Consider the following 69,750-nt stretch of genomic DNA (forward strand, 5'->3'; position numbering starts at 1 on the left):
AAAAAGAGGAAGGGGAGAGGAGAACCAGCACAATGCGCCCCAGCCAGAGCTAGGTGAGGAACAGGAGGCCTTGGCTGACGGTTCTCCCCTGGAAACATCTCAGGAGCAACCTGGCCCCTCTCGAGCAGTTCCTGAATTTCCCCAAATGCTGGAAGCAGAGCCTGAGATAATCCACCCCTCTGAAGGGGCGTAGAGTCAGATGTGGACAGCAAAAGAACAAAAAGAGCTCACAGCATGGAGCCTCCCTTAAAAGCAACAGGCTGACTTAATTAGCCAGCTGTGCTGATTAACAACCAGCTTTAATCAGCCCCGCCAATGCCAGCTCTCTGCTGAGAACAACAGCATCTTAACCTTGGCTTTGCAGTCCAAGACACCAGATCTGACAGGCTCCTAGGTCCTCGGCCACCCCCTGACTGGCCTTGAAGTTTGATAAAGAGTGGCCAGGTAGCTGGCCAGATGGGCGGCTAATAAAATAAATACATACATACATACATATATACATACGTACATAAATCAGTCAATCAATCTGCCACTTGTGGGCTGCTTTGGACTGCTTTGACCTCGCCTCTGCCTGTGCTTGCAAAACCTCCTTGGAACTCCTGTGTGCAACCTTGGACTGAACTGGTTGCTTGTCAGGAGGCACCCTAGCGGCCTCTTTCAGTAGACTCCAATAGCCAACTCAAGACATAGACGGAAGGATTTTTTTCAAGGCTTTAATCCTTTTACCACCAGACAGACCGCTTAACAAGATCAGCCTTGGATGGCCTTCTCTCTGTCCCATCAGCCAGGACAGCTAGACTGGTGGGGACGAGGGAGAGGGCCTTTTCTGTGGTGGCCCCCACTCTGTGGAACTCCCTCCCTAGGGAACTCCGTCATGCCCCCTCTTTAATGAGCTTCCGTCGTGCATTAAAAACGTTGTTGTTCAGGCAGGCATTTGGGGTAGGTTAGGGTATTTTAGAAAATGTTTTTATTGTAGAATTTTATTGTTTTAAACTGTTTTTATTGTATGTTGTACATCGCCCAGAGTGGCTGGGTGACCAGCCAGATGGGCGATTAATAAATTTAATAATAAATTAATAAATTTACAACTTAAGGACTCTTTCAGATGCTAATTACCAGTGACTAAGCAAGGAACAGCAGAGTGGCCTAAGCTTCGAATAGGCAGTTGATCCCCATTTGAAAGAGAGTCACTTGAAGACCCAGAACTTATGGGCTAGGGAGAGATCCTCCCTCTCTCCCTTGGGTCCATGGGAGGTGGCCGTTGCTTGCACGCCAAACGGGCGCTACGCCTCCTTTCTGCGCCCTCCATTGCTCGTCGCTCTCTGCGTCGAGCATCTAGCAAGCCTCGTTCCCACACTTTCTCACTGCCCGGGTCACTATCTCAGGAATGGCGGCAGGAGGAATCTCTGCCAGCTGCTGTGACTGTGAGGGATGAGCGGGCTCCTCTCCCACGGATTGCTGCTCTCCTCAGAATCAGAACTGCTCTGGGGTTCTGTCGGCTCAGTTTCCACCCTGACATTGCTCTCTCACTGCTGCTCCTGGGACTATCTGTGCCTTGCCCACGGCCCTTGCCTGTGCTGAAACAGGATATTGGCTGTCTAACAAACTACCTGTTTCAACAGATAGTTGAACAGAACCCACCTAGGTATTAAGAGCTGCAGGAGAGGCCGTTTTGAGGGCACCATTACCCTCAAAGGCCTGTTTGTCGGGGACCTGTGGAAGGGCTCTTGCGTTTGTCCCAAACTGAGGAATGTGCTCCCTCAAGAACGACGTTTGGCCCCCACTCTCTTGGCCTTTAGAAAGGGTGGGAAGAAGACGTGTCTTTTTAACCTAGTCCTTTAAATTGTTGTTGTCATTCTAGAGAGCTGTCAGGGTTGGATCGGAGCCCATAGAGCCCCAAAGCAGTTCTGATTCTGAGGAAGAGATAGAAACCGCGGGAGAGGAACAGGTGTGCTGTTCAGAGGCGCCGCCGGAGGGGGAGGGCCCTCCCTGCTCACGTTCCTGAGAGTGGTAGTGACCCTGGCAGGTAGGGACAACTGGAGCTTTGGGACGCTAAGTGCTGGGGCGGGGACAAGCGGGAGATGGAGAGCGCCGAGAGGAGGCGCTCAGCCCGCTTGGTGCGACGTCAACAGCTGCGCCCCGATGCCCCACGGGAAAGGGATGGACTTTTGCCTCCTAGCCCTTAAGTTCAGAGGCTTCCTGCCTTTCCCCTCCAAACAGAGACCAACTGATTCACTAAGGCTAGAATCACCTGCTAGGCAGCTCTCTTAAGTATCCTCATTAGGCTTATGCAATTAGCATCTGTAAGTGTCATTAGGTTGAATGGAAATAAAGCCTTGGCAAAGAGCCCTATCGTCTCTGTGTTGATTCTGGCTACTTGAGGATTTCAGAAGGCAGCAAGGGCGCTCCTGACATTGCCTGAGCCTAATGAGGGAAACTTAAGAGAGCTGCCTACCAGGGGTTTCTAGCCTTAGTGAATTAGTTGGTCTCCGTTTGGAGGGCAAAGGCGGGAAGCCTCTGAACTTAAGGGCTAGGAGGCGAAGGTCCACCCCTTTCCCGTGGGGCATCGGGGCGCAGCTGTTGGCATCATGCCAAGCGGGCTGAGTGCCTCCTCTCCATGACCTCCATCTCCCGCTTGTCCCCACCCTGGCGCCTAGCATCCCAAAGCTCCAGTTGTCCCTCCCCCTACCTGCCAGGGTTGCTACCACTCTCAGGAATGTGAGCAGGGAGGGGCCGGGCCCTCCCTCCGGCTGCGCCTCTGAACAGTGCACGGGTTCCTCTCTCGCGGTTTATATCTCTTCCTCAGAATCAGAACTGCTTTGGAGCTCTATGGGCTCCGATCCAACCCTGACAGGCAATTAGCATCTGTAAGTGTCATTAGGGTGAATGGAAATAAAGCCTTGGAAAAGAGCCCTATGGTCTGCGTGTTGATTCTGGCTACCTGAGCATTTCAGAAGGCGGCAAGGGCGCTCCAACAAGAGCACTCCCATGGCCCCTAGATAGCAACTGGGGAGTTATAGGACAGTTCAGATTCCTGGATCCGAGTCAGACAGCGCTCTGACCTCAGATTCAGGAGTCAGAGCTCTCTGTTTCTCTGCCTGCTCCTCATGGCCGGCAAAAGCAACCTTGGAGAGGAGAGGAAGGGGGCGGTTCTGTGGGCCGAGGGGACTGGGGAGGCCGGCTGACGAAGAATCTTCCAGCCTCCCCAGCCTCCTTCCCTCCTGGTCTGCAGAGTCCCAGCTAGACCAGTGGAAGAAACCCGTCTAGCCAAAATGTAGAGCAGGAAGAGCATGGTGGCGAAGATCAGAGGCTGACGGGCATCCGATGGGATTGCGCCCTTAATGTTTTACAGTTCATACAGCACAATCCTAGGCATATTTGCTAAGAAGTAAGTCCCACTGTGTTCAATGGTGCTTTCTCGCAGGTGAGCGTGCATAGGATAACAGCCTTAAAATTCTTTAAAAACATTATTTTAAGGTTTTATAGTTTTAAAGGGCTTTCTCCTGCGTTGCCCCCAAGCTATGGAACGTGCTTCCTCAAGAACTATGGTTGGTCCCAACTCTCTTGGCCTTTAGGAAGGGTATCAAGATGTATCTTTTCAATGTAGCCTTTCAAAAGTTTTACACAGAAGTGTAGTTTTTAATATTTTTTATGGTTTTTACTGTTTTTAATGTTCTTGATTTTATTGTTGCAAGGTTTTATTGTTTTAAATTATTGTGCAATGCTTTGATGGCTTTTTAACAAATAAAGTGGCATATAAATGTTAATAATAAATACATACATAAATACGTAAATAAATATTGTTCACCTTGATGGCTTTTGAGACACTATATAAATGCTAAGAACAGATAAATCAAATAAACATCCTAACATTAACTACACATTCTTGAAGAAGTGCCCGAGGGCAGTATGAATCAGCTGTGGTTGTGGGTATACCCAGTTGCTGACAACTTTAGCTGTTTTATCCATGTGCTGTTAAGAATTCATCCCTGGTGTAAGGAAGACAAACTGGTTGAGCAGGTGGCTTTTGCATTGCAAGTGGGACGGGACTTGGTTTCTCCATGAGGGTGTTTCTTATAGATATAGCCAGATGACAGAGGGCAGCGGAAGGTGATACTAGCAGAGGGACTCTTCAGAAAGGTCTGCATGGGGAAGCCAGGAAGCAGAGATGGTTTTGAGTGGGTCTACACAGATCAACCACACACAGACAGAAGGAAGGAGATCTTGGGTGAGTTTGCAACAGGTCAGTTCTTCCAGGAGGGTCTTTGGCTGAAGGAACTGGGTTGGTATGAGAGGACTAGGAAAACTCAGGAGGAAGAGGACAAATTGGGATGAGATGGGAAGGAAGGTGGAATTGGACTGAAAGTGTGGGGACAAAACAGGTCAGAACCAGAGATGGGAGGAGGTACAATAAGCCCAGAGAGGAATCTGGATGCCCTAAATACAAGGGACATAGATTGAAGGAAGCACTGGAAGTGAGCAGGCACAGCACGGGTCAAAAAAAATATATTAAACTTGCCCAGAATCAGATGAGAACAGCAAAGAGGGGAAATGATGACTAGGGATAGGAGCAGGTGAAACAGAATCGGGAAAAGGTCCAGTTGACAGAAAGGGGAGAGAACCTGATGACCAGGAATGTGCTTTATTATAGGAATTTGTTTTCCAAATTTGCTAGCTTTTAACAGCTGTGCAAATTGTCCTAGAATTCTTCCAGGCTTGTGAAGTAGGTTCCTACTGCAATTATTCCCATTTTGCAGAGGAGAAGAACTGAGGCTACGGAACAGTGACTTGCACAAAGGCACACCACACAGAAAGGCTTGGGAGGAATGGGACAGGAATGCTTGGGGCTTGCCTAAGATCATAAGGTCGTTTGCTGTGCTGCAGAAGGTGGGAGGGACAATCTGCTTCAGTGGCACTCTGAAAACCATTCCTGAGCGAAGCAAAAGCTTGGGTTGTATGTGCAACTGGGGGCAGCCCGTTCTCCTCCCAGATGAGACCACTGCTGTCTGCCATCTGGTGCATTACCCTTCTGGCAGAGGAGACCCAGTTTTAAATCCTTCTCCCAATCTGCGTGGCTCTGAACAAAGTCCAAGAGTCCTGAATGCCTTACAATCTAAGATTCGAGACAGAGGAGAACTTGAAGGGGGGGGGAGAAGGGTGTGGGGGAAATGGGTGCAAGGGTAGGCCAAGGAGGAATATGTCATCATTAGGTCCACGGACTTAGGCGCAGGGTGACACCGGGTGGGAAGCTCCTAGCATTACCACGCAGAAGGTGCCCTTCCCTCCTTAATGGATTTTCTTTGGTAAAGTAGAAGGTGGAAGAGGTGGTGGGGAAACTCAGGAGGTTACACGTGGAAGGTTACGATGTCTGACCCCTGAATGAGGCACAGTGATGCTGTGGTAGCAGCCTCATCTGGAAGCACCCTTAGTTACAATGGGGTGTGGGGACAAAGGTGTGTCAAATGCTTCATCTAAAAGGTGTGTTTTGTGCAGAGATGCAAAGGAAGCAATACTACACAGGCGTTGACTCTTGCTTAGTTACTGGCAGTAAGTAAGAGCCTTAAGTTAAAATATGTATTGCGGGGGGGGGGGGACCACTTTTGCCTTTGGCAATGCAGCCCCCCCCACCAGCTTCTCTGATATGGAATTCAACCCTCAGGCTGAAAGATGTTCTGAACCCCTGGTCTAAGCCAACCAGGAAGCCTCCATCTACAGCTGGTTCAGCATTATGTCCAAACTGGGATCCCTGCCTAGCTCCTTCCTAAGCGAACCAGAATCCTAAGCCAAGAACAAGCCCTGGTTCCATTTCTGTTTCTACCGTGAGATGGCTGTCTCACGAAAAGCTTAAGCCAGAATAAGCTTAAGACGAAAGCTTATTTGAGACGAAAGTTTAAGCCAGAATAAATGTGTGAGTCTTTAAGGTGACTCAAAGCTTTTTCTTGTTCTTGTCAGAAAAGTTGCCAATGGGTGAAAATTGGACACTTAGAATCCTAGAATCATAGAATAGTAGGGTTGGAAGGGGCCTATAAGACCATTGAGTCCAACCCCCTACTCAGTGCAGGATTCCAAGTCAAAGCATCCCTGAGAAGTGGCTGTCCAGCCTCGTCTTGAATGCCTCCAGTGTGGAAGAGCCCACCACCTCCCCAAGTCATGGGTCCCATTGTCATATTGCTCTAACAGTCAGGACATTTTTCCTGATGTTCAGCCGGAATCTGGCTTCCTGTCATTTGAGCTCATGATTCCGTGTCCTGCACTCTGGGATGATGGAGGAGAGATCCTAGCCTACCTCTCTGTGACAACCTTTCAAGTATTTGAACAGCCACCTTCTTCTGCAGGAATGTAGGTGTGGTTGTCATATCTTATGAGTGTGTTTTGATATTTCCTCCTCCTCCTGGACCTGCAATCATCTACAAGGAATTCCACCTGGGGTAAAAACAGCACTTATAAAGATGTAGAACAACCTTGGTGACTGGAGGGCCGCGGTGGCGATATCACAAGCCAGATGTCACCTTCCATTTGCCAGTACTAGATTTCTTTTTTATTGCTAGGTAGTCTCCTTAATCTCTGTTCCATTTCCTCCTCCTTGCATTCCACCAAAAACAACAAAGACTACTCCTACCCTCCAAATATCTTTAAACTACTTGAAATTCCATGTACTTTATGTGCATAGTAGAATCTGGGTTATGATAGTACAGAGCAATAGTTTCAATCCTTTCTTGGTCATGGCATGTTGTGGCATCCTCTCTCTCTCTCTCTCTCTCTCTCACACACACACACACACACACACACACACACTTATTGGAGCTGATTGGCTGGTGAGTAGAGTGTGTTGTGTTCTGTCTCTTAAGAGGTAATGCAGAAGGTCCAGCAAAGCTCACTGGGTGATTTGGGGCCAGTCACTGACTCTCGGCCTAACCTACCTCACATGGTTATTGTGAGGATAAAATAGAGAAGAGGAGGATAATGTAAGCTGCCTTGGGTTCCTTGCAAGAGGAAGAAAGGCAAGATATAAATGTAACCGATATATATAATATACAAAATCTATCAAGTAATATCTGTGAAGTTTTGAATTTGAGACATATATTTTGAAATCCATCCATCATCTATCTCACATTCAAAACTTCACAAATATTAGTTGATAGATTTTGTTCTTAGTTAAGCCTGTCTGATCATCCCTAATATATCTACTAATAATGTTATTGAATTTGTTCGTAAAAATTTTCAAATCTTAAAACTCCTCCTTCAGCAAGGCTGTGGGGCCAGTATGCTTCTGGTTAGGTATGTTCTTTACCTTGCTTGGGAATAACAATTATTTTAGCTTCAAAGGCAAGTAAGGGGAGACATGACGGAGGTGTACAAAATGATGCATGGTGTGGAGAATGTGGTCAGGGAGACATTTTTCTCCCTCTCATAATACTAGAACCCAGTGGGGTCGTCCCATGAAGCTGATTGGTGGCAGATTCAGGACAGATAAAAGGAAGTCCTTCTTCACACACACAGTGTGTAGTTAAACCATGGTGTCTGCTACCACAAGATCGTGTGTAGTGTGCAATTACCCTGCTTCAACCACAGAATTTTACAGGGGTCCAGATGATGCCTTCCATTTGTAACCCTCCTGTGTTTTCCCACTTTCTCTTCCATCTTGTTCCCCAGCAACTGGTGTACATAGGCATACTGCCTCTGATTCTTATATTGCCCTCAGGCTAGTATCCATTGATAGCCTTATTCTCCCTGTATTTGTTTAATCCCCTTTTAAATCCATCCAAATTGGTGGCAACTGCTGTACATAGGTATACTGCCTCTGACACTGGCCATCTTTCAGCCACTGCTGGACTAAAAAGACCTTGGTCTGATCCAGCACGGCTCTTCTTACATTCTTATTGCATCCTGCCCAGCAGAATGAAGCACACTCCCATCCAAGCCGCGGATGTCCTCTGTAATGAAACTGGGTGCGGCTCTCAGGTCCTGTAAATCACATGCCCTCAAAAGAAAAGGAAAATCCTTGGTGCGGAGTAGTGCCTGACTTGTTTATATTAAAGAATGACAGGTGCTGAGTGAGGGCGGCTGCAGGTCAAAACAGCCAGGCTTCTCCACCTATTCTAAACCAGGTTGCTATGGACAGGAAAGGCAGGTGGCATGATGTGTGCATTGCTTCTGCGTGCCCACGTCATTGGCTTGGCGCCCGTCACACGCACACTGGCCCGTCGGCTTGGTGATGAAGAGCAAAGAGAATGAATCGTTTGTTCTGTGTCTTATGGGTTGTGCCAAAGCAGGCTTGGTCATGAAACGGGTTGATGGTCTCGCCTCAAGAGGGCAAAACTTGGGCATAAACTAGTTTAGTGGAGGCTGGTGGCTCCGGTGTCAGTGGGGCAGTGAATCCGCTCCAAGTTTCAGTCAGAACTCTACAGGAGCTCTCCAAGGCTGGGGAGCTCCTTTAGAATTCTGACTGGTTCTGACCGAAACCTGGAGTGGATTGACTGCCCCACTGACACCGGAGTCGCCAGCCTCCACTGACCTAGAGGCATCAAATTATGGCCCCATTTTGATCCAATAAACGAAATGACACCCATGGCTGGCTCCAGGTTTTTGGGGGGTGGGGGCGGACACCTCACCGTGGTGTGCCCTTCGCCTTGGTGGCATTGCTCCTCTCCAGTCCTTGCTGCTGCCCAGCAGGAAAGGACAAGGATGGACCACAGCGCAGTGTGATAGAGCACGTGCTTTGCATGCGGAAGGTCCCAGGTTCAACCCCCAGCAGCTTCTCCAGGCAGGGTGAGGAAAGACTCCTGCCTGCAACCCTAGAGAGCCGTTGCTGCCAGTCAGTGTCAACAATACTGGGCTGGATGGGCCAAGGGCCCAGCTCAGTACAAGGCAGCTTCCTCTGTTCTTGTGACAAGTGGACAAGCCGCAGTAGCTCCTGCTCCTTCTCACGGCTGTGGCTGTGGGCCCTCCTGAGTAGTTGAGGGACCGCATGGCGAGGGAAGCAAGGTGCAGCGGCAGTGGCACGTCGGAGGTTGACGCAGGGCCAGTGTCGAGGGCAGGCACGGTTGGGCACCTGCTGAGGGCCCGCACTCCAGCGGGGCCCCGCTGACAAGATCCCCCTGGAGTTGTTGTTGTTCCTTCTCACCGCTGCAGCCCGCTTGTTGACCTGCCTCTCGCTCTGGCCCAGACAACGGCGGTGCCAGTGAGGAGGACAAGCGGCAGATGCCCCCCGGCGTCTGACTCGCTGGCTCTGTGCCCGTCAAGCAAGCAAGCAAGTGGGAGCGAAAATGAGGGAGGATGAGGAACAAGAGCAGCTGGTGAGAATGGTGGAGAGAAGGTGGACTCACTGAGGGAGGGGGCCCACTGAGGGTGTCTGGCCAGAAGGCCCTCCAAAGCCTGGGACTGGGCTGGTGGCCATCTCTTCCACAGCTCTGAGGCCTTCGCAGCTGCCAGGGGAACGCTGCCAACCTAACCTTGTTGGTGCTGTCACGAGGAATGAAATTATGTGGGAGAGACATTTTTTTGGCTGGTAGGGTGCACTGAGCGAGAAGCCTTGGGCAGGAAGCCTCAATGAACAGGTCATTCTTCCTCCAGCAGACTTCTAACAATAGCGGTGGAACATAACCAAAGATCTTTCCTCCAACCTGATGTCTGCAAGACATCTTAACCAGGGGCCGGGGGGTAGGAACACGGGCAGAGTCTGGATGTAAACGTCTGCTCCCGCCTCCAGTTGTCAACGCCAGAGTTAAACTAGGGATGGATGAGCTGCTCCTGCCGCAAGGTGACAGCGGCATCAGGCTCTCTCGGAGAATTGCCACCAGGGCCGGCCCTACCACGAGGCAGAGCGAGACAGCTGTCTCAGGCAGCAGAAGCTGAGGGGCAGGAGGGGCTGCGACAAGGTGTTGAAGGACAGGCCTGTGTGTGCCATGCAGCCTGCCCGGAGCTCCCCACACTAGCCCTCAGGTATAGTGGAGGATGCCATCCCGCTGTCAATGTTGAAGGAGAATTCAGTTGCCAGTCTGGTCAGCTTTTATACTCGGAGTGGGGAGAGGCCCCATTTTGTCCGCTTCAGGCAGCAAAATGTCTCGAACCAGCCCTATTTGTCATGGCAATCCTGAAACAGGAAAGGGAAGGGCCTGGTGAGTGGCAACTCTGGGCAAACTGGGTCAAATCTCACCTCTGGCTGCCTCATGCTCCCTGAAATGTCAGCCTCCCCCACTTAGTTCCATTCCTCATGATAATACCATTGGCAGTAGGGCTGGGCCCCAGCATGTCAGGAAGCTGCTAAGGCCCCTGAGCTATGGGCCTCGGGACAGTCACTTGTTTCTCAGCCACACTTACCCATCTGTAAAATGGCACCATATTCCCCTCATAGGGTGGCTGGTTCAGAGAGCGAGCCCTAAAAGGACCAGTTAGCACTTTGCAGAAATAGAGGTGTTACTTAAATGGGAAATAATACCAAAATATCTCAGTTTAAAAGTATCCTTTTTAAGGGTGCTTCTAAACAAGGCTTTTATCATGCAAATCCCCTGCCTGATGAACTTGGAATCTTGCAAGAGGTCAAGATGTATTCATTAAGGTGGAAAAGAGAGAATAGTTAACACAACACTTGAGTGATTATTTGTGCTGTGGGATGCAGTCCCATTTTCCTTGGAGCTGCCATCTCCCTTTCCTGTAAGCAATAAGGTCAAGTTACTCCTTCTCATTAGGACTGTCAGGGTGGAAACTGAGCCGATGGAACCCCAGAGCAGTTCTGATTCTGAGGAGCAGCAGCAATCTGTGGGAGAGGTGCCAGCTCATCCCTCACAGGCACAGCAGCTGGCAGAGATTCCTCCTGCCGGCATTCCTGAGATAGATAGTGACCCTGGCAGTGAGAAAGTGCGGGAACGGGGCTTGCTGGACGCTCGACGCAGACGCAGGGAGCGACGAGTGATGGAGGGCGCGGAAAGGAGGCGTAGTGCCTGTTTGGTGCGCGAGCAACGGCCGCCTTCCTTGGACCCAAGGGAAAGAGGGAGGATCTCTCCCTGGCCCATAAGTTCAGGGTCTTCAAGTGACTCTCCTTTCAAACGGGGATCAACTGACTACTTGGCTCATAGGCCACTCTGCTGTTCCTTGCTTATTCGCTGGTGATTAGCATCTGAAAGAGTCCTTAAGTTGTAAAAGGATTAAAGCCTTGAAAAGAAACCTTCCGTCTGTGTCTTGATTTGGTTATTGGAGTCTACTGAAAGAGGCCGCCAGGGCACTCCTGACAAGGACGTGTGATAACGATAATTACAGGTTGCGTGTACTATGCTGGGTCTTGCTGTCCCTTAATGGCTAACTGAGCGCATTCATCTTCTGCTCGACTTGTTTGGCTGCATATGCTGCTGTGCAAAGCACTTTCTGTAGGGGACGCGCAGCTCCGCGTGTGGTCTGGATTGTGCAGGTTGGACAGAGCGGCTGGGGAGGTACCTGTTCTCTCACCCAGGCTAGTGGGTTCTCTCTCAAACTGGTGGGTTCTCTCTTTAAGCTGGTCAGAATCATTCACCTCTTGTGATGCCCCCAGTGGGGGTAGTGATAAATTTGGACGTGCAGCTGCTCATCAGGACAGTCCCAATAGCCACACCGCCAAGGGGAGTCCAAACATGCAGAGAGCTGTGTTAATCCCTCCTCCTGTGTATACGTCAGCCTTTCCCAAGATGGTGCCCTCTGGATGTTTTGGACTACAGCTCCCAGCATTCCTGACTATTGGCCATGCTGTCTGCGGTTCATGGGAGTTGAAGTTCAAAACATATCTAGGCCACCAGGTCAGGGATGGCTGATATATGTCTTCTATAGGTCTTTATAAATCTATTGGGTCTTAATAGCCCATTCAAGACCAGCCCACAACAAAATACTTGGCATTACAACAGGGACAGCTCGCAATATATTGTTGTTCATAGAATCATAGAATAATAGGGTTGGAAGGGGCCCATAAGACCATCAAGTCCAACCCCCTGCTCAGTGCAGGAATCCAAGTCAGAGCATCCCTGACAGGTGGCTGTCCAGCCTCATCTTGAATGCCTGCAGTGTGGGAGAGCCCACCACCTCCCTAGGTCATCGGTTCCACAGTTGACACAGTGGAGGCTGGTGGCTCCGATGTCAGTGGGATGGTGAATCCAATCTGGGTTTCAGTCAGAACCAGTCAGAACTCTAAAGAAGGGATCCGAAGTGCTTTGCATCGAAGCTACCAGCCTCCACTGAGAAGACGTCAGCATCCCTGTTAATAAAAGGTCCTGGCGTTTCGACCCTGTGAGCCCTACAGCACACCACTGGAAGCCCCCTCAGAAACCCCAGCACTGCCTTCTTGTTCACTCTCAGTTTAAGCACAAACTCCTTGTTCTAACCTCGAAAGTTTTCTGTGGTCTTGCATCAAACTCACTCTCTCTCATTGGGCTTCTCTACATGAGAGATTTACTGCATGCTCGTGAGTCGTCACTCATGGAGGTTTGCGGGTTCATTACATGATGTCGTCAACCTCCGGAACGTCTCCTTCACTTCTCCCCGTTTATCCCACTTCCAAAAAGATCGGAGGTAAGCTGTAATAAAAGCTTATATTTTTTATAAAATATAAATATTGGCAGTGTGTCATGCCGGTGTAGCGTCGCAACGTGCTATGAACTTGCTGAGGAAGGACTTTCCTCGATCCAACCCACGTGTCCCCCGTGTAAATGCCTGAGCACATTTCTCGATTGCAGGCGTGGCGAGTGCATGGTGGTCTGACGTCTCCCCCCACCTCCCGGAACAAGCCCGATCCACACTGAGTCAGTCTGTCCAGAACTAGCGAGAGTGAGCAAGTGCTGTCGACCTCCTGCCTGGTCGGCTGTTTTTGCCCTCCTCCCCGATCTGAGAGAGTTATGCCATGGCTAGGACAGAGCTTCCAGCTTGCTCACCTATATTTGGGGTGTGGGTGGGGTGGGGGGAATGGGGATCACAGATTTCCTGGGGGCTGCAAGGAAAAGGTCCGGCACAAGTTGAGTGACAAGAGACTCCCCTTCCCTGTCTCCCCCCGCACTCCTTTTCACACATGCTGGGGAGGGAGGGAGGTGCTCCCGCCATCCCTCAATTCAAACCACGTGTCTGCCATGTAAAGGAGCCCATCGTAATCCCGCAAAGAAACCGAAAGCAGAAAGCCCTGGTAAGGAGGCAGGTTTTTTGCTTAATTTATCTCTGTCTTTATATCTCAGCTTGCACTCCTCCAGCTCCACGTTGCTCAGCCACCCAAACGTCTCCAACGGTTTCAGTACTTTCACTACTGCTGCAAATATAATCTGTATACTGTTTTTTGCTCATGCTCCTCTGTACTGTGCCGTGCCATGGACCTTGATGGTAATATAACCAAGAAATTAAATGAACCAACAAGAACACACAGGGGCAGGAGGCGAAGGGCTGATTTTCATGACTTTGCAGTTCCACAGTCTGCACTGTAATTCTTAGTGGCTCAGTAGCCGGCTTTCTTCTGATCACGGACGAAGCACACTGCTGCCTGACCTGGGAGTTGTCCATGCTGATAACGGCCTCAAGGCAGGGATGCGGTCAAGCAACTTTACGTTTCTACCTGGGGCTACCTGGGCTAACAGAAAAGACTGTGCAGAATACATCCCTGACTGCTTCTTGCTTGCTTCACCTTTATTCATCAGAGCAGGTGTTGGGTCAGCACCAAAGCAGCACCTTTTGGGTCAGTGGGCGCATTTGGAATTTTGAGAAAGTGTTTTGGGCACCATCACAAGATGGCTGCCATGGGAGGTAGTGTCCATTTACAACATGGCTGCTATGATGGGCATCGCCAGCCGCAGAATACCCATTTCCCAGAGGGCAAACTGGTGAGGCTGAAAGCACCGCCTCGCCCTGTATGAACCTACCCAGTCCCTAAGGTCACCTTCAAGGCTATTCTCTGTGTGCCCCCCCCCCCGAAGTTTGGGGGGTGTCAGTTCAGGAACAGGCCTTTTCTATGATAGCCCTGTGTTTATGGAACGCTCTCCCCAAGGGAGCTCATCTGGCACCCAACACTGTCATCTTTTCGGTACCAAGCAAAGACGTTCTTATTTCCCCAGGCGTTTGGACATTACTTATAGCCCAATTGTCGTGGACTGCTTTTGTGATGTTCATTCTAGGCTGTGAGCAGGGAAAGATTTTGTGTATATGTGGATGAACACTTTTCATTTTGTATTGTTTTTAGATTGTGTTTGTGGGTTTAAAAATTATTATTGTGCTGATTACGGTTTATACTGATTTGGGTTTTTTTCTGTTATATTCATCATGGATTTCTGTATTGTGTGTGTAAGTCCTTTCAAGACTGCTTTTTGCAGTGGGAAATGACACATGAACTTCATTATTTATTATTGTTATTAATATGATACATTTTCATTCCAACCTTCCTCTAAGGAGCTGAGAGTAGCGTGCATGGTTCCCCACTTTATACTCCCAACAACCCTGTGAGGTTGCTTAGGCTGAGAGAGGGAGAGAGAGGATGCTCCATGGTGTCCCGCAAGGTTTGACCCTGGGTCTCCTCCACTCCCAAATCTGACACTCTAACCACTGCACCAGTAGACTAAGAGAAAAATGGATCATTAGAACCAACACTCCCAGAGCAATCCTAGGCTCATTTACTTAGAAGTAAGTTCCACTCTATTTAGTAGGGTTACTCCTAAGTAACTCTGTGTGGGATTGCAGCCTCAGTCCTTCTTGTCATCCCATTGAGGTGACTTTCATTGCCACTCCAGTTAACCTCTCTTTCCTGTTTTCCTCCAACACAGCCAAATATCCTGAGATAAAGAAACTGATGGGCCCGGATCCCAACATGAAGTGGGTGGTGACCCTCATGGTTCTAACTCAGGTGGTAGCCTGCTACCTGGTGAAGGGCTTGTCTTGGAAGTGGGTCTTCTTCTGGGCCTATACCTTTGGGGGCTGCCTCAATCATTCGATGACCTTGGCCATCCACGACATCTCTCACAACGTGGTGTTTGGCAACAAAATGGCCAAGTGGAACCGGTACTTTGGCATGTTTGCCAACCTCCCCATCGGAGTCCCATATGCCACCTCCTTCAAAAAGTACCATGTGGACCACCACCGCTACCTGGCTGGGGACAAGCTGGATGTCGACGTCCCCACCGAGTTTGAGGGCCACTTCTTCAACTCCCCCCTGCGAAAGGTCATCTGGCTTATTTTGCAACCCGCTTTCTATGTCTTGCGGCCACTGTATGTCAACCCCAAGCCCTTCTCCCAAATGGAGCTCATCAACATTGCTGTCCAGCTGGCCTACGATCTTCTCATTTACAGCCTCTGGGGAGCCAAGCCAGTGTTCTATATGATTGCCGGATCCACCTTAGCCATGGGCTTTCACCCCATCTCAGGACACTTTATCGCTGAACACTACATGTACGTCAAAGGTCACGACACTGTCTCCTACTACGGGCCCTTGAACTGGATCACCTTCAATGTGGGCTATCACATGGAACATCATGATTTCCCCAGCATTCCAGGGAGCAAGTTACCACTGGTAAGACCCAACTGCTCCCTTGGTTGTTACACAGAAGTTAAGTGGAGGCTGGTAGCTCCTCTATGGCACTGTTCCTAGAGGGACAGCCATGTCAGTCTGTTCCAGCAAACTCAAAGAGTCTTGTGGCACCTTGCTGTCAAGTCCCTTGGTTCTCTCCCTTCACAATTAACACACTCTGAGTTACCAGGCTTCAGGTTTATTAGTTAACAACCAGGCTCTTTACAAATGCAAATCCTCAGAGACTCTCAGGCTACAAAGGAAAACAGCTACTCTATACAATTACGAATATCAATAGAGGAGCCAAGTGGGAATCAGATACACTGCCAGCAGTTTGAAACAAGAACTTGCTGGCCAGAATAACTTGGGGGTGGGATGCCCCTCCCTTACAGTTGTGCCCTCCTACGTAGGCTATCACGCATAGCCAGCCAGGTGGAACATCTGAGCTCCACCTCTAACTTTTCTTGCTTTGCTCTGGGCTGGACTCTAGCATCCTTCAGGTCACACCCCGCACTCTCCTCCTCCTCTGAGACCTGAGTTCTCATGGGGGAGGAAAGGGGGGGCCTTCAGGTCAAGCCATCTGTGTGCCAAGTTTCTGAGAAGAATGTCTATCCATATCTGAGCTCACTAGGGAGGAAACCTCCCCCGGTTCTGGCTGTTCCCATTCTGCGTCTGAGCTGCTAACTATCTCCACATGCTCAGAATCATTCCAGACACTTACAGAGTATATCAACAGTGGTGATTACCTTAACAGCTTTCAGGGAGCAATCCCATGGCCACTAGGCAGTGTCTAGATGGCCATAGGATTTTTTGGTTTCTGGGAACCGAGCTTGGAGCCAGGGCTCTGAGCTCAGTTCCCAGAAACCACACTCCCTCCCCCTCCCCCGCTGCCTCGTAGGCAGCGCAGTTCGTCCCTGTCTCCATGCTTGTAAGCACAGTGCGAAGTGGGCGAAAAGGGAGCATTCCCAGGGGCGGGAGGAGACAATGGAAGTGTCGTTATGATGCTTCCTATGTGCTGTCAGGTCTCCCCCACTCCCACTCCGACATGCCCTGGCTAGACAGCCGCAAATGCAGGGTAGCCAGAATGCGGAGGAGAGGACCCCCTCCGTTCTCCGCCTGCCCTGCATTGGATAGTCGGCGGCCTCCAAGTTTGGGCTATCACATGGAACATCATGATTTCCCCAGCATTCCAGGGAGCAAAAGGGAACAAAAGGGAGCATTCCAGGGAGCCTCCAAGTTTGGAGGCCGCCGACTATCCCCATAGGATTGTGCCCACATGTGGGGGGCGGTGGCAAGGGGGAGGTTAGATGTAAACTCTGTTGTCAGAGGGCATCGAAATGCAAAAAGTACAGACAATGATAACAGTTGCCATTTGCAAAATGTTGTTGGGTGGTAACACAGGCATTGCTGCAGTGGTGAGCTGATTAACACACGTAGTGTGATTTTAAAAAACCCTTTGTCCTTATTCATGCCACAGGAAATAGAGTCAAATCTCCTGATTAATTGTATTTCAGCAATTTCTTATTGATCTCTGTCTTTGAAATTCCTTTGTTCAAGAATGGCCATCCTAAGGTCATTGACAGAGTGTTCTGATTGGTTGAAATATCGCCCCACTGGTGTCTGAATGCTGCCATTCCTGATGTCAGATTTGTGCCCTTTTACTGTATTGCATAGCAACTGGCCTGTTTGTCCTATGTGGAATGCAGTCGGGCATTACTGGCAAGTGGGGGCATCTATCACATTGGAAAGGTGAGCAGGTGTATGAACACCTGGTGTTGTGGATGCCATTATTAGGTCTGTAATAGTGTTGCCAGAGTAGATATGGGGACAGAGTTGGCATCTGGGTCTCCACAGGGTCAGGTTCCTGTGTCTGTATCTCTGTTGTGAGGTCTGCTTTTGCTGGTGAGTATCCTTTCTACGTTGGACAGCTGTCTGTAAGCCAGGGCATGTGGGAGGGAGGTGTCATTGTCCAGGATAGGTTGTACATGGCAACAAGTAGTGTTCTGTAGCTTTCTCTTCTGGGTGTGTCCTGTAGTAGATTATTTTGAGTACTAACCTGGCCCTGTTGATCTGTATTTTTTCACTGGTGGGTGGTACTGTATTCTGAGAAATGCCCAGTTTAGATCCTTAAGCTGTGAGTCTCTGTCTGACAAGTCTGAGCAGATGCAGCTGTATCATGGGGCTTAGCTGTAGATGATGGATTCTGTGGTGTGTTCTGGGTGGGAGCTGGAAGCATGTAAGTACATGTCGCAGTCTGGAAGCTTCTGATATAGGGTGGTATTTATATTTCCATTATGTTGTTGCCCTGTTGTATCCAGAAAGTGAACCTGTTTGTGTACTGTTCTAGGCTCTGGTTGATGGTGGGGTGGAAGTTATTGAAGTTTTGGTGGAACTTCATCAGGGCCTCCTGTCCATGAGTCCAGATAATGGAGATGCCATCAATTAATCTCAGGTAGAGAAGAGGCTTTTGGGGACAGGAGCCAAGAAAGCATTGTTCATGTCAACCAGGAAGATGTTGGCATACCATGTGGGGCCATGCGAGTTCCCATGGCAGTGCCGTGCATCTGAAGATGTATGTTCTCTCCAAAGCTGAAGTCATTGTGGGTGAGTCCAAAGTGGTGTTTGATGGCTAGATGTGCTGTGGCCCCATCTGGAATGATGTCCCTAATGGCTTGTAGTCCATCTTTATGGAGGATGTTGATGTAAAGGGCATCAACGTCCCTGGTAGCTACGATGGTGTTTTAGGAACATCAGAAGCTGACTTATACTTAGAGACCCTTGGTCCATCTAGCCCAGTATTGTCAACACTGACTGGCAGCAACGGCTCTCCAGGGTTTCGGGCAGGTAACCCTACCTGGACATGCCGGGGATTGAACCTGGAACCTTCTGCATGTAAAGCAGGAGTTTTACCACTGAGCTACAGTCCCTTTCTCGGAGAGGGTCAATGGACTGTAGTTTCCTCAGGAAGTCAGTGGTATCCCGTATGTAGCTTTGTGTATTGGTGGCATTTAGTCTGAGAAAGGAGCCCATATAGCCAGACACCCCAACTGTAATGGTACCAATGCTCAAGACAGTGGGGTATCCAGGGTTGCCTGCTTTGTGTATTTTGGGCACTAGATAGAAGACACCTGGTTGAGGCATGCTGGGAGTTGTAGTCCAACACATCTGGAGGGCACCAGGTTGGGAATGGCTGCTACATAGGATAGGAATAACGGGGAAAAAATAATGAAAGGAACCCATCATCCCACCTCTGTGGGGTCACATGCAGGACTCTTGGAATTTTAAATCATTTTATGTATTTATGTATGTATTTATTGAACAATAATGTGCGCAGTTTGGGAATGACTGGGTTACTATTTCAGAGTACCTCAGTCCCCTGCTGTCCCCATACGTATTGGAAGGGTAATTCCAGTTGCACTGGTCTGTATCTGCTCCACCAGAGGCTTACTGGAGTTGCTCTCCATTACGAGCGAGCAACTTCTTTCTCTTATTCCTGTTTTGCCTGACTTTTCTGTGGCATGTCTCCCCTTCTAGGTGAAGAAGATCGCCTCTGAATATTATGACAGTCTTCCCTACCACAATTCCTGGATCCTCGTCCTTCGGGACTTCATTTTCAAAGAGGAGATGGGTCCCTTCGCCCGTGTGAAGAGGACATACAAGGTGGACAAGGTCTTATGAAGCTGGACGGCACTGATGCCCCCCCCGCCGGTCCCTCAAACAGTCCAGTTTTCCCTCCTCTCTGAGGAGGAAGAGGAGCAGAGAGAAGAGCTACTCATGCAGTTCACAAAACCGAATCTAATTAAGTTTAAATAATAATAATAATAAAGAATGAGTCTGAGAGACACCCAGACACAAAATGTTGAGTCAACAACCTAAAAGGGTTAGAAACATATATTTTTAGGTTCTTTCAGATGGCCATGGGCTTTCTTCACACCGAGCTTTTATCCTGCTATTGAGATGGCTCTCTAACAGAAGTTTGCGGGCTCTTTACATGATGCCGTGAACCTCCAGGGCGTCTCCTGCACTAAATGCCCTTTGTTCTGTTTTTAAATAGATTGCAGATCTATCAAATTTGCAGCAAGCTATCAAATTTGCAGCAAGAAGAAGAGCGAGATCAATGAAAGATAATGGAAGACTCAGATACTGGGAGAAGGAGGAGGGAAAGGGGAGGGGGAGAAGGAAGCATGTGAAAAAGAGAGTCATTGTGAACCTGCATTTAAAACAGAAGCAGAAAGCCCTATTTTAAATGCAGGATTTGGGGCTGGTGTAGAGATGCTCATAGAGTCAAGGCCCATCTTGCAGAATTGTGACTTTTGTGGCTCTGCCTCAGGTACCCAACCCAGAGACAAAATGATGGATAAAATCATCCACCAAAATGGGAACTTGAGCCTAAGAATTTCCCATGCATTGACACTTTGACAATTTGGGAAGAGGAGGCACAGCTGTGTTTAATCTCTAGTTACTCAAAGTGTAGGTCACAGCCCCCTCCCCATGGGGGTGCAAGGCACCTGTCAAGGTGTGTGTATAGGCAGTTCTTTCACCTGGCATCAGTGTCAATCAAAAGAAGCGTCATCTCCATCACTTCCAAGCTGGGCATGGTGGTATTTAATAAATGGGACAGAAGTGGGGCACAGGAAATGGGGGAAAAAGAAAGGAGGAAGGTGTCCTGACAATCCACCCACTCTAAATCCTTTACCCACACAAAACAGATGGTTGTTGGGTGCGCAGGTGATGCAGAAGGTAGAGAAAATTTAGCCATAGGGCTGTCATCTGCTTAAAGAACTCTTAGGGCACAGTCCTATGCATGTTTAGACAGAAAAAAGTCCTACAGCTTCCAGCATTCCGCAGCCAGCGTGGCTGGCTGAGTATAGCCAGAAACTGTAGGACTTTTTTCTATCTAATCATGCATAGGATTGTGCCTTTAAGCTGCTTCCAGACTGAGGGTTTCTAGCATCATCAACTGAAAGGCATGGAGTAGCTATTCCCTCTTTCCCTCCTTAGCTTTTTTTTTTTTTTTTGTGGAAGGAAAAAAGACAAAAGAAGGGGTGGGAAAACACGGGATGGCTGCAAAGTGAAATGGAGGATGTCATCGTCTGGACCAGCTGTAAAATTCCACATTTGAGATGGGGTGATTGTCAGAGGAAAGCCTTGTCTGGAACCAGCCTGAGTCAATTAATAGGATGAGATTTAGCAGATTAATTCATTAAATCTGTTTATGTGCAACAGCTTGTACAGGAGGCATTACACCTCTCTCTCACACAAGACGGTATGACTCTTCTAAGATGGGACTTATAAAAAGCATTAAAAATAATGTTGAAAATGTAAAACTCTGTTGTCTTGATTACTTGGGGGCGTCAACATGTTTTATCAGTCTGTCCAGTGAATCTGACTGGCGTGCCAGTGGTACTCTTGTGCACTCTAGTGGTAGTTTTTTTCTTAGCCGCAGAAGTTCTGCGGAATCTGTTTGTCAAAAGGCGGTGAATCCCAAATCCGACCGGCCCTCCTGAGATCATTATTTAGTTATCGAGGCATCTGGACTAGAAAAGAACAGAGATCACTTTGGGAGTATTCCTTGGGAACTGCATACCCGGCACCCTCTGACTTGATTAGCCCCAGGGCATTTTGGCACTTGGGAAGGAAAACTAAACCAAAAGGCAACCCCCCCACCTCCACCCCCTGCAGTAAAAACGGCAATGAAGCTAAATGCATTAATGGGGGCCATTAAAGAGTCTGAAACGTCTGCCTCCATCTGCTGCATGGTAGACCCAACCCTGATTGGCTTTCATCTGTTCTAGCTCAGATCAGCTGCCAAAGATATCTATGCAGCCAGCTGAGATGGCTCGTTCAATGGGGGAAATGTTCCTTTGATGCCATTCTGGGGTGCCCTGTGGATTCCCTGTGTCATTGCTGCTGGAATGTCCACCCTCTGCTTCCTATCATTTGGAATTGCAGAATCATAAAGGTTTTCTACATGAGACACTGATTGCGTGCTTGTCATTCCCTACTTGCGGGTTTATTTATTTATTTCATTTCATTTCTATACTGCCCAATAGCCAAAGCTCTCTTCAGTTGTTTACCTCAGAGCTGAGAATGATGAAACAAAATAGGAGAAGGCTTGAATACAGATGGAGAAGAACTCCTAGTGGATGCAATTAAACACTGGTGTGGGCCTATGGTAAGGGATATTCAGGGGGCAGGGAGGGCGGTCAAAAAACAACATCTTGCTGCCTCTATTGAATCCTCTATCTGCCGCCCAGCAGAGCTTTTCAGAGTCATCTGGGGCTATTACATACCGGCCCTTAGGACACTTGTCAGCCTATCTGAGGCCTGCTGCAATATATTTGCTAGGCACTTCCAAGATAAAATGTCTTGCATCCACCTGTTACAGCAGGTGAATCAAGTGAGGCATCGAGAGTACAGCCTTGTTCAGTTTTCCTGGATGAGTTTCAGTTGGTACAACCCAAGGACATTGACAAGGTGCTTGGACAAGGTTGTGCAACCACTTCCATATTGGATCCTTGCCCCTCTTGGCTGATTAACAGCATCAGGAACAGCTGGCTGGGCCAGGGAGGTGATTAATGCCTCCTTGTGAGAGTGAGTCATTCCTGGGCCAACTAAAGAAGACAGTGCTGAGACTACTTCTGAAGAAATCCTCCCTAGACCCAGACAATCTTAATAATTATAGGCCAGTGGCAAATGTTCCATTCCTGGGCATGGTCCTTGAGCAGGTGGTTGCAAGCCAGCTCCAGTCACTCTTGGATGAGGCTGATTATCTGGACCCATTTCAGTCAGAGTCAGGGTCCGGGACAGGTTTTGTCATGGAAACAGCCTTGGTTGCCCTTTATGATGACCTATGCCAGGAGAAAGATGGGGAGTGTGACCTTGTAGATTCTCCTTGATCTCCCTGTGGCTTTGATAACATCAGCCATGGTATTCTTAGAATCATAGAATAGTAGGGTTGGAAGGGGCCTACAAGGCCATCGAGTCCAACCCCCTGCTCAATGCAGGAATCCAAGTCAGAGCATCCCTGACAAATGGCTGTCCAGCCTCGTCTTAAAGGCCTCCAGTGTGGGAGAGCCCACCACCTCCCCAGGTAATTGGTTCCATTGCCGTATTGCTCTGACACTCAGGAAGTTTTTCCTGATGTTCAGCCGGAATCTGGCTTCCTGTAACTTGAGCCCATTATTCCGTGTCCTGCACTCTGGGATGATCAAGAAGAGATCCTGGCCTTCTTCTCTGTGACAACCTTTCAAGTACTTGAAGAGTGCTATCATATCTCCCCTCAGTCTTCTCTTCTCAAGGCTAAACATGCCCAGTTCTTTCAGTCTCTCTTCATAGGGCTTTGTTTCCAGTCCCCTGATCATCTTTGTTGCCCTCCTTTGAACCCTCTCCAGCTTGTCTGCATCCTTCTTAAAGTGTGGTGCCCAGAACTGGACACAGTACTCCAGATGAGGCCTAACCAGTGCTGAGTAGAGGGGAACTAGTACTTCCCGGGATTTGGAAGCGATGCTTCTATTAATGCAGCCCAAAATAGCATTTGCCTTTTTTGCAGCCACATCACATTGTTGGCTCATATTCAGCTTGTGATCGACGACAATTCCAAGATCCTTCTCGCTCGTAGTGTGGTTGAGCCACGTATCCCCCATCTTGTAACTGTGCATTTGGTTTCTTTTTCCTAGGTGCAGAACTTGGCATTTGTCCCTATTAAATGCCATTCTGTTGTTTTCTGCCCAGCACTCCAGTCTATCCAGATCACTTTGAATTTTGTTTCTGTCTTCCAAAGTATTAGCTATCCCTCCCAATTTTGTGTCATCTGCAAATTTGATCAGCATTCCCTGCACCTCCTCCTCCAAGTCATTAATAAAAATGTTGAAGAGCACTGGGCCCAGGACTGAGCCCTGCGGTACCCCGCTCGTTACCTCTCCCCAGCTTGAGAAGGTCCCATTGATAAGCACTCTTTGAGTCCGATTCTGTAGCCAACTGTGGATCCACATGATCGTTGTTTCATCTAGCCCACTTCGAGCAAGTTTGCTCATCAGGATATCATGGGGCACTTTGTCGAAAGCTTTGCTGAAGTCGAGGTATATGATGTCTACAGCATTCCCACGGTCTACAAGGGAGGTGACTTGATCAAAAAATGAGATCAGATTTGTCTGGCAGGACTTGTTTTTGACAAATCCATGTTGGCTTCGAGTAATCACGGCATTGTTGTCAAGGTGCTTCCAGATGGATTGCTTTATGATCTGCTCCAGAATTTTCCCAGGGATTGATGTCAGACTGACTGGTCTGTAGTTCCCAGGTTCCTCCTTTTTACCCTTTTTGAAGATAGGGACAACGTTAGCCCTCCTCCAGTCATCTGGCACTTCCCCGGTCCTCCATGATTTCTCAAAGAGAATAGACAGCGGTTCTGAGAGTTCTTCTGCCAGTTCCTTTATTACTCTAGGATGCAGTTCATCTGGCCCTGGAGATTTGAACTCATTCAAAGTAATGAGGTGTTCCTTGACCATATGCCTGTCGATCTCAAGCTGCAATCCTGCCCCTTCAGCCTGTACTTCGCCTTTGCCAGGGGGGTCATAGACCCTCTTTTGGGAGAAGACTGAGCCAAAGTAGGAATTGAGCACCTCTGCCTTTTCTTTGTCATCTGTTATCATTTTGCCATCCTTATTTAATAGCTGAACAACCATTTCTTTCCTCTGCCTTTTACTATGCACGTAGCTGAAGAAAGCCTTTTTGTTGTTTTTAGCATCCCTCGCTAACCTCACCTCGTTCTCTGCTTTAGCCTTCCTGACGCCATCCCTGCAATTCTGTGCTACCTGCCTGTACTCTTCCTTTGTTACTTGGCCTTCTTTCCACTTCTTATATGTGTCCTTTTTTGTTTTCAGGTCATCCCTAAGCTTTTTGTGAAGCCACATTGGCTTCTTCTGTTGTCTTCCACCTTTTCTTCTTGTTGGAATTGTTTGTGATTGTGCCTTGAGAATTTCCTTTTTTAAAAGTTCCCACCCATCTTGGACTCCTTTTCTCGCTAGCATTGTTTGCCATGGGACCTTACTGATCATTGTTCTGAGTTTATTAAAATCAGCTTTCCTAAAATCCAGGGTACGCGTTTGAGTACACTCGGCTTTTGCTTCCCTTAGAACCAAGAACTCAAGTACAACATGGTCGCTTTCCCCCAGAGTTCCTGTAACTGCTACTTTATCCACTAAGTCATCTCTGTTGGTTAGGATCAAGTCAAGGATAGCCGATCCTCTAGTTCCTTCCTCTACTTTCTGTAGGAGGAAGTTATCCGCCACACAAGTCAGGAATTTCCTGGAGGGGCCATGTTTTGCAGAATTTGTCTCCCAACAAATATCGGGGAAATTGAAGTCCCCCATTACTACTACATCATGCTTCCTTAAAACATTGGCTATTTGCTTTTCAAAAGTTTCATCCTTGGCTTCTCCTTGATTGGGTGGCCGGTAGTAGACTCCGACCACCAGGTTCCTTTTATTCTTTGCTCCATTTATTTCAACCCAGATGCTCTCGATGGGGCTACCAAGCTCCTCCTCCTGTATTTCTGTGCAGAGATATGTATTTTTCACATACAGTGCAACCCCGCCTCCCTTTCTGTTCCTCCTGTTCTTTTTGAACAAGTTATATCCTTCAACTGCTGTATTCCAGTCATGAGAGTCATCCCACCAAGTCTCAGTTATACCTATCAAGTCATAATTTCCCTCCTGTATTAAGAGTTCAAGTTCATTCTGTTTGTTTCCCATACTCTGGGCATTAGTATATAGACATCGAAGACCATGTGCTTCATAGTCTGGCTTTCTTCCTACATGTGTCTGAAGACTATTATTGGGCGCTATCAGCGCTGTTCTCTCCATTGCAGTGCATGCGCCTACGTCCATTGTTACCCCCAACATTACATCTCCCTTCCCCGTAGGATTCAGTTTAAAGCCCTCCTGATGAAGTTCTTCATGCTGTGTCCAAACACATTCTTCCCAGCCTTTGTGAGGTGCAACCCATCCCTAGCCAACAGCCCATCTTCCAGGAAGTATAGCCCGTGCTCCCAGAATCCAAATCTCTCTCGTCGGCATCTCTTCTGGGATGACTGTCTGAGTTGGGAGTGGGAGGCACTGTTCTGCAGTGGTTTTAGTCCTACTTGGAGGTCTGGCTCCAGAAGGTGGTACTTGGGGAATATTGCTCAGCCCCATGGATTCTCCAGCATGGAGTTCTGCAGGGGTCTATTTTGTCCCCCATGCTGTTCAACATCTGCATGAAACTGTTGAGTGCGGTCATCAGCTGTGCAGCACTATTCCTCCTTTTCATCTTCATCAGGTGAGGCTGTGGATGTGCTAGATCAGTGCCTGGCTGTGACAGTGGACTGGATGAGGGCTCATAAACTGAAGCTCAATCCAGACAAGACTGAGATGCTGGGAGTGGGTGGTTCTGCTGACTGGATGGAGGGTGCTCAACCTGTCTGGATGGGGTTGCACTCCCATTGAAGGAACAGTTTCGTAGCTTGGCAGTTCTCCTGGAGCCATCTTTGTCACTTGAGGCTCAGGTGGCCTCAGTGGCAGTGAGTGCCTTCTACCAAATCCGATTTGTGGCCCAGCTATGCCCCTATCTGGACAGGGATAACCTGGCTTCAGTAGTCTATGTTCTGGTAACCTCCAGGTTAGAGTAATGCAATGAGCTTTATCTGGGGCTGCCTTTGAAGATGGTTCAGAAGCTGCAGCTTGTGCAAAATGTGATAGCCAGATTGATTACAGGGACTAGAAGGTCCAAACATATAAGACTAACTCCAGCCTGCCTACACTGGCTGCTTGTATGTTTCTGAGCCTGATTCAGGATGCTAGTTTTGACTTATAAAGCCTTACATGACTTGGGACCCCATTACCTGACGCCTCTCCTGACATAAACCTACCCATACAGTATGCGCAGCATCTAAGGTCCTCCTCTGGGTGCCTCCTCCAAGGGAGGTTCGGAAGGTGGCAACAAGGGAGAGGGCCTTCCTGGTGGTGACCCCCCAATTCTGGAATGATCTCCCCAACAAGGCCTGCCTGGCGCCAACACTGTTATCTTTTCGCACTTTTCTCTTTTCTCAGGCATTTGGCAGCATTTGTTGTTCAGTCGTTAAGTCGTGTCCGACTCTTCGTGACCCCATGGACCATAGCACGCCAGGCCTTCCTGTCCTGCGCTCTCTCCCGGAGCGTGCTCAAGTTCATATTCATTGCATCGGTGATGCTATCTAGCCATCTCATCCTCTGCCGTCCCCTTCTCCTGTTGCCTTCGATCTTTCCCAGCATCAGGGTCTTTGCCAGGGAGTTTTCTCTTCGCATTAGGTGGCCAAAATATTTGTGCTTCAGCTTCAGTATCTGTCCTTCCAATGAGCAGTCAGGGTTGATTTCCTTTAGGATGGACTGATATGACCTCCTTGCAGTCCAGGGGACTCGTAAGAGTCTTCTCCAGCACCAATTTGGCAGCATACGATGAGTTTAATCAGGTCCTGGATTTGTCTTATGGTCATGGTTGATTGCTCAAAGTTGTTTTATTTATATGTTGTCTCTGTGTATATTGTCTGTTCATGTATTTTTATGCAAATGGTTTTTAATCATAGAATCATAGAATAGTAGGGTTGGAAGGGGATCACATCATGGATCACTGCCTTGTTGTGGTGAAGGGACTTGCGTAACTCAGTGAAGCCATAAGCTATGCCGTGCAGGGCCACCCAAGATGGACAGGTCATGGCACAGAGTTCTGACAAAATGTGGTCCACTGGAGAAGGAAATGGCAACTCACTCCAGTATTCTTGCCAAGAAAACCCCATGCAACGTATCACAAGGCTAAAAGAGATGACGCCGGAAGATGAGCCCCTCAGGTTGGAAGGTGTCCAATATACTACTGGGGAAGAGCAGAGGGTATTTCCAAGTAGCGCCAGAAAGAGTGAAGCGGCTGGGCCAAAGCCGAAAGCACACTCAGCTGTGGATGTGTCTGGTGGTAAAAAGAAAATCCGATGCTGTAAAGAACAATATTGTTTAGGAACCTGGAATGTCAGATCAATGAATCCAGGTAAGCTGGAGGTGGTCAAACATGAGATGGCAAGATTGAACATCGACATCTTGGGAATCAGCAAACTAAAATGGACAAGCATGGGCAAATTTAATTCAGGTGACCATCATATCTACTACTGTGGGCAAGAATCCCTTAGAAGAAATGGAGTAGCACTCATAGTCAACAAAGGGGTGGGAATAGCAGTACTGGGGTACAATCTTAAAAACGATAGAATGATCTCAGTACGAATCCAAGGCAAACCATTCAACATCACAGTATTTCAAGTCTATGCCCCAACCACTGATGCTGAAGAAGCTGAGGTTGATGGGTTCTATGAAGACCTACAACACCTTCTAGAACTAACACCAAAAAAAGATGTCCTCTTCATCATAGGGGATTGGAATGCTAAAGTAGGAAGTCAAGAAATCACCGGGATAACAGGCAAACATGGCCTTGGTGTACAAAATGAAGCAGGGCAAAGGCTAATAGAGTTTTGCCAAGAGAACACGCGGATCATAGCAAACACTCTTTTCCAACAGCACAAGAGGCGACTCTACACATGGACATCACCAGATGGTCAATATCGAAACCAGATTGATTATGTCCTTTGCAGCCAAAGATGGAGAAGCTCTATACAGTCAGTAAAAACAAGACCTGGAGCTGACTGTGGCTCAGATCATGAGCTTCATGTTGCAAAATTTCGGCTTAAATTGAAGAATGTAGGGAAAACCACTAAACCATTCAGGTATGACCTAAATCATATCCCTTATGAATATATAGTGGAGGTGAGGAATAGATTTAAGGGATTAGACCTGATAGAGTGCCTGAGGAACTATGGACGGAGGTCCGTAACATTGTTCAGGAGGCAGCAACTCAATCCATCCCAAAGAAAAAGAAATGCAAGAAAGCAGACATCAGGCTGTCTGATGAGGCTTTACAAGTAGCTGAGGAAAGAAGGGAAGTGAAAAGCAAGGGAGAAAGGGGAAGATATATCCAACTGAATGCAGAGTTTTCTCTGAATGCAGAGACGCTTGCTCCTTGGGAGGAAAGCTATGGCAAACCTAGACAGCATAGTAAGAAGCAGAGACATCACCTTGCCGACAAAGGTCCGTCTAATCAAAGCTATGGTTTTCCCAGTAGCAACATATGGCTGTGAGAGCTGGACTATAAGGAAGGCTGAGCGCCGAAGAATTGATGCTTTTGAACAGTGGCGCTGGAGAAGACTCTTACGAGTCCCCTGGACTGCAAGGAGGTCAAATCAGTCAATCCTAAAGGAAATCAACCCTGAGTGCTCATTGGAGGGACAGATACTGAAGCTGAAGCTCAAATATTTTGGCCACCTAATGTGAAGAGAAAACTCTCTGGAAAAGACCCTGATGCTGTGAAAGACTGAAGGCAAAAGGAGAAGGGGACGGCAGAGGATGAGATGGCTAGATAGCATCACTGATGCAATGAATATGGACTTGAGCACACTCCGGGAGAGAGCGCAGGACAGGAAGGCCTGGCGTGCTATGGCCATGGGGTCACGAAGAGTCGGACACGACTGAACGACTGAACAACAACAAGGGTTGGAAGGGGCCTACAAGGCCATCGAGTCCAACCCCCTGCTCAATGCAGGAATCCAAGTCAGAGCATCCTTGACAGATGGCTGTCCAGCCTCATCTTGCATGCCTCCAGTGTGGGAGAGCCCACCGCCTCCCTAGGTCATTGGTTCCATTGTTCCATGGTCTCTACTACCCATTCCACCCAAGCACCACACACACACACACACACACACACTATATCAGGGGGGCAGAATCTCTTTCAGCCTAAGGGCTGCATTCCATTTCAGAGAAGCTCTCAGGGGCCACATTCCAGGGGTGAGCAGGGACAAAGGTGAAAGGGCAGAGCCACAGGCAAAAACATCAGGGCCAAAGATACCCACAGATTGTCGCTTAAAGCTCCTATTGCCACGAACTCAGCCTTAGGGGAGGCATTTCAGTCTTTCAGAATGGGGAAAAAAACTGCACAAAAGCCAGGAAACCACATAATAATCGTTGGTTAGGAGGAAAGGGGGGGCAGATTTGGCTTGGAGGCCAAGGTTCTGCACCCCTGCACAATGGACACAATGCATTCCATGCCTTTCTAGCATAAACATCTAGGAAATAAATGGGAGTTGAGCAGAAACAGTCCTTAGTGGAGCGGGTAATCCCATATTCATAGGCACATGCCAGACTGATCCTAATGATATAGAATCATAGAATAGTAGGGTTGGAAGGGGCCTACAAAGCCAATGAGTCCAACCCCCTGCTCAGTGCAGGAATCCAAGTCAGAGCATCCCTGACAGATGGCTGTCCAGCCTCGCCTTGAACGCCTCCAGTGTGGGACAGCCCACCACCTCCCTAGGTCATGGGTCCCATTGTCGTATTGCTCTAACAGTCAGGACGTTTTTCCTGATGTTCAGCCGGAATCTGGCTTCCTGTCACTTCAGCCCATTATTCCGTGTCCTGTACTCTGGGATGATCGAGAAGAGATCCTGCCCTTCTTCTCTGTGACAACCTTTCAAGGACTTGAAGAGCGCTATCATATCTTCCCTCAGTCTTCTCTTCTCAAGGCTAAACATGCCCAGTTCTTTCAGTCTCTCCTCAGAGGGCTTTGTTTCCAGTCCCCTGATCATCTTTGTTGCCCTCCTCTGAACCCTCTCCAGCTTGTCTGCATCCTTCTTAAAGTGTGGTGCCCAGAACTGGACACAGTACTCCAGATGAGGCCTGACCAGTGCTGAGTAGAGGGGAACTAGTACTTCCTGGGATTTGGAAGCTATGCTTCTATTAATGCAGCCCAAAAGAGCATTTGCCTTTTTTGCAGCCACATCACATGGTTGGCTCATATTCAGTTTGTGATCGACAACAATTCCAAGATCCTTCTCGCTTGTAGTGTTGTTGAGCCACGTATCCCCCATCTTGTAACTGTGCCTTTGGTTTCTTTTTCCTAGGTGCAGAACTTGGCATTTATCCCTATTAAATGTCATTCTGTTATTTTCTGCCCAGCACTCCAGTCTATCCAGATCACTTTGAATTTTCTTTCTGTCTTCCGAAGTATTAGCTATCCCTCCCAATTTTGGGTCATCTGCAAATTTGATCAGCATTCCCTGCACCTCCTCCTCCAAGTCATTAATAAAAATGGTGAAGAGCACTAGGCCCAGGATTGAGCCCTGCGGTACCCTGCTTGTTACCTCTCCCCAGTTTGAGAAGATCCCATTGAGAAGCACTCTTGGAGTCCGAATCTGTAGCCAACTGTGGATCCATCGGATCGTTGTTTCATCTAGCTTACTTTGAGCTAGTTTGCTCATCAGGATATCATGGGGCACTTCGTCGAAAGCTTTGCTGAAGTCGAGGTATATTATGTCTACAGCATTCCCACAGTCCACAAGGGAGGTTACTTGATCAAAAAATGAGATCAGATTCATCTGGCAGGATTTGTTCATGACAAATCCATGTTGGCTTCAAGTAATCACTGCATAGTTTTCAAGGTGCTTCCAGATGGATTCCTTTATCATCTGCTCCAGAATTTTCCCAGGGATTGATGTCAGACTGACTGGTCTGTAGTTCCCAGGTTCTCCTTTTTACCCTTTTTGAAGATAGGGACATTAGCCCTCCTCCAGTCATCTGGCACTTCCCCCGTCCTCCATGATTTCTCAAAGAGAATAGACAGTGGCTCTGAGAGTTCTTCTGCCAGTTCCTTTATTACTCTAGGATGCAGTTCATCTGGCTCTGGAGATTTGAACTCATTCAAAGTAATTAGGTGTTCCTTGACCATATACCTATTGATCTCAAGCTGCAACCTGCCCCTTCAGTCTGTACTTCACCTTTGCCAGGGTGGTCATAGACCCTCTTTTGGGAGAAGACTGAGCCAAAGTAGGAATTGAGCACCTCTGCCTTTTCTTGGTCATCTGTTATCATTTTGCCATCCTTATTTAATAGCTGAACAACCATTTCTTTCCTCTATCTTTTACTATGCACGTAGCTGAAGAAAGCCTTTCTGTTGCTTTTAGCATCCCTCGCTAACCTCAGCTCATTCTCAGCTTTAGCCTTCCTGACGCCATCCCTGCAATTCTGTGCTACCTGCCTATACTCTTCCTTTGTTGCTTGGCCTTCTCTCCGCTTCCTATATGTGTCCATTTTTGTTTTCAGGTCATCCCTAAGCTTTTTGTGAAGCCACATTGGCTTCTTCTGTTGTCTTCCACCTTTTCTTCTTGTTGGAATTGTTTGTAATTGTGCCTTGAGAATTTCCTTTTTTAAAAGCTCCCACCCATCTTGGACTCCTTTTCTCGTTAGCGTCGCTTGCCATGGGACCTTACTGATCATTCTTCTGAGTTTATTAAATTCAGCTTTCCTAAAATCCAGGGTACACATTTGACTACACTCGGCTTTTGCTACCCTTAGAACCAAGAACTCAAGTACAACATGGTCGCTTTCCCCCAGAGTTCCTGTAACTGCTACTTTATCCACTAAGTCATCTCTGTTGGTTTGGATCAAGTCAAGGATAGCCGATCCTCTAGTTCCTTCCTCTACTTTCTGTAGATCTTCGTAAACTGCCCAGAAAGCTTCAGCTATGGGGAAGTATAGAAATGTAAATAATAATAATAATAATAATAATAATAATAATACAAGAACTGAGTGACTTGGGATATCACACTTGGAATATCACTTGGAACATCTCTCTGGGATGTTAAGCGCTCAGTTCTTTTATATGGGGATGAGATAACAGTGATTTCCAGTACAATAACTAGAATATGAAGGCTTCTGAGAAAGCGGAGTTCTGCACAAGACAGGATTTGTCTATTACCTATGCTAAGACTAAGGGCATCTCTATACCAGCCCAAATCCTGCATTTAGAACAGGGCTTTCTGCTTCCGTTTTAAATGCAGGATCACAGTGACCCCTTTTTTTCACCCGGGTCCTTTTCCCCCTCCCCTTCCCTCCTCCTTCTCCGGGTATCTGAGTCTTCCATTATCTTTCATTGATCTTGCTCTCCTTCTTGCTGCAAATTTGATAGCTCATTATCTGCGATCTATTTAAAAACAAAACAAAACAAAGGGCATTTAGTGCAGGAGACACCTTGGAGGGTCACGGTTTCATGTAAAGAGCTCACAAACTTTCGTGAAGGAGCAATCTCAATCGCAGGATAAAAGCTCCATGTGAAGAAAGTCTAAAATTGTAGTCTTTGGGAAGAAGAGGAAAACCCATACACGGAAGCTGGATGATAAATGTCTTGAACAATTGTGTAGCTTCAGATATTTCTGAGCCTTTGAATCAATGCCCAACTTTCACGGAGACAACATCTAGATACAACTAAGTTGAAACTATCTCAGTCTATCCAATCTCTGTTTCAATGTTGTAGATCACAAGGGGGATGCCTGGTCACCCCTGCAGTTGAGGTACTACTGAATAAGGTAGTTCCACAACTGGCATATGGGGTGGATGTACAGGGATATACGAATGCCTCTGTGAGGTGGCCCGGAATTCTTTTATGAGATCCCTCTTAACTGTCCCCCATGGTACACTGGCATCACTTTTAAGGGCAGAAGTGGGGCTGACTTGTGTTAAACTGTCTACTCATGTTGCACTTGCTTTATATTGGCTTAAGCTGGTTTATATGAGTGACTCCCACCTTCCAAAAAAATGTTTTCAAAAGCAACTTCAGACCTCATCCCAAAAAATGCTGGGTAAATTTGACCAGACCTATGTTGCATGCTTATGGGATTGTTACTGAATCTTTACCTTCCTTTCCTTTTGATGGAGTAAACAAGATGCTTAAAGAAAAAGAACTATCTTCATTTAAAATCTCACAGGTGTCTCATTCCTGTTGGTACCTGTTGTATAAGATGTCATTTGTTCTGGAGAGTTATAACTCTTACTGTGGCCCCCTTAAGAAAATTATTCACAGCATTACATGTCCAGTGTATGCTCTCCGCCTTTTGGGAGGGGAGATTTGATAATACACCAGTCCATCAAAGGCTTGGTATCTGTGGGCCTGGGGAGGCTGAGGATGTGACCCACTATTTACTAAGATGTCCCCTTTATGACCACCCCAGGCATAAACTCCTTGCTATTATTCTCTGGTCTCCGGCAAACGGACCTCTTATAGATCATAGAACCCTAGAATGGTAGGGTTGGAAGAGGCCCATGAGACCATCGAGTCCAACCCCCTGCTCAATGCAAGAATCCAGGTCAGAGCATCCCTGACAGATGGCTGTCCAGCCTCATCTTGAATGCCTCCAGTGCAGGAGAGCCCACCGCCTCCCTAGGTAGTAGGTATGTGCTCTTCTTTCTGGCATTGTTTTTGCTACTGTCCAGGAAGCAAAATTTGTCTTGGCAGCAAGGAAAATACGTGCCAAATCCCAAGGGGTTTAGGGGGGATGTTTCTGTTGGATAGGTGTATGTTTGTATATATAAGTATGTGGCTATATTGTTTTCTTCTGTTTCTCGTGGCACATTGTACCACATTGTGGCAGCCTATGGCTACAAGCAATAAAATTACTACTATTTATTATTATTATTATTGCTGCTAGTAGTATTGTTGTTGGCATTATTATAGCTGTTAATATTATTATAATATACGGATACTATGTACTATAATAATATAATTTAATATATTAATAATTATTATATAATAGCAATTATTCTTGCTATTCTTGTTATTATTCTTCCTATTACTACTACTACTACTACTATTATTTAATTATTGCTAGCATTATTGTTGCTAACGGATGTTTCGCATCTCAGTGCCAGCGTCTACTCCGCTCCATGCCCCACTATGCGCACTGCCGCCTGCGCAACAAGCCGTTGCCCTCACTTTAACTGGGCTTCATTCCGTCGCGTTCCTCTACATCGCGCATCGCCATTGGTCCCGACCCCTCTTTCTACACATAACCCGGCTTCCTATTGGCGAATCTCCCGTGCCGGCTTCGAGGGGCGGGGGAGCCGCTCACTCACGCCCGAAGAGGAACGCGGGGAAGGAGGCCGACGACGAAGCGGACAAGAGAGAAGATCCGTCTTGCCCGCCGCGTTATGGCGAGCCTGGGCGCTGATTGGTGAGAGAGGGCCACGGGGCGGGACGAGTGCCGGGCAAGACGCGAAGCGATTGGCTGGCCGAGGGAGCGGCTGGCGGCCGATTGGCTGGGCGCCGGGAGCGGTCCGTGAGGGGAGCGTGAGGCGAGGCGAGCGCGGTAGCTGCGGTTGGGGAAGCGGGCAGGTCGGGATGAGCGTGACGGGGACGCCCGCGGTGGTGTCGGTGTCCATCAGCAGCAGCCTCAACTCCTTCCGGGCCCTGAAGCGCTACGCCCGCGGGCTCACCATCGCCGAGTTCAAGGTAGGGGGAGCCCCCTCCCCCCCGTTGGGGATAAGGCCCCCGGACGCCCCTCAGCCCCCCCGCGAGAGACCCCCGGAGGATCCCCTCAGCCCCCCTGGGCCCCCTACAGCCTCCCTGAGAGAGACCCCCGAAGACCCCCCCGCGAGAGAGACCCCGATCTCCCCTCAGCCCCCCTGCGAAAGAGACCCCCGGGCCCCCCGAGGCCCCCTTCAGCCCCCCCGTAAAAGAGACCACAGGACCCCTCTCAGCCCCTCTGAGGGGGACCCCGACCTCCCCTTAACCCCCTCGGGGAAAGACCCCCCCAGAGAGAGACCCCCCTGAGAAACCCCAGCTCCGCCCAGAGGTGGCCTTGTAGGCCCCTCCCAACCCTACTATTCTGTGGCTATTCTATGAGTTCCAAACCCCTCGGATCCCCCCGCCCCCGCTGCCCAGCAGAACCTCCTGGCCTGTCTCCCCCATCCATTGTGTGCTTATGTGGAGGAGGGGGAGGGAGAGACACTCCCTTCTGGAACTCCTCCCCCTCAAAAGAAAAAGAAACCGAAGTAGGAGTGCTGTCCCCTTAAAAATATGTATTGGTGGACTCATCACCCCCCCCCCCCCGAATTATGGGACTATAATTTTTTAAAATAAATAAATACCTATTTTTTTCCCTCCCAAAACAGACAGGATTCGGACTGTCTTCTTCCCCGCCCTCCAAGGAACTAGATTTTGCCCGACTTGTACACATGTACAAACACAATTCTGGCCTTTTCCCCTCCTTTATTTTTTTAATGTAATGTTTATTTTAAATTATTTTAAGGCCGACTTTAGGGGAGGCACTGTATCCTTCAAATATTTTCTGCCCCTCCCCGACCCTAACCCCAAAGAAAGACAACCTCCCGCCAATGGAAGTGGCTCAAACCTCCTGTTCCCACCCACACCTTCAGTCTTGGTAGATCTAGCTTTTTCATAGAATCATAGAATAGTAGGGTTGGAAGGGGCCTATAAGACCATTGAGTCCAACCCCCTGCTCAGTGCAGGAATCTAATGTCTTCACTCTTGAAATACTCTCTCTTCTTCCCCACCCCCACTATTATTTATGTATTTACAACATTTGTATACAGCTTCAGATCTGAAACAGATTCTGGGGCTGTGAACATAAGAGGTAAAATAGTAAAAAGATAAAAAGCATTAAAAACACCATACTAGAATTATTCTTGTTCTCACCATGTTAAAATATTCACCAAATGCCCACATGCAAACAAGGGGGACTAGACCACACTTCTCCACCACTCATGATTGTTGATCAGGTGAGCCCTGAAGCTCCGCTTATTTCAGATGGGCTCAGCCCCCTCCCATGCATCTCTGTCTTTGCCATCAAAAGACATTTCGGTTCGGCACTGGCTCCATTGCTGCTGCCAGGAGCATATGAATTCTTTACTGCGTTGCTCTGCTCCGTCATGTGCAGGCTCCAAAGGGGATGCTGGCTTGTGACTGTCCCTGCGATGGGAAAACGGTTCCTGTGCTGTTGAGAGCAGCATGCCCCCTTTGTGGCCACACCAAAGTGGTTTGGAGTGGCAGCCAGACCACTGCAGGTGCTTTTGGTTCACCCAAGGACTGCAGTGTCCCCAGAATGCAGAGAAGCTGCTGCTTTTGCCATTGCTGCTTCCTGAGGGCCTGTCCATTCAGGTAGACTTCCGCACTGCCCATCTAGCATTCCACAAGAGAAATCCCTTGCAGAAAAAGGAAACTGCCCCCCTGCTTTGATTTTGGAGCATAATCCAAGCTTGTGCTTCACAGCTAGATTTTGAACTGTGTGGTGTGCTTCTGATCATGCGGATTTTTACACACACGCGTGCGCGCGCCCAGTTCCTCTGCAGATGGCACTGTTTGTCTCACTGCTAGCTTTTGCTTGCAAAGCTGCACTTTTGTGCTGTCCATCTATCTCCTGCTGATCTAGCGCTTGCTCCAAGTTCCAGTCTTGCTTGTCTGTGTTTCCAGCTTTGATGGGTGGGAGTGCCTCCTGATTTTCTGGGTTGTTTTACTATGTGCACTCCCTTCTCCCCACCTCCAGCTCTTGGTGGAACAGCGCAGGTCCCCATTTTAAGGTGCAGTCCCCAACAAACAGGCCTCTGTCAACAGAAAATCCTTTTGTGTACCATGCATCCAGACTGGGATTAACTGCGGCTTGGCAGCTGGTGACCAGTGCCCAACTGAGTAGCCAGCCAACCAGCTTTCCTGCTCTGTGTGTGCCCCCACCCTCTGTGGCTGCAACCTGTGGCCTTGTGCCAAAAGCTGGCTTTTGTTTCCCACCAGCATGTTTTTTTATTCCAGCAGTGAGAAATTAGCGTGCAATTTCAAGGATGGGGCTTGCCAATACTCTCCCCCTTCATTTGCTGTTTTCAGTCCCACCTTTGTTCCCAATACTGCTTAACCTCTTTAACTCCATAATTTGCTATAAGCTACATAGACTGCATCGCAGGAATGGTCTGTTTGTTGCTCAGAGGATTTAGAACCCTGGTTAGCAACTAGAGGTTTAGAGCCATTTTGTGAGGCATGTGAATAGGTGAGTGAGCCAGTGCCCTAATCCCCTCTATCCCTGCCTGCAGGTGCTGTTGCCACAGACACCTATCTGTCTGTTGAACAAAGGGCTGGATGCCCCTGATCTCGTCTGATCTTGGAAGCTAAGCAGGGGCAGCCCTGTTTAGTACTTGGATGGGAGACCGCCTGGGAATCAGGCTTCCTGCATTGAGCAGGGGGTTGGACTCGATGGTCTTGTAGGCCCCTTCCAACCCTATTATTCTATGATTCTACCCCTCTTGAGCCTCAGGTTGGCAGCTGTGGAGGGGGACGAACCATCTCTTATATAGTTAAATCAGACCCAAGAGAATTCATTGCTGCTGATCCTAGCTTACAGTCATCACTAAGGTGCCTTTGCACTGCAAGTTGACTGCTAGACCTCCTGTATCACTGTAGAGATCAAACATGACCAGTGTAGGTTGGTGTTAAAATACTGCTGTAGTTATTATTGGGTAAGGCAAGGGGAGGGAAAGTTTACATTGTTGTTTGTCTGCGAGAAATATCCCTCACTATTCTGATTGGCTATGTCTGTCCAACAGTGTAAGTTGGAACTGGTGGTTGGAAGTCCGGCGTCATGCATGGACCTCGAACTCTATACTCCGGACGACAAGTTCGTGATGAAGCTGGACAGCGATGAGTCTTTGCTGGGGTCTTACCCCATTGATGATGGGTGCAGGATCCATGTGAGTGTTGAGCTTGTTCTTCTATTGGGCAATAGAAGGCTAACCAAGGCTCTTCTTATATAAGAGCTGAAGAGCTTCTGCCCTTTGAAGCACCTGTCTGGTTCTGAACAAGATTGTGCTTTTGAGAATGTTCATTACCCTGAACTTCTTCCAAAGTATGAGCCATCTTCTGGATGTGATGGCTAGTGTTGTCTCACCCCTTCCTCCATTTTATTTGTGTAGCTTCATCCATGTATGAAGCACTTTACAAAGAATGAGAGGTCAGGCCCTTGCCCCAAGGGTCTTACAATCTAGAGATAGACACAAAAGAAGGGAAATGGAGGTAGGGGTAGATAGGAAGACTGAGCAGTTATTTCCTTGGGGCTAGGGACCTATCCTCTTTGCTTATGCTGTCTAGATGATTATGGGAGTTGTAGGCCAACGCATCTGGAGGGCACCAGGTTGGGGAAGGCTGCTATAAATAATGACTAATAATAATAGTAATAATCTGATCTTTTAATTTTGGTGTGCATTTAATAGCTGGGTTTGCTCCTAGCAGTAAATGTGTCCGTGTATTCTATATATAAATGTAATCCTTAACATTAGAATCAAGCATATGGCAAATGAGTCCAGCTATGAAATAGAATTCAGGGCCCCCTTTACAGTTGGTTTCAACTTGGCTGTGCCTTTTTTTAAGCTTAAGCCAATTGCCACCCTGTGTCTTTATTTAAAATAAAAGTTACAGTTAGCAGTAATGTGAAGTGCCTGTTTTCTTTGGCCTATAGGTTATTGACAGAAGTGGGGCAACAATTGGGGAATATGAAGATGTGTCAAGAGTGGAGAAATTCGAGATACCCGATTCTGAATATGACAAAAGAACAGGTTAGAATGGATGGTAGCATCAAAAATGAACATGCGTTTGAAGGGCAAAAGCTGTCTTATCCCAGAAATGGTATCTTAAGGCTGCAGTCCAGGGGTCCCAGGGAGGGAATACATAAATAATGGGGTGGTGTGCATGTGTTTGTGTGTGTGTGTCTGTGGAAACTACATAAGCCCTGGAACTCGGGTATTTCCTCTCATTGGAAGCAATGAGGGGAAAGTTCTTAAAAAAAAAAAATCAAACAGTTGTAAAAGACCAAAGACACATCTTTTTAATTTGGCTTTTTAAATTGTTAGGTATTTAAGGTTTTTAATGTTTCATTATATCTTTATGTGTTTATAATTTTTTTCTGAATTTTTGTAAATCTCCTTGTTTGGCTCCAGAATGGAGGTATAGAAATGCAATAAAGACATAATAGAAAGAGGGAAAGCTGCTCTCCTTCCACCCTGCCGGAGTAAGCCAGTAAGACATAGGAAAAGGCAGATTCTCTGCCTCAGTTTCTTCCTCCCCCGTAGGATTGTATAGCAAAACTTCTTGGGATTGGCTCTACGTGTGTGTGTGTGTGTGTGTGTGTGTGTGGTGAGTTGCATGTATGCCTGATGTGTAGTGAAAATGCTCATATTCTTGATTACCACTGCTGGTTTATTTGCATGCGTAAATCAGTTTATAGAGGGGTCAACATCACCAAGTAGATGGCTGTGTTTCAATCTGCCAATCTCTTAAGGGAACCTAGTTTATTGTTTTTTTACTTCAAGAAAAGCTAGTTTACTCCATTTTAATGGAGCCAACACGCCCACCCCTTTCTCAGCCTTATGAACTGACACGGATGGACCCTTGGTCTGATCCAGCATGGCTGTTAAGTTATGTCCTTATGTTCCAGTTTTTAAGTTTCTTGACCTTGTGAATAAATCAAATCTCGAAAACATAAAAGTGGTATTTACAAATGATTCTTGATATAAGAGTTCCAAGTGGTGTGTGTGTGTGTGTGTGTGCGCTTTTAAATGGGTGCTTTTATGAATATTGCATTTTTTAAAAAAATCATGGTAGACTGTGTAGAATGTTGGTTGAATACTTAGATTCAGTTATCTATGCAGAATGGTTTTAATATTAAACTAAGTGTGGGCTTGTGGGGAGGAAGGTGTCTCATAATGTGTCTTTTAAGCAATGCTGCCTCTCTGTACTGAGGCTAGGACCACCTTCTCTTTCTGTCCTGCAGATACAGCACGTTCCTTCATGAAACGCAGTAAGCTGGGGCAGTACAACAAGGAAGAAATGCTGAGGAAGGAAGCAGAGCAAGAGCAGAAGTTAGTGGAGGAGAAGGCCCTGGCAGAGACCATTTCTGTGGGGGCGAGGTGTGAGGTGCGGGCATCAGGACAGCCCAACAAACGGGGGACTGTGATGTACGTTGGTGAGTACATAGGAGACCCACCCTTTCCATTGCTCTTAGAGAATTACTTCAAGAGGGACATTAAAAACTGATCGGAGAAACTGGTGGGAGGAGCACTTTAAACTCCTCCTCCTCTTTGGCTCTGCTCTTCAAACAGAGTGGCCTTGAAGCACAATTCTGACAGAATTCAGTAGCACATTACATTGTGACTGTCGGGGCTTGAACAAGATTTATGAGTCTCTCTTTTGCATTACAAGAATGTACAGGCTGCTTCAAGTCGCAGTGCAGCTTGTCTAAAGTAAAGCCCATTGAACTTGTGTCTGAGTGAGCATGCTCAGGACTTTAAGACGCCTTCCCTTTATTCTTCATAGGCCTAACAGAGTTCAAGCCTGGCTACTGGATTGGCATCAAGTATGATGAGCCTTTGGGGAAGCACGATGGCAGGTAAATCTCTCCCTGTAACTGGCACCTTCTTCTGACTCGGTCTACTAAACTGGCCGGCCATGACTATGGTAGTCTCATGGCTTCACACTGTGGAGCACTGAAGCGTGACCATCTTAACTTGTGGCACGTGACCTGCAGTGGGTAGTTCAGTGTCTGAAAGCACTTCCACAGCTTATTAATAGAAATATTGCAAGGTCACTAAACTAAAAATCCAAAATGGTTGATGGTGTTCATAGATTCACTCTGTGCCATCTCAGAAAGATGAAAATGTGCCCAGTGCGGTTTGCTCCAATGCTTCCTCAGTGTTACTACTCTAACAGTGTGATACCCAATATTTCCACAATTCAGAACATTTCAGGGTAGGTTAAGAATATGGCTTCTCTGTGGAGAGGGACAAGGCCCATCAGCCTATATGCAAGTCCAGAGTTCTGTGCGCGTGCGTTTGCGCGCAGTGATTCTTTGAGAGGGCAGACTGGTATTTGCAGAATTCACCTTCCCAAGAATATCAGCTTTTATTTGAATAAGCAAAGCAAAACAAGTTTCTAGCCCTTATTATTGTGTAGATATGTTTGAAGAATTATTTTGTGCTGAGATCTCAGAAGCTAGAGAGGCAACTGAATAATGTTTACAGTGGTTTAGGGGATGGGGGGAGAACATCGTTCTTCACGCCTTCCTAATGGCAAGCAAAACCAGGATACTTTTATGCAAAATCATAAAAAATGGTAGAATAATCTATGAAAAGCAGATTATGCAAAACAATGAAACTCCCGTAATTTCTAGAGGCCACAGAATGTAGGTTGCCCAGGTGCAGAATTCTTGTTTTCTTTTTTTTAAAAAACACCCCATAGAATACACACCGTTCTGTTCACATCTTATTCAGTCATATGAGGTATTTTTAAACACCCATTGCATGTACTGGGGGCAGGAGGTCACACTACCCTCCAACCAGTCAGGCTTCTCTTCAAAATGCTCTCTGGAAACATACATTGGGTTTGACTGTGTTTGTTCTGCTCTCCTTTCCTTGACAGCGTGAGTGGAAAGCGGTACTTTGAGTGCCAGCCTAAGTATGGAGCTTTTGTGAAGCCTCAGCACGTCACAGTGGGGGATTTCCCAGAAGAAGACTATGGACTGGACGATGAAATGTGATGGGGATAGGAAGAGAAGGGGGTGGCCAAAGGAAGTGGAGAGGATCACAAAGGTCTCTATTAGTGCAACTGCCCCAGTTGCAGCTGTTTCTGTGGTGCGCTGCTGCGTTCTGGTTCCGTGTCGGAGGTCACTTGGGCGAGCCAGAAGGAGAAGACATGAAAGCCGCTGTGTGTTCTTTGACTTGTGTTGGTGGTTTTTCTTTTTCCTGATTGTCTCTGTTCAGTGAAGATGCCACATCCCCTTGATTTTTCTCACATACACACCCTTTTGTGCCAGTTTGGTAACATAGAGAATATTGGAGTATCTTTGCATTATTGTAGCAATCCTTCAGGGGAGGTGGGGTGGGGGGCAGCAAGATACCTCCTCTTTGTCCCCACAGTACAGGCTACCAGTTCCAGAAGCAGAACACGTTGAAAGGAGGACCTCAGAACAGATTTGTATGAGATCCTTCCAGCTTTTAAGAACAAAACAACCTAAACTGAAATATTTCTGTGACCATTCATTTTTTTTCCATTGTGGACATTTTTTGTGCTGCTAGCTGATGCTATGTAATAATTACAAATTAAATCCGGGGGGGGGGGGGGGGGATACATTCCAGACAAGAGTATTTGTGTGTGAGCATATTGTATCTTGCACGCTGAATTCCAGGCGATCCTGAGAATTGGCTGGGTATAGTTTTAAGAAAAGCTGCCTTATATTGGCCATTGGTCTGTCTTGCCCAGTCTTGCCTACTGTGGCAGCAGCCCTCCAGGTCTTTGGGCAGAGGCTTTTCCCAAACTTGCTATCAAGATCATTTTAATTAAAAACATAAGAGTCGTGCATTTTTAAATTATGTTTAATTAAAAACATAAGAGTCATCAGATCAAAGGCCCATCTAGTTCAGCATTCTGTTCCCCCAGTACCCAACTAGTTGCCCCACTGGCAAGCTCAGAAGCAAAACATGAGGGCAACAGCACCCTCCTGCTCATGTTTCCCAGCAGCTGGTATGGAGAGGCACACTGCTTCCGATACTGGAGGTAGGCTGTTGCTGTTATGGGCAGTAGCCACTGATAGCCTTATCCTGAGAGTTGTATAGAGTGTTTGCTCTAGCACTGAGCTACATTTTTGCCCCTGATAATATTTTGGGGTGTGTGACCAATTAGAGGCGGGCAACCTGGTGCCTTCCAGATACTTGGGACTCCAACTCCTATAATTCCTGACCATTAGCCATGCTGCCTGAGGCGGATGGCAATTGCATAGGAATATGATCTCCATGCTCTGTTCCCCTCTTGCCTTGCCTGCAATGATTTCCTTGCTGGTCTTGCTTTCTGCTGTCTCCAGTCAGTTTGGAAATCATCTGCTAAATTAATATTCTGTGGCTATGACTTCCTCAGTCCTCTCCCTGAAATGCTAACACTGATAGGTTCTGCTTCAACTTCAAGTTTCTAATCCTTGTTATCTGCCTTGTTCTATACATCTTGCCTTGACTCCTCTTGTACCCCTTCCTGCTCCTTTCATTTTATGTAAGTTTATCAGCAGTCACGCTCTTGGCCTTTCTCCTCCCTTTCCTATCTTTGTGTCTTCTACCACAGTGCTCCTCCAGCCAGTAACAGCCTCCCTCACTTGTGCTCATGTAGTCCTATTTCTTCAGCAAAATCCTAAATCACCTAGGCCTCCTCACCTTGTCTGGTTGTCATCCAACTCTTTTTACCTCCCCACCTCTCGTGTATTAACCCTGGGTTCTTCCACCAGCAGAGCATGTCTAGCTGTTAAAACTCCTTGGTCAAGTATTGTGTCCTTTATGAAGCTAGTATAGCATCTAGCCGTGACTGGAACTGAATAAATGTGAAGCACTAGCAATGTTGGTGAGGCCTCCTCTTTCGCAACTTGGATGGATGTGAAAGTTCAGGCCTCAGTAGCCAAACAACATGCATGATTACACTGAAATCTGACTGTTCCCAAGCAGTGACAGTTGTGGTCTTTTGTCTCTATCCTATTCTGTAGGGTTGTCGTAATAAAAAAAAACAAGGATTCATATCCTCTGTGTGGGTTAGATACTGGGCCAAACTCGTCTTTTCTTTACGGTCACTGAACTTGAGCCGGACATACTAGAGAGTGAAGTCAAGTGGGCCTTAGGAAGCATTAGTAACAACAAAGCTAGCGGAGATGACAGTATTCCAGCCGAGCTATTTAAAATCCTAAAAGATGATGCTGTTAAAGTGCTGCATTCAATATGCCAACAAATCTGGAACACTCAACAGTGGCCACAAGACGGGAAAAGGTCAGTTTACATTCCAATTCCAAAGAAGGGCAACGCCAAAGAGTGTTCAAACTACCGCACAATTGTGCTCATTTCACATGCCAGCAAGGTGATGCTCAAAATCCTACAAGCTAGGCTTTAGCAGTATGCGAACCGAGAACTACCGGAAGTACAAGCTGGGTTTCGAAGAGGCAGAGGAACTAGAGATCAAATCGCCAACATTCGCTGCATCATGGAGAAAGCAAGAGATTTCCAGAAAAACGTCTATTTCTGCTTCATTGACTATGCTAAAGCCTTTGATTGTGTGGATCACAACAAACTGTGGCAAATTCTTAAAGTGATGGGAGTACCAGACCACCTTACCTGTCTCCTGAGAAACCTGTACGAGGGTCAAGAAGCAACAGTAAGAACCAGACATGGAACAACCGATTGGTTCAAAATTGGGAAAGGAGTACGACAAGGCTGCATATTGTCACCCTGCTTATTTAACTTATATGCAGAGTACATCATGAGAAATGCCGGGTTGGATGAATCACAGGTCGGAATTAAGATTGCTGGGAGAATTATCAACAACCTCCGATATGCAGACGATACCACCCTAATGGCAGAAAGCGAAGAGGATCTAAAGAGCCTCTTGTTGAGGGTGAAAGAGGAGAGTGCAAAAGCTGGTTTGAAACTCAACATTAAAAAAACGAAGATCATGGCATCTGGCCCCATCACTTCCTGGCATATAGAAGGGGAAGAAATGGAAGCAGTGACAGTTTTTACTTTCTTGGGCTCCAAGATCACCGCAGACGGTGACTGTAGCCATGAAATTAAAAGACGCTTGCTCCTTGGGAGGAAAGCTATGGCCAACCTAGACAGCATAGTAAGAAGCAGAGACATCACCTTGCCGACAAAGGTCCATCTAATCAAAGCTATGGTTTTCCCAGTAGTAATGTATGGCTGTGAGAGCTGGACTATAAGGAAGGCTGAGCGCCGAAGAATCGATGCTTTCGAACTGTGGTGCTGAAGAAGACTCTTACGAGTCCCCTGGACTGCAAGGAGGTCAAATCAGTCCATCCTAAAGGAAATCAACCCTGACTGCTCATTGGAAGGACAGATAATGAAGCTGAAGCTCCAATATTTTGGCCACCTAATGCGAAGAGAAAACTCCCTGGAAAAGACCCTGATGCTGGGAAAGACTGAAGGCAAAAGGCGAAGGGGACGGCAGAGGATGAGATGGCTAGATAGCATCACGGATGCAATGAATATGAACTTGAGCACGCTCCGGGAGAGAGCGCAGGACAGGAAGGCCTGGCGTGCTCTGGTCCATGGGGTCACGAAGAGTCGGACACGACTGAACAACTGAACAACAACAAATCTTTTGTGATCCAGTGCTCCCTCAAAATACTTATACTTAACCCCCCCGGGGGGGGGGGGGGCTTAAATCTATCAAACTGGTTATGGTGGCAAAGGTACACGTGTTTGCTTTGGAAACCAGCATGGCTTAACTGCCATGAGAAGAACGTGCAGCTGCAACCCCCCCTCTAACAAGGACGTCCTCGAGGCACTTGCAGTTATTTCCAAGGTTTCTTTGTGGGTGGAGTGATGACTGAGCGGAGCGCCTGAGTAAGGTTTTGGAGTCGGCGCTCACAGCCGCCTTCCAGCCGAGGACTTTTATTCTGGGAACTCCCTTCCGGCCTCGGAGCAAGTCACGAGAGCCACGCCGAAACCGGACGCGAGGCCCACCTAGGCGAGCGCTCTGCTCGCGCCGGGGCTCCGCGGGTGCCCCAGCGGGCCGTGAGCGCGGCGGCGCCCTCCCGCTCGTCTCCCCCGCGACTGGCATCCGAGGCCTCGGGCCGCCCGGAGAGGGGGTGGGAGAAGCCGCGGGCCGTCGGGCGGGCAGGCCGCGCCCAAGATGCCGGCACATTTTGGCGTCGAGCACTTGCCGCCCGTCACTTACGGCTGAGGGGGCCCTTCAGCGTGGGGGGAGAGGCGGCGAAGCCGGGAAACCACCGGCGGGGCCCGGATTTGGCTCCCCGCGCGGAGGCTGCGCGCCCCGCCTCCGCGGATAGCCCGCCTCCAGCCCCCTCGCAAGGCCACCGAGCGGGCGGCCGCCCGCCCGCCACGACATCGCGGGGGGCTGCCGCCGCCTGTGCGCCGCCTAGACGACGGTGACGCGGGCGAGCAAGAAAGCCGGCCCTGCGCGCGCGGCTCAGCTTCGTCGCGGGGGGTTGCGGGCGCGGGACCCGACGGGGCTCCACACCGCTGCCCGTTTGCAGGCCGAGCGAGCCCCCCTTTCCGCTCCCCTCCCGGGCGCAGGCTGGCGCCGGGGCGCGTCCCCGGCGGGGGTCGGAAGCCCCGAGCGGCCGGGCCGGGCCTTCCTCGTGAGCCCGGCGCTCCTGCCCCACGTGGCCGCCGGGCGCTTCCCGGGGCGCCCCTCTGCGGCGCGCGAGCCAAGCCGGGGCGCGGAGAGCGGCCGCGGCGCCGCCAACGCCGCGGGCTCTTGCCGGAGCCCCGAGCCGGAGCCGGCGGGGAGGGCCTGCTCGCCCCCGCCCGCCGGGGCGCGTCAGCTGCCGGGCCCAGGCCGGGGGGATTCTCGGCTCCCCGGGTCTGGAGACCCCCACCGGCCTCCGGGGCGCTGCGGAAGTCCGGACTCCCCCAGCCGCCCCGGAGGCCCCTCGCCCGCCTGCGCTGGACAAGAGCGCGCGCAAGGGGCGGACTGCAAGCCCCATCATCCTCAGCCAGCGTGGCCGCTGATGGGAGCTGCCGTCCAACACGTCTGGGGCGCCGCCGGGCTGGGGGACGGCTGCTTTAGACGCCCCGCTGCCCCTCGCCGGAGCCGGGGAAGCGGCTGCTGTTTTTGCATTGGCCTCACAACGACCCTGGTAGGCCGGCCGCGGGCTGCAGGCTTCCGCCCAGGCTTCCCGCAAACTTCTGCCCGCCTGACGGGTTGCCTAACAGCGCCCGTGGTCAGGGTGCCTGGGGAATTGTGGGAGTTGTAGTTTGATCGATTACTCAGGTTCTAAACGCCTTTCCCAACCTGGTGCCCTCCGGAGGCATGGGACCGCAGTTCCCGTCATTCCCAGCCAGCCCTGGCCTGGGGAAGGCCGTTCTAAATTTCGAGTCACCCAGGGCGCCTTCTGGGCTAAAAGGTGACTCAGAAATATTTTTATAAATATAAATATTCGATTACAAAACTTAATTGACAGGTTGCCACCCCCTGAAATAATGCGGCAGCATATATTTAATAATTTTTTCAAGAACTGTGGTTGACCCCCGTTCTCTTGGCTTTTAAAAAAGGTGTGAAGATGTATCTTTTTTGTTTAGCCTTTTAAATTATGTAGTTCTGTTTTACTGTTCTTAATATTATTTTTAATTGTGTTAAGGTTTTATTGTTTTATATTGTAGTAACACTACCTTGATGGCTTTTTTTTATCAAATAAGGTGGTACATACATGTTAATAATAGATAGTAATAATAATGCAAGCGCTTCTAAGAGTTGCACATGGCGAGCACCATCTCTCACATGCAGGAGGGAATGGCTCTCCCAAGATTATTCCTGCTACAACGTCTGTGTGGTTCATCTAAAAAACAAATGATGTATGGTTCTTGATTTGGGAATATTGTATTTACTCATGCAAATTTATGTAAATTTAAGCAATGGATTAACTAATATATAGAAATATTAATGTATTAAAAAACCAGCCCCCAAGGTGATTTACAGTAATTTAAAATCGTATAATTAAAACCATACAGCATTAAAAGAAGTCAAGATAAAGTGGCTAGAAATGAGTCCACAACAGGAAAGATTAAAATACACGAAAAGCTTGGCAAAACAGAAATATCTCAGCTGCCTGCCTAAAAGTCAGCAAAGAGGCCAATCTAACCTCTCTTGAGAAGAAGTTCCAGGATTGGGGTGCTACCACTGAAAAGACCTTGTTCTGACATCCCGGACAACTGCATCTCTGTCAATGACGGAATGCAGGGGCTCTGAAGGCCATTGCAGTTGAGCACATGATTAAACAACTTACATTCCTATGATTAATTGGCTTGTATCCCTACATTTTATACATGGGGAATGGAGGCTGAGAAAGAAATAATGAGGAAGTCTAGCTTGAGAGCAAACATGTTTTGCCCCAAATATTGATCTGTAAATCTTGCCATGCTTTTCTTCCTGTTTTTTTTTTTTAAACTGAAACATGTACACCAGCTGCCATATTGGGGGCATGGTAAGGGCTTTGGATACTACATATCCACAGCCTCCCCCACTCCACCCACATCATGTCCCCAGTCTGCCCACTTTTTACTTCTCCCGATGACAGATTTCTTATGTCGGGGAGGTAAGAGCTGTGGATCTTTCCATGGGGACATGAGGGGGCGGTGATCCATGATTGGATATCTTCCTCTGAGATTGGAGCTCTGTCTCTCACCTTGGAGGGGGAGAGCTGATATATCCTGTGGACTCTGGGACGCTCTCCAGGGACCATAGAATTGCAGTCTTTATCAATTAATTGCTTAGATTAATTAATTGAAAATATTTTAATGGATTAAAAAGGTCCCCCCTCCCAATTAACCAGGCAGCAAATATTTACACAGATATTATAAAAACCTGTAGATTGTAAATTGCTAGATCAATCAGTTAATCAATGAAAGCTTAGTTGATTATTCAGTTAAAATGGATTCATTTGGGCTGCAGCCCTGGGGTTTCTTAAAGTGTTGGACTTTACCTCCAGACTTTATTCTGACGCATATTCTCTTGGTTTCCCAGCCCCTGCCTGGCTGTGCGGATCTTTCCTAGCTGACGGGAGGGACGAGCAGTTTGCTCCATGGCTCGCCACAGCAAACTCCAGAAGCAAGTGCTCAGCCTATACCGAAACTTCTTACGGGCTGGCAAAGACAAGCCGGGCTTCCTGCCTCAGATTCGGGCCGAGTTCCGGAAGAATGCCCAGATCCCCCGGACGGATGTCATGCTTATTGAATACCTTGTCCGTCGCGGGCAAAGGCAACTGGGGCAACTCCGAGATGGCCACACCAAACAGATGGGTGCCTTTGTAAAAACAAAACAGGAAGAGGGGTGTCCCTCTCCCAATTTTTAGAGACTGAACCATTTCTCCTAGCTGCTGATTTTTAGGTCAGCTCAGACAAGGGGATGTAAGCTTTGCACGCCGAAGTAAACAGGTGTGTCTGGCTGATACAAGTGTGCCCTCGGAGCTGACTGCATGCTCCCTGCAAAACCCACTGCAACCCTGGAGAGCGATGTTGAGAGCCGATCCTTCTGTTCTGGTTGCGTTGCTCTGTTTTTTTCGGTCTTTCTTTTCAGAAGCGAACTAAGAACAGGGCTTCTCTATGGACTTAAAGCTGTTTTAAGCAGGCTCAGTTGATGGGGCTTGCCCCAAGGAATGTTTGGAACCGACAGCCATTCTGTGTGGGTGCTGAGAATGTTGTGCTGGACACCCCAGGCTCGCTCACTTGAGAGTTAAGCCAGTTTCGGGGCACTGTGTGTAGACGTGTTCAAATCCAGTTAATTGTCTCTGTCTCCTTTTGTACCTCTGGCTGCTTTGTTTCAGTGGGCCTTTGACTACAAGGGGTCAACAGTTAAATTGCCAAAGAGCTGGGGTGTACTTCAGACTGCTTAGAACAGGCTTCCCCCTCCCCGGCGCCCTCCAGATGCTTTGGACTACAATGCCCAGCATCCCCAGCCAGCACACCTGGCTGGGGATGCTGGGAGTTGTAGTCCAACACATCAGGAGGGCGCCGGGGAGAGGCTGGTTCAGTGCGAGCATCAGATCATTAACAGCCTTGTAGTCTGTCCAGAGATTGCCCCTTCCCGGACAGACCTGCACGGGCCACGTGGGGAGCAGATTCAAATCTTCCCATGGCCCACACAGAGCCCTGCACACACGAAAAGGAACCGACAGTAGCCACTGTATAACTGTGCAGATGTTTGATTTTAGTCTTCAGTGGTTTTGAAGAGGTGATGCAGAGGGCCTCGCTTGTGTAACGCTGACACAAACAGCCGTGCACGCCGAGGAAACACCCTCTGCACTTCACCACCGTGTATTTTGGCAGGTTGAAACCTATTTTCTCCTGCTGAATACTAAACATGTCAATTGATCCCCATGGTTATAATACCATCCGTGAAAGAGGAGGGCAGAATCTTATCGTTCTTTGTTTATTTGCGAATGCGCATGACTCTTGGATCTTTGAATAATTCAGGGATGAGGTAGCGAATACTGTTTAGCCTTGTTTGGGGAGGGACACATCCTTAAATGCCACATCTGAATACCTTTTCTCTGAGTCCTACTGTTGTGTCTGGTAGATCAAAGATAGGCCACCTGGTGTCCTGCAGATGGTTTGGACTGCAACTCCCATCAGCCCCAGCTAACATGGCCAATGATTATCAGAGTTGTCTACCACGTCTGGAAGGCAGGTTGCCTGTCCCTCTGGTAGATGAAGGAAAGTTGGGATAAGCCCCCTCCCTTGCCATCCTAGGAAAGTGAGAGGAATGCTGTTCTATAAAAATGTTTCTTTCTAAGCACTGTTAAAACACTACCGTTGGTAACAACAGCCGAAATAAAATGGCCTTGCCATCATGGGTGCATTTGTGTTTACTTTTAGCAACGCTGGTAGTCAGTGTGACAGGGTCCTGTGGTACTTTCAAGACCCAGGCTGCAACCCTCTACACAGCGTCCTGGGAGTAAGCCCTCTTGCTGTCTTCTGAATAAACATGCCTAGGATTGTACTGTAAGGGTTGGATCCTGAGATAAATGAACTTAACGAAGTTCCCATAAGAAAAGTTTCCCAGCTGCTCCTTCCCCACAAGTCTCTCTGGATGGTGGTGGAGCACTTGGGAAGGCCGCTGGGTGGGGGGGAGAAATCACCCCAAATTGGGTTTGGATCCCAAGATAAGTTAACTTAGGGTGCAATCCTATGCATGTTCCGACAGAGAAAAGGCCTACAACTCCCAGCATTCCCCAACCAGCAAGGCTGGCTGGGAATGCTGGGAGTTGTAGGCCTTTTCTCTGTCTAAACATGCATAAGATTGCGACCTTAAAGAGGTTCATGGCAGAAAAGTTTCTCTTCCCCTCCTGCCCACAGTAGATCCCCACTTACTTTGGCCAGAAAAAGATAAAATGGGGGAGACGGAACAGTCAAAATAAAAACTGACGCCTCTTTCGCTGCTGTTTTGTGTAGCCCTGATAGGACCCTGCCGGGTAAAGGGAGTTAGGATGGATCCTGTCCTCGGTTCCTCAGTCTCTTGATCTTTATGATCTCCAGCCCTGATTCCCTGCACCATATTGACCGGACCCTCCCCTTTCCCATGTATGTCTGAACAATTGGAGGGGAGACCCTGCCTCATGCAGCGCCCACAGCACAGCCAAGTCCCTGGAACGCTGCGGACAGGCGGCTCGTGCCCTCTTGCCTGAGAAGTGCACCGCCTTCAATCTGCAAAGGCGTAATGGGAATCGAGAGCCTTATCTGGGAAGGAGGAGGACGAAGGCTGTGCTGACGCGGAGCAGGGGAGGCCGTCCCAGGCGGAATTCACTGCCTGTGCTTCCCTGCAGGTGAGTATGCCTCCTGACCTCGCACGGCCCGGGTGCTCCCGGTTTTGAGAGGGCGAAGGCGTCATTCATTAACTGCAGCCCTTCGACGCTGCTTTCATGGATGATCACTTTGATCCCTATTGCTTCAGCTGCGGCAGCTGGGCTGACTCGGTTTGTGCACTGTCAAGTTGACATACGGCTTGAAAGTGCACAAGGGTGGCGTACGCACCTGAGAACACCGGCTGGGAAGTAAGGCCGGCTGATGCCAGTAGGGCTTCTTTCTAGGCCAATCTGATGGTTGCTTACGCCGGAATAATTCAATGGGACTGACGCCCGAGTAAGCGCACGTAGGCTAGCAGCCCTAGCATGTTAGATAGGCACCAGCTGCCACTGGAAAGTGAATGCTAACTCGATGGGCATTAGGGCCAATCCAGCAGGCCTCTTCCGGAGCTCCCCTCCTTCCTGCTCTCGTTTTATAATTTCACGCGTGAGGCTTGAGTCACCTTGGAACTTTTTTAAAGCGAACGGCCGTGATTGTGGCTGATGCGGAAGAACAGGCGTTGTTAATGTGCCTCCCGGCCTGTGGAGGTTTTATGTTTGCACTACAAACCTTGGATCCCCTGCCCGCCCAAAAGACTTACTTATTTGCTTGCTAACTAACTACATTTATCTTTCACCTTTCTGCCAGTCCGCTCGAGACCCTTTGCAATGTTAAAATAATGGCACACAGCCTAATAGGATACAGGAGGAAAGGGGGTGTAATGGAAGATGGAAGAAAAAGCAAATTCAGAGACTGATTTATACATAATGTTTGATGGCCGTTATAATTAATAGGGGCAGAGGAGAGAGAATTGGGCTTCAGCCCTAACCTTCCACCCAGTCTTTCCCCGCCACCCCCCACCCGGTCATTTATCAGGGGACGGAGTGGAGTGAGGGAGAGGGATGGGGAGAGGGAGTCTGTGCTGCCTTTGGCATTTTTGTGTAAAGGGAGTCAGTTATAATCCTGCATTTAAAACGGAAGCGGAAAGCCCCGTTTGAAATGCAGGGTTTTAGGCTGGTGTAGGGATGCCCAAAATCAGGAGGATTGCATACCTAACCATAGCTGACATGTATCTTTTTTACATTTTGGGATGAGGCTTTCTCCGTGGTGAATGGGTAATAGGATTGCAGCCTAAATGTACTGAACTAGTTTATACTGCAATCCCATACAGTGAACTCAGAAGTAAGTCCCATTGAGTTCAGTGGGGTTTGCTCCCAGGTAAGCTTGTCTAGGATTGCTTGATAAGTGTATTTAGACACCGCCGGTGTGTGTGTGTGGGGGGGGGGGGGGCGTTGTGGCTCTGCCTCTGTCCTATCAGCCGAAGTTGGCACCAGCCCCCACTGGTCCCAGCCAAGCTGAAGGCTGTCTTACCTCTCCCTCTGCAGCAGCCAGGTGGAGCAGCCCAGAGAAACTTGCCCGTTGGTTGCATCCAAAGCAGCTGCCCGTAAGCCCACCTCTGTGGGTCCACTTGTCCTTGCAGCTGGATGCAGCACGAACACTTTTCCTGGATGGACCCATTTCAGGCTGTAGCTGGAGGGGTGCGGGTCTGAGAAAGGCTTGCTGCACTCAGAAAAACATCTTGCTTGAGGAGAAGACTTAAGCCACAGGGGTGGGGGGGGCAGAGCCTCAGGCCTGGGGCCCCAACCCGGCCCTCGGGGGTCCCCTAGAAGGCCACATCCCTTTCTCTGGCCGCATTTCCTTTCGACCACTGACGGTTTGGTGGTTTCCCAGCTTTTGCAAAGTTTCTCCCCCCCTTCCAAAAGGCTGAAATCCCTGTCCTAAAGCTTCGTTGCTGGCAGTAAGAGTGTTAGGCTAAAATAGGCTGGTCTTTTGGCCTCCCCCGCTCCCCCGGAATGCAGCCCCTGAGAACTTCTCCGAAAAGGCATTCAGCCCTTGGCCTGAAAGAGGTTCAACACCCCTGACCGAAACCTAGGTGCAATTATTTTTAAATTTTTATTTTACTGCAGGGTGACAGTTCAAACAGGCCTCAACTGTAGCCTGAACTTTCCACACATTTTCAGACCAGCCATCTGTCATGCCGCTGGTGCTTTACTGCAAATGTCGCTAACTGTCAATGTTCAGAATTTTCCTAGGTTGCACTGATTCATATTTATTCCTGGGCTGTGTGATCGCTTGATACCTCCTCCATGTTCTCTTTCTCTCCTTAGCTCCCGGCATCTGTGGATCTCCATCCTGTTACTTCCCTGTGGCTCAAAGCAGTCATGCTGTCCTTGACCAGAGGTAACCAGGGTAACTTTGCTTTAGGGTGTATCAGCCATCCCCAGTCCATGTTGTGATACAACCCCCATCGTTCCTTGCCAATATGGTGTACATGCTGGCTGAGGCTGATGGGAGTTGCAGTCTAACACATCTGGAGGGCACCAGATTAGGAAAGGCTGGTGTGGACCATAAAGGTTCAGTGGTTATTATCTTAGGGCTGCAGGCCAAGTAGGTAACCCCTGATTACATAGACAAGGAAGTCCACAAGTCCTTCATTTTCTCATCATTATGAAATTAGTACATCACTGACCCCATCAACCATCCTTCAGTGTGTATGTGTGTGAGTGAGAGAGAGAGAGCGCTTTTCTACATGAGACATTTATTGTATGCTTCCGATTCCTTACGGTTGTTTACAGGTCCTTTAGATGATGTTGTGACCCTCCAGTTTCGCTTCTGTTTTTTAAGAGCGCTTCCCTGGGTTTTTTTAGAATGGGGAAAATGGGGTATTATTTCTGAAAGCGAAAGAAAAGGTTTTTTCCAACTTGTGTAACTGCAATATTCTGCTATACTACAGTGCCACCTAGAGGTTATGTAGTGGAAAAACAGGAAAGGAAAAGCTCTTTGTGTAGAGCTCAGATCTAAATTCTGCGATGAAACTGAAAGTAGATACAGCGATTAACAGCCTCATGTGGAAAAGCTCAGAGAGAGTAGTGACAGTACTTAATGGAATATAGTAGGGTGGAAATAAGTCCATGGCTAGAGTGCCTCTTTTAGTGTCCATACTGTCTCCCTGCTTCCCTAAAGGGTATGTTAGTTTCCCCCAAGGGGGTACAGTCCCACTGCAGGCCTTATGGACTGGTTCCCTGCCGCTCAATTTCCTGATGCAAAAATACAGGGGTTTCATTATACAGCAGCCTTCTCCAACCTGATGCCCTCCGGCATCATAGATGTCCTCTTTTTTTTCTTATGCATGTCCTCTTTTTTGACGATTCATATGTGGCCACCCTACCTCCCAAGCATGAACGTGTGGTTTAAAAGCCCCTTTTGGTCTCCACTGTCACCTGTTTTCCTAGAGGAGCCCTTCCAAACCTGCCTCCCCTGTGTTTTGGACTACACATCCCATCTTTGGGGACCACACCTCCCCAAAGGCTGTGCTGGCTGGGAATAATGGGAGGTGTAGTCCAATACATCTGGAGAGCACCAGGTTAGGGGACGGTGTGTGACAGCTCTCCAGAATTCACTCTAAATAAGGAGCTGGAGCCTGGACTGTTTAGTTCTATGAAGAATTGTAGCTCTTCAGAATTAGGGATGGTGGAGAATTCCGCCACGGATCTCAGTGAGGCCGAATGCCAGTGCATTTGGCCCCCTGAAATCCATGGTGGAACGAAGCCCCACCGCCCCACCACCCCGTGAAAGGTGTGCGAAACAGAGCACCTACCTGGTGCCGTTCACGCTAGTTTGCCAATGATGGCCGCAGATGCGGCCGCCATTCGCTTCACGATTTTTCCCGTGATAGGCTACCTAAATACTTACTTAGCCTATCGCGGCTAACGCAGGGACGCCATTTGCGTCCCTGCGGAGGCCATGATAGGCTATGTAAATATTTACGTAGCCTATCATGGCAAAAAAAAAAAGGGAACGCAAATGGTGGTGGCTATGGCGGCCGCCATTTGCGTCCCTGCGCAGCCTAGCAGCGGCCGGATGTTGCTGCTGGCGGCCCCGGCTGGCGGCTCCGCGGAGTTGCTGAGGAGCAGAGCTGGCGGGTGAGGATTTTGGGGGGAGGGATGGAGCGCCTTCCCCCTACCGCGGATGTCACGAAATGAAACAGTTAAGTCGTTTCGTACATCCCTATTCAAAATTGTCTCCAGAATTGGCTCTGAATTCCAATTGGCTCTGAATTCCAATTGGCTCTGAACTGGCTCAGAATTGGATCTCCCGAATTTAGCTTTCCAGAATTCACTCTAGATAAGTAAAAAAACAGGAGCTGGAGTCTGGACTGTTAGTTCCATGAAGAATTGTAGGTCATATGCGTGTCTCGCAGAAGTCACCCGTGTGGATATTAGTGCATATATTGCAAAATCTTTCTTAGCGCTCCTACACTAAGTGGAGAAACCTTGTGGCATTCTAGCAACAAGGGCCTCCAACTGGTCTGATGTGGGATTTGTCTTTTGCTTCTGCTGATGCTGTTCCGGTTGCAGAATTCCAGAACAAGGACGACGCCTACTGTTTCTCCTTAGCGAAGGCCCTCTATTGTGTGTCCACTCCAGTGACGGTTGGGTTTTACGCACCGTGGGGACACTGCAAGGACTTCCTCTTGAATAGGATCCGAGGTGAGTGCTCTTCCTTTATTATGAAGACCAACGGAAGGAAGGGCTCCTTCCCCGCTGCAAGCTTCAGCTACGGAACTCATTCCTACCGGCTGCGACGGTGGTCAACAGCATGGGCGGATTTATGAGAAAGGGTCGAATGTGTGTGCGGAGGGCTGGTCCTGCGGTGGCTGTGTGCCAGGAGAGCAAATTGCACTACTTTCTTTTTCCAGGCAGACATGCTCATGTAAAATAAATGTGAATACACTGATTTTCACCATTTATTCTGAGTTTTCTTGGCACAGAACTTGAGTTTCACTGTTGCAAGATTTGGGTTCGTTTACTTGCTGCACTGTTTGTCTTTCTCTCCTTTGTGTTCCGCCCACCCTCCAAGGAAGTGCCTTTTAGCACCGCAACAAGCCTGTGAGGTGCACAGAGCTGAGGGATAAAGATTGGCTCGGGATTGCCCAACGGGCTTCATAGCTGAGCAAGATTTGAGCCTGGGTTTCCCCAGTCTGCCCCTCACACCTGAGCACCACACCACAGGAACGCAAATGACACATGAGACCTTCACAAAGCATGGGTCCTATCATGGCTGAGCCCACTCTGGCGCCCTCCAGATGTGTTGGACTGCAATTCCCATAATTCCCAGAGGCATCTCATTGGTCAGCAGGATGCTGAATTAGATGAACCTTTGGTCTGATCCAGCAGCGCTCCTCTTATATTCTTATGGGCCCTACGTACAATTTTCAAACAGATATTCAGCAGGGTGGGGCGTTTTCATCCTCTGTCTCATGTATTCATTTATGTTTCCTGTGGGGAGAGAGATGAAAGAAGGGGGACAAACTTCCTCCCTTTCTGGTTGGCCCTAGAACCTTTGGCATCTGGTTGAACAGCCTGGTCTAATAATATTTTTTATAAAAACATCTAAAAAATGAAAGCACTTATTTATTTGTTACATTTATATCCTGCCTTTCCTTTACGGTGGCTTGCATGATCCTCCTCCTCTCCATTTTATCCTCACAACAGCCCTGTGAGGTAGGCTAGGCTGAGAGTCAGTGACTGGCCCAAAGTCACCCAGTGAGCTTCATGGCAGAGTGAGGACTAGAACCCAGATCTCCCAAGTCCCAGTCCAACACGCCAACCACTACACCACGCTGGCTCTCCAGGTTGCAGGTGAGCCAAGCATCGTACAATAGATAGAAATCCAGACAGGTCCTGCTATTGATTGCTGGTCTAAATCTCTTCCTCTCCATCTCAGATTACATGCGTCTTCAGTCGTGGAAAAAAGACCAACAGGAATCCCAGCGGACCGGCTTGAAACAGCGAGGGGCTTCTGGTTGGGAGCTGGTCTCTGTCGTCCTCCTTATGTTCTTGTACCGGCCTGTCCTGACGCCACAGCACAGGCAGAGAAAGAATGTGCAGCACATCTTCATCCATTTCAGCGCCTGGGAATATGCCGGAAGCGACCAGCTCTGGGCAGGCCTCATCACTGCCCTGTGCGATGGCATTGAGAACCATTTTGGCCTTGTCCCCATGAGCGTCTACCGGGCAGTGGGCAGGAAATGCGGCATTGTTGAGGCCCCTCTCCGTAAGGAATGGATCAGCAAGAAATATCTCTGCCTGCCGTTGTGGGCCGCTATCCTTCTGGTGACCGGGGCGGCTGTTGGGGTAGCTGTCCTCATCTTCCTTTTTGGCATACCTGTCGGCAATGCTTCTGGGGACGCCATTGCTATTGCTGAGGGCCTCGGGGCTACAGCGGTTGGAATCACTGCAGCGGCAGCTGTCAGGGTGGCCGTCATGGTGGCTCGGAATGTCATTGTCACCCAGAAGGCCCAGCTGGAGAGGCAGATGAACCGGACGGACCTCAGTGCCCAGCTGGGCTTCATGAGCAATGTGAAGAGGGAGGTCAAGATCATTGCCAAATTCCTCCAGTTCATGGAGATCTTCCAACGGAGGAAACTCCGGGTGGTCCTGGAGATCAGCAGCTTGGACCACTGCAGCCCTGACAAAGTTGTGGGTGTTCTTGATGCCATGAACATCCTCCTCTCGGACAGTGAGGCGCCATTCATCTCCATCCTTGTGGCTGACCCGAGCATAATCGTGGACTGTGTGGAGAGCTCACTGTACATGAAAGGTATGGCCAGCAACGGCTATGAATTCTTAAACCGCATCATCACCCTCCCCTTTTCAGTCCCCAAGATGGACAGTTACACCAAGCTGCAGCTGATAAGGAGCATCGTGGACTGCCGGGAGGAGCAAGAGAAGAGTCTGGAAGAGGAGGATGGGGTGGGAGAGGGCGTCCGGCAGGAAAACCAGGCAGGGCTGTGCCTTTGTCCTAATTCTGCTGCTCAGAACACACCTGACATTGCTGCAGATGATGGCCTGGTGCCTTTAGTTGCGGTGAGTCCTGGGAAGGAAGAGCCGTTGAGAAGGAGATGCGGGAAAGGCTTCAAGGCCAAAGACCTCGTCCAGGAGGCCTTTGAGTTCCTCTTGGATGAAAGCATGAAGGAGTATGTGACGGACAACCTGGTGCAAATGAGACGCATCATCAACACCATCTCCGTCACCATCAGGCTCATGGCAACTGAGGTCCCGCGGGACAAGCTTTGTCCGCGGAAAGTGACATCCTGGGTGCTCCTGGCCAACCAGTGGCCCTGCCGATTGAGCTGGATCTTGCAGTGCATTGAGGACGATGAGCAGATGGGTCGCTTGGGCGCGTGCCAAGGGTGCCAGCTCGCTCCCGACCTCTTCCTGTGGGAGGTGTATGACAAGTACGTGGAAGAGCTTGACATGATCAGACCCCAGCTGGAGAAGCTGTTGGAGCTGGACGGTGACCCGGAGCTCTTCCACAGCTTCCTATCTGGAAGGTTCCAGGTGGAGGATGCCAACTTCTTCTTGCCGTACACGGTCAACTTGGACTCCTCCTTGAAGAGGCACATGGAGCTGCTACGAGGAAGCCGCAGGCTGAAGCGAACGCAGAATGCTCGTGGCCTTTCCAAATGCTGCCTGCTGGGAATGTCAGTGGATGAGGTCTGCAATGAGGTAGGTCAGGAGTGGGCAGCTGCAGGCGGCCTTGGGACCGTTTGCACCCCCCACCAGAGTCCCCAGTGGGCCACACTCTGCAGGGCGCCCACCGAAAACAGTGCCATTTTGCTGCCGAAATTTGTCAGCAAACTGCTATGGCACACTACAAGGTTCTAATTTCCTTCAGAATAAGCTTATTTATTTACTTATTTCATTTATGCCCCATGTTTACTCCTTTTGCAAGGAACCCGAGGCGGCTTATATAGTCCACCTCCTCCTCTCCGTTGTATCCTCATGACAACCCTGTGAGGTAGGTTAGGCTGAGAGTCAGTGACTAGTCCAGGGTCACCCAGTGAGCTTCATGGCCCAGTGGGGACTAGAACCCGGATCTCCTGAGTCTCAGTCCAGCACTCTAACCACTATGCCACATTGGCTCTTTTGAGCCTTTTTGCACCCTGGAGCACTAAATTCACCATTTCTGAACCATTTTTTCCTGTCACATGGCAGGTGTGGGGGACACATGGGGGAGTTGGGGGAGTTGCATGTGGCTCATGGGACATGTGTCCCTCCCCCCTGAGGTGGGTGAATGCAGCCTTTTATTGGTCTGCTCTTAGGTTCAATGTCAGGGACTGTCGGCCTGGAATGGAAGGCTTCCGTGTCCACTTATGGTGGCTTTCACCACAGGGTCTTCAGGATCACTGCTGCGTTGACCATTGCGCAAGCCCATTGTACTTGTGCAACCAGTTGTGCAAGGAGTTGTGCAACTGGTTATACAAGCACTTGCACAACCGGTTTCACAAGAATTACGCTGCACAAGAGTTACGTGCAACGGGTTGCACAACTGTGCTTGTGCAAACGTAACTTCAGTTGGATTCTTCTCTTGCGCGTAGTTGAGAACCTAGTTTCTGCTAGCGCAGCATCATTTGCGCTAATGGGATGAGACAGGTGGATCCTGCCCCACAGTTAGTGGCTGAGTGGTGCTGAGATCATAACAATATTCCGCTCGCCACATAGCTGGAGGCCACGGACGACTGGCTCTCCATGCGGCATGAGCCATGCCGGCACATGAGTACCGGTTTCCACTCTTGCAAAATTTTCTCTTTTCCAGATGGTCAAACTCGGTTTGAAAGAGGAGAACGCCCAGCGGTATAAAGAGAGGTTGAGGGAGCACAATTTGGACGGACGGGCCCTGGCCTACAGCAGCAGAAGCGAAATCAAGGACGCCCTTGGCATGAGCCTTGGGGAATGGATGACCTTCAGCATGTATTTCCTTGAATCTGTGCCCCCGCAGGGCTCCTTCCCCTCAACAGCATCCTCAGCGCTGATCTTTGCTGAGAAGAATTGGATCGGCCTGCAAGAGAAATCGCTGAGAGGAAGCAAATTGTCAGTTAATATTTCCAAGGAAAATCTTCACAGGTAAACCATAAGCACCGGAGAGATACTCTGGAATGGTTAACGGAGCTTGAAGCAAGAAATGGACTTGCTACGACTACCTTAACATTTAATTATTCCCAGCGGTGAGTTCAGTCCAGTACTGGAGATGGACACGGCAAAGTCTCTACCCTGCAAAAGAAAGGATGAGCAACTCTGCTCCTGGTCGACAAACACCTTGTTGAAGACCCTGATCAGTTGTGTGCTTTATTTGCATATTAATTTGCAGGAAATATCTATTTAATCCAGGGGTGCAGAACTGCTTTCAGCCCAAGGTCTGAGTTCCATTTTCGAGGAGCTCCCAGGGGCCGCATTCCGGTGATGGGTGGAGGGGCCACTGGCGAAAGGGACGGGTCCCAAAACGGTAAAATAAAAAATGCCCCCAATGCCAGCATCTTTTAACTTAAAGCTCATACTGCCAGTAACTCTGCCTTAGGAGGTGTATTTCAGCCTTTTAGGGAGGGGGCCAGGGGGGACTGCACAAAACCTAGGAAATCACCAAATGGTAAAGGTGGTTGGGGGAAAGGAGGAGGGGCCAGGGAAAAGGGGCGTGGCCTTCTGGGAAAACTCGGGGGGCTGGATTTGGCACCCCTGGAGGGCTGGGCTTAACCCACCAGCCTGAGGTTCTGCCCCCCGATTAAGATGCAACCCTATGCATGTCTAGACAGAAAAAAGTCCTACAACTGTAGGATTCTTTCTGTCTAACTATGTGCCACATTGTGCCCTTAATCCACTAGGGTAGGTCAATTAACTACCACTTTATTGATGGATGGAAGGGTGATTTTAATAAGTGGTACTGAAAGTGTGGGGAATCTTTCTTTGATTTTGAAGGATGTGCTGGTTTCCAGTGTTTTCCTCAAATGGGAAATGGAAAACAAAATATCAGAGACACCTGTTTCTTCTTAGGAGTGGTGGCTTTTTCTTATGAAATGATAACTTAATCATTCTTTTTATCATTCTTATGAAATGATAACTTAAGTGCCATTCTTTCTTCAGCATCTCAAAGAAACCAGCAGCAAGTCATTACGGTATTTATCAGGAAGGCGGGCGATTAGTCAACTAATTTTGGGGTTAATCTGTGGACAGCCCTAATGAGGACAGATGAACTATCCATCTACTTAGGAAGCCACCTTATCTCAAGTCAGAACAGTGGCCCACCTGGCTGAGTATTCTCTACGACAGCCTTTCCCAACCTCCAGATCGGTTGGACTACAACTCCTAGCAACCCCCAGGCAGCCATCTTGTGAACAGGAGGCTGCTCCAGCTGTGTGGATGTGTGAACATGTGTGCAAATGATGTGAATGATGTGTGTGTGCTCGTGTGTGAGAGTGTAAATTTTGTAATCTGGAAATATTTGAGTGCAGTAAACACACGTGCGCGCACGCGCTCTCTCTCTCTCTCTCTCAAAATACAAGCGTCTGCTAGATGGCAGCGCAGGGAAGAGCACGGTCCCGGCTTCTGTCTGTGTATCCCTTTTCTGTCTTCAGGGCACAGAAAACCCTAGAAAAAGACTTGCGCGTGATAATTCAAACCTAGAGCAAAGTTACAAAATAATCATCCATCAAGGCTGACAGAAACGGAGGCATTCTAAACTTGTCCCTTCAGCTTATCCAACATTTACTAACACTTTAAAAACCAGTAATGCCTATCTTGATCCAAGAGAGCTGTGTCTTGTCTTGCAAACTTTGCTCTAGGCCTGATTTGTCTTGCACAATTCTTGTGGGAACCTGCAAAGAGGGTAATTAACCTGCAAAACAACTGGAACCAGCCTACGTAAAGAATCTCTTCCTCCCACATGTACCCACCCAGACCCTGAGATCACCCTCAAAGAGCCCTTTGCATGCCCCCACCAAGTGAGCTGTGGCAGGTGCCTACAGGGAAAAGGGCCTTTCCAGTGGCAGCACCCCAGCTGTAGAACGCTCTCCCCTGAGAGACTTGCCTGACACCCACTGGGTGGTCTTTTTACAAAGTCTTAAAAAAAATAAATTCCAAGGCCTTTTAAACTCTCACTTTTCAATCTTAAAACCTTTTAAATTTATTTCCTTGTGTCGCTGATGGTTTTGTTATACTGATTTTTTTCACTGCTTTATCTTTTAGTGTTTATTGTTGTTGTTGTTGTTGTTCAGTCGTTAAGTCGTGTCCGACTGTGCGGGACCCCATGGACCGTAGCACGCCAGGCCTTCCTGTCCTCCGCTGTCTCCCGGAGTGTGCTCAAGTTCACTTTAGAGTTTATAGTTGTATTTTATTGTTATCGTAAGCTGCTCAGAGAACTTTGTTACTGGGTATTAAATATTATTAATAAATAATTACCCTGCTAGATTCTGTTTCAAAACATGGAGTTCCACCGGACATTTTTGAATCCTTTTATAATAACAGTTTACCTTTTTAAAACAAAACACCTTTACAGCATTACTATTTACTTTATTATACACTAGCAAATGGATTTTATTTATTTTTTGTTTTATTTATTACATTTCTGTACCTCTCCATAGCCAAAGCTCTGTGGGTGGTTTACAAAAGTTAAAACATTAAAATACAATATAGAAAGTTTAAAAGGCATTTACCTAAAAGCACATGGACGATATATACAAGCAACATATAACTAAAAACAACTTTGAACTAAAAACAATTTAACAACAAAAAAAAACTAACAATAAAGCAACACAGCCTAAAACCACACAGCTTAAAACCAGTATGCAAGAATCAGCAAAAGGAGCTAGAGTTCTAAACAGGGAAGGCCTGCCGAAATAATAGTGTTCTTAATGCCTGCTTATCATTTTATTTATTTACTGCATTTATATCCTGCCTTTTTTCCTCTTGAAAGGAACCGAAGGCGGCTTACATTATCCTCCCCCTCTCCATTTTATCCTAACAACAACCCTGCGAGGTAGGTTGGGCTGAGAGTCTGTGACTGGCCTGGAGTCACCCAGTGAGCTTCCATGGCCGAGTGGGGACTGGAACCCGGGTCTCCTGAGTCCCAGTCCAACACTTTAACCACCACACCACGCTGCTTAAAAACCTTCAAGGAGGTCAGCAGGCACATTTCAACTGGCAGGTCGTTCCACAACTGAGGGATGGGCAAAGAGAAGGTCGTCTGGCATGTGGTTGCCAATCTCACATTAGGCAGCCGCAGCAGAGACCCCTCGGCGGACCTGAGGTGGTGGACTGGGACGACGGCTTCGCACAGGTTGGAATAGCCCTTAGGGAGCGCCCCTCTGGCCCGAGACAGTGTCTGGGAGGCCATAGGGTACTTTGGATTCTGGGACCCAAGGCTGGACACAGCGCCCCGACCTCGGACCCAGGAGTCTGAACTCCCCTCCCCTCGCAGCTGCCTCGGAGAGACCGCACTGGCTGCCCCCACGAGCTCGCAAATGAGCTCCGAGCTTGGAGAGGAGGGAAAGGGGGCGCACCGGTGGGCAGGGAGGGGAAGGGGCTGAGGAAGTGGAGATACGAGCTCTCCCCAGCCTCTGTCCCTCCCCCTGCCCAACACCCCAGCTAGATGGGTGGAAATGCCCATCTGGCTAAATCACAGAGCAGGAGGCCCCCACAACAGTTTTACAAGTTGTTTGCATGCTGATGACAAAAACGGACTTCCATCAATTAGCGTTAAAGTATTTTTTTCCAATGTCCACTTCAATGTCATTATTTGTCCAACCCCCTCTTAAAGCCCTCCAAATGGATGCCCATCACTACACCCTGTGGTAGCGAATTCCATAGTTCAACTCTGTGATGTGTGAAGACGCCCTTCCTTTGATCTGTCCTGAATCTCCCACCGATCAGCTTCATGGGATGGCCTCATCTGGTTCTAGTATTATCCTAGGGCTGGTCCTGAGTGGTTTTGTTAGTGCTGATGGGGAAAGAGCATAGCAGGTCACAGTCCTCATTGCCGTATGATCTAGGAGGGTTGTAAAAAAGGAAGGGTGCTAATAAGGTGTTTTTTTTCCCCAGGCCGATATCTCAAAATTGTAAGATTGCAGGTTTCAAAGGACAGACTAATATCTCCAAAGAGCGAGCAATCCTACCTTGGTGCGCTTTCCTGGAAGACAGTCAGACTTACCTTGAGGTTGAAAACCTTGGCTTCAAAAGCTGACTTTGTATATTCTACTCCAGGTCCAAGGACAATGCCCTTTATGATTTTTTTTAATCTGTTGTGCGATCCAAATGTAATTGATTCATTTTATTGGCAAGAAGCTTAAAGCAAATATGTCTTGGTTTTCTCATAATGTTTTTATACTTATATCATTTCCTGCACCCAGGCGGGTGCTTCAGGCAAAAGAAGAAAATGTTGTTTAGAAAAGCTACTTAAGATTAATGCCGTCTGTACTCTGTTGGCTCTAATTTATCATGACTGGCCTTTATCAGTGCACTGTGGCCAATTTGATTTATATTTACTGGCTCTGAACAAATGCCACCTGTATCAGAGCTCTACATGGAGCAGAGTGGCACTGTGTCAGTTAGTGAGTGAGGAAGCATTTGCAAGCCAGGATGTGTCCAGGTCGGGTAGAGAGTGGCTTTCGTCACATGGGGCTTTTATCCTGTGATTGAGATGGCTCCTTCACGGGAGTTTGTGGGCTCTTTACATGACGCCGTGATCATCCAAGGCATCTCCTGCACTAAATGCCCTTTGTTCCGTTTTTAAATAGATCGCAGATAATGAGCTATCAAATTACCCCCTTGTGTTCTGCTTGAGTTCCCTCCATCAAAAGAGGGAAAGAGGCAAGAAGAGGAGCGAGATCAATGAAAGATAATGGAAGACTCAGATACGGGGAGAAGGAGGGAGGGGAGGGGGAAAGGAAGCACCTGAAAAAGGGAGTTGTTGTGATCCTGCATTTAAAACGGAAGCAGAAAGCCCCGTTTAGGATTTTAGGCTGGCACAGAGTTACCCAGTGAAACAGAGCAGGAGGGTGCCCCCATAATGGCAGGGAACGGGATGGTATGATAGGGTGGGGATGTCATCAGAGTGGTGGAAGACCTAGCTGGCCACATGCCATCTCCTTTCACATCCCTTCCCTATCTCAGAGGTCCCTGGGGCCTGGCTACTGCAACCTCTGGCCTGGCTGTGCTGTTGAGGAATGCTGGGTCAGTCTGTAATAAGGCCTCCTATCCGTAATAAGGCCTGATTTGATTGTGGGTGAGGGAGCTGATTTGGCGAGCTCAGGGGTGTAGATCTGTCCCAGCTTTGTCAGCCTGGGCACTCTGTGCGGCCCAGGCCAGGGGGAGTCGCCGTGATCCATCGCAGTTCCATCTCCATCACCGGGAAACCCCCCCGCCCCGCCCTGGGCCTTGTGTTGGGCCACAGTTGGGGATGCCACTGCTGTACCCCTCACCCTGCTGCCCAGTGGCCTCCCTGACTGAGCTGGCTGAGGCAGTCTTGCATGTTGTTTTGGAGAACCCTGGGACTCTGGTCCTGTGGAACTTCCGCATCCACATCAAGTTCCGTAACAAGACCAGCTCAGGGCTTAATTTGAATTCGGCTCAGAAAAGAAAAAAGAGAAGGGGAGAGAAAACAATAAGGAGGGAAAATAAGGAGGGAAAAGTGGAGAAGTGGAATGGGATCTCCATCCAAGTAACAGCTGGATTTTATATTTTCAAGAACGGGGGATCAACCATTGTTGGTTAGTTTTTTCATCCAAGCAGCTCAGGGACAGTCCTAGGTGCAACCTGAAACCATCAAACACCTGGGCCACATCTCCATGGAGATGCTTTTATCTGTCCAGGTCCGTCATAAAAACATTTTCTTTCCAATTCTTAAATCTGGATTTCCCCATAAAGTCAATGTAGCATGGGAAACTGGGTCAAACTGTAATTGACCTGACATTATATGCCACACTTCTCTAACTGCCAAAATCGTGGGAGGAGCTCTGTCTGCCTTAATATGCCAATAACCTAATGCTATCCATTTAAAGAGAGGCTCCAGACAAGAAGACTCCAACACCGACCAAGGTAGAAAATCTAATCGAAGTGGAAAAGACCAAAATTTAGTAAAAGTCAGCAATTAGGCCTGATGGTACATAGCTAGATCCGGAAACCCGAACCTGCCTTCATTGATTGGAAGTTGCATCCCTTTCAAAGATATTCTTGGTGGAAAGGACCCCCCACCCCAATTTACAAAACAAAGCACTATGTTTTTGGAAATATTTGCCAGGTATAAGTGTAAAGTGGTGTATACTTTAAAAACAAACCCACTGCCACGGGGCAAACAGCACCTGAAACTGCATTAGTTTGAGGTTGGGTGGGTGGAGTCCTGCAACTAGAACTCAACGCCATCAACTGCGTAGGTGTGGGGCAGTGAAGGAGTGGAAGCTTGCTCCCCGCCCCTCTTCTCGCCCTGTGCTCAGTGAAGTGTAAAGGAAGAAGAGTTATGTCTGAGTAACCATGTTTAGCCAAAGCCTGTCCTTGCGCCCACCCTGTTGTGATGTGACTTTCCCTTCCACCTACGGGGCTGCTTTCCCCAGCCCATGCCAAAGTCAACTGAGGCTACACAGACTCCCAAACCACACTGCAGCTGGCATGACAAGAAAATCCGACACAAAACGTCTTTCCGAAAATTTGCAGCAGGAAAAACCATGCTTGCTGCAGAGAGGGGCGTGCGACATGTGTCAGAGGTTATATTATAATTAATATTATGTTTATGAGATTTTGTGTTTTAGATGTGTGATTTTGTCCTTTCGTTTAAACATTGTAATTGAGGCTATTTTAACTCTTTTTTTTAGTGATATTTCTTCTTTTGATTTTAAATTGGATAGCTTACATAAATGTTGTAATTGAAACTATCTTTTAACTTGCTGGTCTACGGCTGTAATAAAATTGATTGATGGATTGATTGTGTCATGACGGTCTTGAAGGTGCAGTAGCTCTGGAGTAAATCCCCCCTATAGATGAGGACCTGGTAGAACCTGACTTGAATGTCTGAAACTCCCTCCCAGATTGCATCTTGAGACTGTGACAAGAAGCAGACTCCATGGCTTCAGCATCAGCCAGGTGTTCTCCCATGCTCCACCCCGACCACACTCTTTTTACCAGCTAGCCTGATAAAGGGAACTTGAAAGTGGGCCCGATTACATGGGATGGTGGGGAGATTTGCAGCTTTGGTGTAATGGCGAGCACTGACTGCATTCCCACCCTGCCAAGAAAAGGGCAGTAAAACTGCAGTGAAATTTACAGGAAGCGGCCATAAAATTTACGAGGTTTTCAGAGTTACCCTTTCAGTCTTGAGATAAGCTGGTATTATTTGGCAACTTTGTAATCTGGTGTAGTATCTCAGAGTTACATTGTCAGGGCGAGGAGAGACAGGTTGGCAATAGCTCAGGGGTTATATAAAGCTATTTACCTAGCTCAAAGATTTTCAGTGAGGAACAGCATTAACTAAATGAGAAATATAACTATCCTGACCACAACTATACACATAATAACTGTAACCCTCAGTTGCTGTTAATTACAAATACGACGTTGCTGTGATGAGGATAATGATGGATGCTTTCATCGTTCTTTGGACTGCCGTCACTGGCCTCCGGTAGGCCTTGTTGGTGGAATGCTCTCCCCAGTGAGGTCCACCTGGCACTAATATTGCCGTCTTTTTGGCGCCAGCTTAAGACTCCCCTCTGCTCACAGGCATTTGATGGCACATGATGGGGGTTCTTGCTCTAGTTATTTTACTGAGTCTTGGTTATTTTTAAATTGTTTTCAGTTGTCTGAAATGGTTTGAAATCTTTGTATGTTTTAACCCTTGCTGTAAGACGCCTTGAGTCTTTTTAAGAGAAAGGCGTCTAATACATTTCAGGTGCGATGCTATGCATGTTTAGACAGAAAAAAGCCCTACAGCTCCCAGCGTTCCCCACCCAGCATGTAGTTGTAGGGCTTTTTTCTGTCTAAAGATGCATACAATTGTGCCCTGAATGAATGAGGTTAAATGAATGGTTCCAGAGCCTGGTCTGAAAGCACATGAGGCCACCACCTTGCTGAAGCTAAGCAGGTCTGGGTCTGGTCAGTGCTTGGATGAGAGACCACTTGGGAACCACATGTAGCCACCTTGAGTTCCACCATGGAAGAAAGGTGGGGTATGTTGTTGTTGTTCAGTCGTTCAGTCGTGCCCGACTCTTCGTGACCCCATGGACCATAGCACACCAGGCCTTCCTGTCCTGTGCCCTCTACCGGAGCGTGCACAAGTCCATATTCATTGCATCAGTGACGCTATCTAGCCATCTCATCCTCTGTCATCCCCTTCTCCTTTTGCCTTCAGTCTTTCCCAGCATCAGGGTCTTTTCCAGAGAGTTTTCTCTTCGCATTAGGTGGCCAAAATATTTGAGCTTCAGCTTCATTATCTGTCCTTCCAATGAGCAGTCAGGGTTGATTTCCTTTAGGATGGACTGATTTGACCTCCTTGCAGTCCAGGGGACTCGTAAGAGTCTTCTCCAGCACCGCAGTTCGAAAGCATACATTCTTTGGCGCTCAGCCTTCCTTATAGTCCAGCTCTCACAGCCATACGCTGCTACTGGGAAAACCATAGCTTTGATTATGTGGACCTTTGTCAGCAAGGTGATGTCTCTGCTTCTTACTATGCTGTCTAGGTTTGCCATAGCTTTCCTCCCAAGGAGCGAGCATCTTTTAATTTCATGGCTACAGTCACCGTCTGCTGTGATCTTGGAGCCCAAGAAAATAAAATCTGTCACTGCTTCCATTTCTTCCCCTTCCATATGCCAGGAAGTGATGGGGACAGATGCCATGATCTTCGTTTTTTTAATGTTGAGTTTCAAGCCAGCTTTTGCACTCTCCTCTTTCACCCGCCACAAGAGGCTCTTTAGATCCTCTCCACTTTCTGCCATTAGGGTGGTATCATCTGCGTATCTGAGGTTGTTGATCATTCTCCCAGCAATCTTAATTCCGACCTGTGATTCATCCGACCCGGCGTTTCTCATGATGTACTCTGCATATAAGTTAAATAAGCAGGGTGACAATATACAGCCTTGTCGTACTCCTTTCCCAATTTTGAACCAATCAGTTGTTC

At 48.4% G+C, this 69,750-nt stretch overlaps 4 protein-coding genes across 7 annotated transcripts; all 4 read left to right on the top strand.

The window, feature by feature from the left end:
- The first annotated feature begins 4,094 nt into the window (after positions 1-4,094).
- Positions 4,095-20,255, top strand: LOC146337506 (sphingolipid delta(4)-desaturase/C4-monooxygenase DES2-like). The gene is made up of 3 exons (XM_084814313.1): positions 4,095-4,228; positions 14,754-15,496; positions 19,028-20,255. The coding sequence occupies exons 1-3, from the start codon at positions 4,147-4,149 to the stop codon at positions 19,169-19,171; spliced, it is 969 nt and encodes a 322-aa protein (XP_084670439.1). The 5' UTR covers positions 4,095-4,146; the 3' UTR covers positions 19,172-20,255.
- Positions 20,256-34,705: 14,450 nt separating this feature from the next.
- TBCB (tubulin folding cofactor B) lies at positions 34,706-42,257 on the top strand. The gene is made up of 6 exons (XM_084814748.1): positions 34,706-34,876; positions 37,975-38,118; positions 38,883-38,979; positions 40,194-40,385; positions 40,736-40,808; positions 41,837-42,257. The coding sequence occupies exons 1-6, from the start codon at positions 34,766-34,768 to the stop codon at positions 41,952-41,954; spliced, it is 735 nt and encodes a 244-aa protein (XP_084670874.1). The 5' UTR covers positions 34,706-34,765; the 3' UTR covers positions 41,955-42,257.
- Positions 42,258-49,004: 6,747 nt separating this feature from the next.
- SDHAF1 (succinate dehydrogenase complex assembly factor 1) lies at positions 49,005-49,274 on the top strand. The gene has a single exon (XM_084814754.1). The coding sequence runs from the start codon at positions 49,005-49,007 to the stop codon at positions 49,272-49,274; it is 270 nt and encodes an 89-aa protein (XP_084670880.1).
- A 1,879-nt stretch (positions 49,275-51,153) lies between these two features.
- Positions 51,154-67,566, top strand: LOC146337509 (NTPase KAP family P-loop domain-containing protein 1-like). Of its 4 annotated transcripts, XM_084814750.1 has the most exons (7): positions 51,659-51,743; positions 53,931-54,003; positions 56,181-56,312; positions 57,550-59,333; positions 60,424-60,731; positions 64,695-64,856; positions 65,390-67,566. In XM_084814750.1, the coding sequence occupies exons 2-6, from the start codon at positions 53,985-53,987 to the stop codon at positions 64,834-64,836; spliced, it is 2,385 nt and encodes a 794-aa protein (XP_084670876.1). In that variant the 5' UTR covers positions 51,659-51,743; positions 53,931-53,984; the 3' UTR covers positions 64,837-64,856; positions 65,390-67,566. The 4 variants fall into 4 exon arrangements, with proteins under 4 accessions (XP_084670878.1, XP_084670876.1, XP_084670875.1 ...); XM_084814749.1 differs by having other exon boundaries at positions 64,695-67,566; XM_084814752.1 differs by lacking the exons at positions 64,695-64,856; positions 65,390-67,566 and having other exon boundaries at positions 51,154-51,743; positions 60,424-63,063.
- Positions 67,567-69,750: the final 2,184 nt, after the last annotated feature.

This window comes from Heloderma suspectum, chromosome 10, assembly GCF_057233095.1.
Source record: "Heloderma suspectum isolate Gila_16-S chromosome 10, 16-S_ref, whole genome shotgun sequence".
Lineage (NCBI taxonomy): Eukaryota > Metazoa > Chordata > Lepidosauria > Squamata > Helodermatidae > Heloderma > Heloderma suspectum.

Coding starts and splice junctions, on each gene's coding strand:
- LOC146337509 (XM_084814749.1), top strand. Junction 56,313..57,549: donor CCTCTTGAATAGGATCCGAG/GTGAGTGCTCTT, acceptor TCTCCATCTCAG/ATTACATGCGTCTTCAGTCG. Junction 59,334..60,423: donor TGGATGAGGTCTGCAATGAG/GTAGGTCAGGAG, acceptor TCTCTTTTCCAG/ATGGTCAAACTCGGTTTGAA.
- SDHAF1 (XM_084814754.1), top strand. CDS start 49,005: ATGGCTCGCCACAGCAAACTCCAGAAGCAAGTGCTCAGCCTATACCGA.
- LOC146337506 (XM_084814313.1), top strand. CDS start 4,147: ATGGGGAAGCCAGGAAGCAGAGATGGTTTTGAGTGGGTCTACACAGAT. Junction 4,229..14,753: donor CAGAAGGAAGGAGATCTTGG/GTGAGTTTGCAA, acceptor CCTCCAACACAG/CCAAATATCCTGAGATAAAG. Junction 15,497..19,027: donor CAGGGAGCAAGTTACCACTG/GTAAGACCCAAC, acceptor CTCCCCTTCTAG/GTGAAGAAGATCGCCTCTGA.
- TBCB (XM_084814748.1), top strand. CDS start 34,766: ATGAGCGTGACGGGGACGCCCGCGGTGGTGTCGGTGTCCATCAGCAGC. Junction 40,386..40,735: donor GGGGACTGTGATGTACGTTG/GTGAGTACATAG, acceptor TATTCTTCATAG/GCCTAACAGAGTTCAAGCCT. Junction 40,809..41,836: donor TTGGGGAAGCACGATGGCAG/GTAAATCTCTCC, acceptor TTTCCTTGACAG/CGTGAGTGGAAAGCGGTACT.